This window comes from Balaenoptera physalus, assembly GCF_965194825.1.
Source record: "Balaenoptera physalus genome assembly, chromosome: 15".
In the NCBI taxonomy this organism is placed as follows: domain Eukaryota; kingdom Metazoa; phylum Chordata; class Mammalia; order Artiodactyla; family Balaenopteridae; genus Balaenoptera; species Balaenoptera physalus.
In genome coordinates this window covers 74,096,091-74,168,179 of record NC_138894.1, presented here as the reverse complement: position 1 = coordinate 74,168,179, position 72,089 = coordinate 74,096,091, and the positions used below count along the sequence as shown (strand labels likewise).

The following is a 72,089-nucleotide window of genomic DNA, read 5'->3' as shown; positions in this document are numbered from 1 at the left end:
AGTTTGTAGTATGAATTTAGAGTAAGGCCAGTCAGCATGGTTTTGTATATTTTTCCAGCCATCTTCAGCTGCATGAGTATAGGCATAGAGAAGACAGAGAATTACATTTAACCAAGGTTAGAGTTTTGCTCTAAGAATGCTACAAAGCAAAGGAGAAGCAAGATATTTGAGAGTGCATCCAAGAGAGGAAGGATGCTTGATGGTTGGCCATCAAGTTTGCAGAAGGACATGATTGTGTTTGTGTTTGAGTGTATATATAAACAGGTGGGTAATTTTATAATTATAATCTCAGTAAATATAGTTGATGAATTATGGTTTCAGTCCTTTTCAAAACTGCCAGCTTAAGAAGCTCTCAGCTCATAATAAGAGAAATGAAAAAGAGATAATGGGTGGTTTATTTGTAGGACTCTGGGGCATTCCAGAAAGGCTATTCAAACATAGTTGAAGAGAATTCAGCAAATAAATAGGATGGACTCACCCATATCCACCTTTTTCTCTGCCACTCTCCACGGCTCATCCCCAAGCTGTAAGAGGATGGATTTGTGTGTTGATACACACTGCAGGAGGTCTGTAGTGGTCTGAACCACTTTGTAGTGGTCTGAACGAAGTATATTTCCACAATGAAAAGTCACAACATACACAAATGCAGATAGAGTCTGCATAGAATACTAGAAGGAGCACTGGTCCCCTGAACAAGTAAACCTAGGCTCAGGTCCCAGTGTACCATGCCTGAACAGGCAAGTCTCCTAACCTTGCTGAGCCATTGTTTCCCCATCTGGAAAATGGGATCATTCTTAATCTGCCCACTTCACAGAGTTATTAGGATGACCCTTTGCTCTGGGAGAGCAGAGAGTACGTCTGTCTCAGTTATTCGAACCCTTGTATCTTGCACAGTGCTGGGCTCATAGTAAACTCAATCAACATTGATGGTTAAATAATAGATCAAACGATGGACATGAAAGAACATTTTTAAACTAGTAAGTATGACACAAATGTTAAAGAACTGCATTCCTTCTCTGACTCATGCACTCTCCTTTCCCCACACTGGTATTGTTCCAGCAATCTCCCTGTAACCTAAAAGTTTACAACCTTTTAGGTCCACCCTTCAACCTAAAAGTTTTCCCCAGCCCTCCCTGGCCAGTGTGATATCCCCAAATATCCAGTCAACCAACCCACAGTCAAGGACAACAGTGGACAAGGACAACATGCCCCAGCACAGCTGAGATCTCCTAGGCCACCTAAGTCACAGTTTAATATACATACAGTCTTCCAGGGCCACCCCTCACACAGAAGCCTCCCCTCTGCAGACCTCCAGGGATATCAAATAGGCCTGATCCCCCAAAAGCCCTCCCCAGTCAGACAAGTCTCACTCAGGATCTCAGCTTCTGCAGCTCAGCCCAGCTCCTCAGCCCCCTTTTATTCCCACTTCAGCCCAGGACTCAAATCTGTTTAGAGAACCCCTACTTCACCCTCCTGGCAGATGGTGGAGGAAGAAGTGGAACCTGGTAGCAGCAGCCAAATTATTAGCCCCTTCACCTTTACCTCTTAGCAACTCTAAAAGTGATGTCACAGGTAACCTCAGAGTAAACCAGGACAAATTCAACAGAAAGCTATCCTTGCCAACACTCATCAGGTGAAGGTAACAAAGGAAAAAAAACCCAAAAAACAGGCAGATAGGTTCAAAAGCTGACGCCACCACTTACACCACTTATTAGGCATGTGGTATGTTGCTTAATGTCTCCAAGCTTCTGTTTACCACCTAAAAAGTAGAGATTATAGTACCTTTTGCACAGGGTTGTTGGATGGATAACAGAAATCATTTAAGTACCTAGCACATTACCTGGCACTTTATACCTCAGTCAATGTCAGTTCCCCTCCTCCTCTGACTCAAGGCATCCAGTTGCAGCCACAACCCAGACCCAGATGGAAGCCTTTCCCTTAACGCTTTACTTGTGGACCCTCCTTCCTTCATCACTGCAAGACGGAAATTAACATTTCCCTGCACTCTCCCCTTACCTTGCCCTTCTCAGAATCACCCTGAGATGACTTCCTCTTTCACAGAGGCTCAGAAATGTCAGGGGCCTTTCTCAAGGTCACATAGCTCCCACAAGGCTTAGCTGAGATTCAACCCTAGTTCTCGAGAAATCCAGAGTCTACTTTTATGCTTCCCACAGCACTTCCCTTCAAAAGGATGCATATGAATCAGAATCACAAACTGGTTTAAATAATTATACAACATCAAGAAAAGAAACATCATCCAGGAAGGGCAGTTTACTCAGGGGACATCTTTATCATATTTTCAAATATCCGGCTGTCCTTGAGGCTCCTTCTCTCGTCTGAATTTCCCACTCACTCCACAAAGGGGCAATATTCAACAAAGTTAGGTGTAAAGCAACATATTTAGCAGGGATCCCTGAGGGTATCAACCCTTCAACCTTATTAAGCCCTTGCAAGTAAAGACCCTCACTGATAAGTACCCTGAAATATGCTAGGGAGAACAAACATGAATATCACAACAGAAAAGTGTCCTTCAACTCCCCTACCCCATGAAGACAAAAAAGTGTACTCTCAGGGGCTGGCCTACTACTTTGTTCCTACAAGTCAAGTCAGAAAAACAAGAAAAAAAGGAAGGAAGGAACGAAGGAAATGGGATAAGAAGAAAAGGAAAGAAGGGAAATAAAGACAAAAGACTGGCAAACAATAAAGAAACAGGGCCAGGGTTAATGGTCAAGGAAAGCAAGAAGGAAAGAGAAAAGAATGTTCTGAAAGTGAGGACCTTACATTTCCAGGAACCCGGGTCAGGACATGTAGGAAGTCAGAGAGAGACAGTCACTTGGGCAGAGTCACACAGCACTCAGGGCAGAATCACCATTTGTGCTGGACTAACGTTCAGCCACTAGGCACCACTGGGGTGCTGAGTCCAAACTAACTCTATAGGGCTCCAGGATCAAAGACCCATAGATTGCTAGAGTTAAAACTGACCTAGGGCTACTCCTTCCAGAAAGATGGAGTAGACATATATTTCCCTATTTTTTCTGCTAAGTACAAATAAACACCCTAGACATTAAAATAAACATAAGAAGACTCAAAAAGTTAGGAGAAGACAGGCAGACTAGTGACCTCAGGGCACAAGAAACTACACAATGGTGAGTTCTCTAAGTTTTCTTTTTTACCTCAATATTGGATACTAGAGAAGTTGGCAACTTGGAAATGCCAATAAGTGCCAAAAAAAAAAAGCTCCAAGCAAAATCTGTTCTCTCTTGCCAAAGGACTAGGAAAGGAGCAATCTAGCAAGACAGAAAACTTTTAGACAAAAACCACTCAACTCCAGCCAAGACCACAAAAAAGTTGTGGCCACCCCAGCCTCCATCCTCACCAGTAAAGGCCAGATGGAGAGCCTAGATTTCCATTTTTGTCAGGCTGTAAAAAGGCATCCCCAACCCCCTTCCAACACCCTACCTGCAACTGGTGTGCAGTCAGAGAAGGCCAAGTGGGAAGCTGGGGTTTTAATTCTTGCGGAGGAGTAACAGCTATCCCCGACCACATAGAGTGGAGTGGTCAGTGCAGACTACGTGGGGATCCTGGATTTCTAGTGGCACCCCTCCCTTCCTTTCCCTGCTGGGGTGGTGTTAGGGGATCAGAGGAGACCTAGGGGAGAGTTGGGATTACACCACCACACAGTGATAATGAGGCTAGCTGCTCCATCCCCACATCCCCGTGGTGTCAGCGGAGGACATGTGGGGAACCTCAACTACTGTCACTGTCTAGCAATAACAAGAAGTCTTTCTCCCGCAGAGGTATACGCTGAGGCCAGGAGGAGAACCTGAACTTCCATCCCCACCTAGCAATGACAGAGTAATTAATGTATGTCCCCCTTTCCTTTACCAAAGCTGTGTCAGAGAAGACCTGCTAAAACACAAGATTTAAATAAGATCCAGAATCTCATAACATAATACTCAAAATATCCTAGTTTCAATAAAAAATTTATACCAAGAACCAGGAAGATCTCCACTTGATTGAAAAAAGGTAATCAATAGATACCAACACCAAGATGACACAGATGTCTAACATGGATTTTAAAGCAGCTATGATAAAATTCCAGATAGTATTGGAGCTGAATTAGAACCTACCTCTGCTGCCTTTGCCTGAATAGGGAATCAAAACCAAGGAAGAGCTTTCACACTGGGGAAAGAGCTGACTTACCAAAAGGCTATGGCTCTAATCCTTTATTTTGTTTTATGATAATAGAGGGAGGTTGAGAAGGAAGTAGTGATTTTTGTCCACAATTTAATTTTACAAATATCCATGCAAGCTAAACTGGCACCCAGAACAATAAATTGCCTTAATCAAAGGCGTTGACTTGGAGTTAAAAAATAAAATAGGAAAATTTCATAGAAATGTTTCCCTTCTGGAAAAAAAATGTAAAGTATCTTTGGCCTAATTCAATCTAAACTTTCTCCTGAATCATTAGCTTGTGAAACAGCTATGATTAAAACAGTAACTCTCTTTTTCTTTTTAATTAATTAATTTATTTATTTATTTATGGCTGCGTTGGGTCTTTGTTGCTGTGCGCGGGTTCTCGTTGCGGTGGCTTCTGTTGTTGCGGAGCACAGGCTCTAGGCGCGCGGGCTTCAGTAGCTGTGGCTCGAAGGCTCTAGGGCACAGGCTCAGTAGTTGCAGCGCACGGGCTTAGTTGCTCCGCGGCATGTGGGATCTTCCCGGACCAGGGATCGAACCCGTGTCTCCTGCATTGGCAGGCGGACTCTTAACCACTGTGCCACCAGGGAAGCCCAAAATAGTAACTTTCTTTAATCTGCTTCACTGCCTGAAGAATAGTCCCTTTCCCTCAGAGTAAAACAGTACCCAAAAGACCAAATTTTAATACTTGCTTTAATGCAGTTTCACTTCCTTTAGATATATATTTGTAGCTTAAGACAATTAAAAATGCAGGTACATACATTTTTTAAAACACAATAATTGCCTGATTTTTATCTAACACAATTAAAAATATGACATTTTAAGGAACATGAAAGCATAAAATTATATTATAAATTGGAAGACTCTGATTTACCAATTCCCATTTCCAATCAGGTTGACCCCTGAGGAAATCTCTTCTGTGTTTCTGTCTCCCCATCTATAAAATAGAGAAAATAATTATTCTCTACTTTTCTCAAAAGGTTGTTGTTTCAAAGGAATGATATGCATGAAGTGCAAGGTTAACAGAATGCTATGTTAACTTTATTTCATTTCCTTATTTATGCTCCTCTTATTCCACAAAGGAAGAATTAACTAATATTAAATATTTGCTTCTTCAAATTTTATTGAATAAATCTTCCTTCTTGAAGAAAGTCTTATCAGAGAAAGTGTGGCAGTTAGTAAGCTGTTTTCTCTTGGCTTTAAACTCATCTTTCTTCCCTGCTTTGTGATGCTGGCACTGCAACCCTACTTTGCCATTAGGCTCTGGCAGTCAGGGACTCTAGAAGGAATCTGCAGGCTGGCAGAGGAAAAGAGGATGCTCCTTCCTGGCTGCTTCCTGTTTCTGTGAGTATTGCCCAGCTGCGCTACTTCACCCTGGCAGCAGCAGTTACTTGCAGCAGCAGCAGCTAAATCCAGCTTGCAGTTCTTCTAGCACTTGGAGAACCAGTCCTATCATGCTGCCTCAGAGACACCAGCACCAGTCCAGTACCAGCCAGTGGCTCTCCCCCATCAGAGGTGTGGGTCCCAGATCCGCTGGAACCCTTCTGCAAGCTCAGAGACTCCAGCACCAGTTGAGCAGTGCCCCTTCCTTTAGCTTCTAAATTTCAATCATTCCAATCTGCTAGAAAGGAGTAGGAGTTAAACAGGAGGGGTGGGATGGGCTCAGGGGGTGAGGTATGAAATTTCAGTTATGAAAGATGAATAAGTTCTGGAGATCTGCTGTACAGCGTTGTACCTATAGTTAATGATGCTGTATTATACACTTAAAAATCAGTTTAAAGAGTAGCTCTCTCAATATCCTGTGATAAACCATAATGGAGGGCTTCCCTGGTGGTGCAGTGGTTGGGAATCTGCCTGCTAATGCGGGGGACACGGGTTCGGGCCCTGGTCTGGGAGGATCCCGCATGCCGCGGAGCGACTGGGCCCGTGAGCCACAGCTGCTGAGCCTGCGCGTCTGGAGCCTGTGCTCCGCAACGGGAGAGGCCGCGATAGTGGGAGGCCCGCGCCCCGCGATGAAGAGTGGCCCCCACTTGCCGCAACTGGGGAGAGCCCTCGCGCGGAAACGAGGACCCAACACAGCCAAAAGTGAATAGTGAATAAATAAATTTATAAAAAAAAAAACCATAATGGAAAAGTATATGAAAAGAATGTATATATATGTATAACTGAATCACTTCGCTGTACAGCAGAAATTAACACAACATTGTAAATTCACCGTACTTCAATAAAACAAATTTTTTAAAAAAGAGTAGATCTCACATTAAGTGGTTTTATCACAATGAAATTAAAAAAAAAAAAAGTAGAAACATATATATAAAAAGGAACAGTGACCTTAGCAGGGAGACCAGTTTGTGTGAACTTTCTGAAACTAAACACAACAGGTCCCAAAATGGCCAGAAGGGAATTCAGCCTGACCTCCACCTATGCTGTGAGGGGAGAGTGGTGAGAGAAAAGCTGGAGATACAAGAAAGGTCCAGATCTCACGCACCTTGGAAAGCCAGGTAAGAAGTTTGGACATTGGAATAATACAGTCAGATTTGCTTTTTAAAACAGTTACTCTGACTGCTGGGAGGAGAAATGACTAGAAATGACCGGGTAGGAGACATAGATGCCAATTAGGAGAGAGATGATGGTGGCCTGATCTTGGATAGTAACAGTTGGATGGAAAGAAGTGTTAAATAGGCAGTGGAGGTGGCAGGACTTGATCAGGTGACTGATTAGCTATATGGGTAAGGAAGAAGGAAGACCTAAGCATGATTCCCAGGTAGATAGTGTTGCCAGTTACTGAGTTGGAGAACCCAGAAGGAGGAGGAGGTTGGAGGTATAGACAATGCATTCTATTTTAGATGGAAGTTCTAGCAAGATATCCAAGTGTTTCTATGGGTCCAGAGCTCGAGAGAGGGGTCTGGGCCCATTTAAACACTGCCCAGGACTTCCCTGGTGGTCTAGTGGTTAAGGCTCTGCACTTCCACTGCAGGGGACAGGTTCAGTCCCTGGTCGGGGAGCTAAGTAAGATCCTGCATGCCACGCAGCACAGCCAAAAAATAGAAATAAAAGTAAAAAAAAAAAAAACACTGCACAAGTGAGAAAGTGCCTAATTTAGGTAGAAACAAAATCCAGTTTGCTGTTATTGCAACTGTGGTTGTCTTAGGGCACCATAATGAAGGTGACTTAAACAACAGACATTTATTTCTCAGTTCTGAAGGCTGGAAGTCCAAGATCAGGGTGCCAGCATGGTCTGGTTCTGGTGAGAACTCTCTTCTTGGCCTGCAGATGACCACTTTCTTGCTGTGTCCTCACATGGCAGAGAGAGAAAGAGATCTTCCTCTTTTTATAAGGCCACAGTCCTATTGGATTAGGGCCCCACCCTTATGACCTCGATTAACCTTAATTGCTTCCTAAAGACTCTATCTCCAGGTACAGTCACATTAGGGATTAAGGCTTCAACACATGAATGGTGGGGGGCACAATTCAGCTCCTAGCAATGGAGGAATAGGTGGGTTGGGTTATCTCAGCCTAATATTATTAAATATTCAAATGAGACAACTATTTCTCTGTGTCTGGAGTCCATGCTCTCCAGGCCACCTTCTAGTAATCTTGCTTCCAATGGTCTTTAAGGAAAGAAGGCACTGGTCTGGCCAGCGCAAAATCTTAGTATACTTGGTGCACATTAAGCACTATGGCATAATCAGTGTGGGTCAGAAAGCTTTGAGACTGAAAAATTATGGCTCAGCTTTGGACCTACAAAGCTGAGAACCAGATTCCGGACCTTGGTGAATTCATTACAATACATATAACTGCATGAGGTTTCCTAATGGTCAGCCAGCCTCTCCCAGGAAATATTCCTCTGCACCAACAGCTTCTATCTTGCCTAGCTCATTTAAAAGGAGGAAACAACAGAGTGAAAGGGCTTTGGAGCAGGCCCTTGCAGTCCATGTGAATGAGATCCCCTGGAGTTGTGCAGTGCCCATCCTGTGCTGCTGCACACAGAGGCCCTGTTTGTAGTCACCAAAGCAAAGTTCAAATGCCAGTGCTTCTACTTACCTACTGCAGAGCCCTAGGCAAGTCACTAAATTATCTACCTTGGAAAGAATATATTAAGAAGAAATATCCACTTCAGAAAAGTGAATTGAGTGGAAAATGGTATGTGAGCCTTTACCCCAGTACCTCGCACTTGGTAGGCAATCAAAAATTATGGATCTTTTTATTCTTAGAGAGGAAGAAGAATAAGGAGTAATAAAAGTCACCGGTGAGGCATTGCACATTTTGTATCAACATATGATTCTCATTGCTGCCATCCTAATATTGCAATGAAATGGTTATTCAGAACCATTCCCTAAAATCTGCAGGGGCTGTGGGGCATAAGGGGGAGAGCGGTGAATGGAATTGCCCATGAAATGGCGTGGAGTCCACGTTTCTGCCCAAAGGGGATCCATTTTCTATTCTGATCACCACTCCCCCAGCAGGAAGATACTCTTCCTGCAAAATGCAGCTAAAAATGCCCCCTAATTGGCATGAGGAAACTTTCAGGAATCGTGTATATGTTCATTATCTTGATTGTGGTGATGGTTCTATACATATATATGTCAAAACATCAAATTATACGCTTTAAATAGGTGCAGTCTATTGTATATCAGTTATACTTTAATAAAGCTGTTGTGTTTTTTTTTTAACACTCTCAAATCATTGCCACAGTTTGCCAAACACTGATCAAGGTAGAGAATGCCACATGTGGGGCAGGGGTGGGAGGAGAGGGTGTGGTGGGAGATTAGACGCAGGATAAAATGTGCACAGGTTAGAAAGAGATAGTCAGCATTTTCAAGGACGTAGTAAAAGGAATGAATCTCCTGGGAAAATGACTGATCAGGACTGCAGTTAAAATAAACCTGGAACTATATTTATATGGGATTAAAGGCCTAAAAAGCAAAGTGCCATCTCCCCACAGAATGGGACAGAAATGACATGGGACATGGCAAATCCTTAAGAGGAGTCCTTTCACAGTCTCTCCTAACCCATCCTACATGCTTCTGTCAGAGTCATTTTTCTCAAAGATCATTTTCATGGTGAGGTCTTGCTCTCCCATTTCCCGTGGTCCCGCATGACTTACATGGACAAGTACAATACCCATCTTTTCTTTCTCCAGCTTTTCTCCTTTACAATCCAGTCTAACAGGCCCATGGCTCTCCGCGGCACTTCCTCAGCAATCTCCAAGTTACATGGTTCCTTTCCACCCCAAGGCTGCCCTTCCCCCTTTTCCCCTAGAAAGCAAGCTGCCCATCCTTTTAGACCCAACTTAATTTCACATCCTCTGCAAATCCATTCTTGGCTCCTCCACTAGATGATAATTTATCTTTCCTTTCATTAAAAACCTATCTATAGAGACTATATTTCTGAACCCAAAATTGGGACACGTGGATATAGAATTTTGTACTGTTGACAGATGTGAAAGACAATCTGGGAAATGTTGCTTGAATGCTCAAAAACTGGACTCTGGAGGACGTTTTGATAGTGTATGGGGCCAGGGAACAAAATATTTGAAATGGTGATTGTATAGGGCATCCAGAATGCATGGCCGTATCTGTCCTTTGGCTTTTGGCATGAGCTACATACAGTGCATTATTAAATTCTTTTATTCATATTGTTTTTCCAAAACTAAGCTTCAGTTAACTTGGGAAGAGGAACTGTGTCAATATCCAGATGTACTCTCAACACCTAGGCAGGGCTATAGAGCAAAAAAATGGTTATGAATAAATAATTTCAAGTCCATAATCTCTGTGGGAAAATTATTCCCATATAGTACCACTATGATTCACACTTCCTTTTCCATTCTTCTGTGAACAGCACCTCACACCTGGGATACAGCTCATATGAGTGATACAGTGGAGAGGTAGGGTGAGGAACTGACCTTTAAAACCCTATGTTGTTTGCATCATCCTATAACCAATACTTTAGGGAAGGTAAGAAGTAATAATAATAAAATAAGGCACTGCTAAAATGTAGAGTGAGTTTCTGAAACTTTAATATGTGTAAGAATCCCCTGAAGAGCTTGTTAAAATCTGATTCCCGGACCCCATCCCCACAGATTCAGTAGGTTTGGGATGGTGCCTGGAAATCTGCATTTCTCAGTCTCTCAGTCGAGGCCTGATCCTGCTGATCTTTGCACCACACCTTGAGTAGAAATGATGTAGAATGCATGCTGAAGGAAACAAGTGTCACTAAGACCTCTTCGTGAAAGTGGTGGTAGAAATCCAAATCAAGCTATCTTAAGTAAGAAAACAGATTTGTTGAAAGGAAACTGGAATAGGTAGCTCACAGTGTGAGTGGAAAAACTGCAGAAGTGGGTGAAGATCTGAGGACTTCAGGGACTGGATCTGAGGACTCAATCATCATTGGAACTCAGTCTCTCTTTTTTTTTTTTTTTTTCACTTTAATCTGTTTGGCATTGTTCTCTCCTACTACCAGTTAATTATCTTCATATAGTGGACATGGCTGCTGGAAATTCCAAATTCTTATCAAGTTCCATATTTCAGTTATTTATTGCTGTATTACAAGCCACCCCAAACTTGGTGGTTTAATACAACAACGATAATTTATTTTGCTCATGAATCTATAATAATTATTACTGTTACCTATTATTTGGGCAGGGCTTTCATCTTTATTTAGTCTTTGTGGTGTCAGCTGGGGTCCAAAGTCTAGGGGTGACTTGACAGCTGGGATCTGGAACCATCTGAGGGATCCCTCACCCACTTGTCTGGTGATTGATGTTAGCCGTTGATGAGACCTCAGTGAGGTTGTCAGCCGGAACACCTATTCATGACCTCTCCATGTGGCTGCTTAGGCATCCTCATAGCATGGTGGCTGGGTTCCAAGAGTAAGTGTACCAAAAGAATCAGATGGAAAGCACTTTATCTTTTATTATATAGCCTCAGATATCAAAAAACATTTTTTCCACCACAGTCCCAAACTTACCCAGATTCAAGGAGAGGGAACGTAAACCCCATTTCTCAATAGGAGGAGTGAAAAAGTCACATTGTAAAAAGAGCTGAAGTCTGGGAGACATTGTTGTGAGCATCTGTGAAAAATACAGTCTACCACATTTCATAACCTGAGATATTGGACTTTCTCAAACTGTATGAAAAATCCCGGGGGAGAAATTTGACTGACCTGGCCTTGTTCAATGCTCATTCCATTAACCTATTATTGTGTACAATGAAGAGCCTAGCCTGCTCAATGCCCATTCTGTGCCTGGTTAGGGAAAACAGCCAAAAGACATATGTTCACTATAAAATAGAACTTCCCAGGGTTTGGTCATTCTGGACACAAGAGTCTTAGCTATAATAATCAAGAAGGGTTCACAGAGTTCAGATATCTATATGTGAAAACATCTGGAGGAGACTGTTCTCAGAAATGTATAGGTGCTATGGACTGAATGTGTCTCCACTCCCAAATTCATATGTTGAAATCTAATCCCCAGTGTGATAGTATTAGGAGGTGAAGCCTTTGGAAAGTAATTAGGTCATGAGGGTGGAGCCCTCATGAATGGGATTTGGCCCATGTAAGAAGAGACCAGAGAGCTAGCTCTCTCTCTTTCCATCATGCAAGGATACAATGAGAAGTTGGCAGGCTGCAACCCAGAAGAGGGCTCTCACCAGAACTAGACCCTGATCTCAGACTTCCAGCCTCCAGGACTGTGAGAGAGAAGCATTTGTTGTTTGTAGACCACCCAGCCTATGGTACTTTGTTATAGCAGCCTGAACTGACTAAGATAATTGCAACAAGAAAAACCAGTGAAGGAGGAACTATGACTAGGTGTTGGGTCAGTGAGAAGAGTTCTAGCAGTCCTGTAAGTCGGGTGAGTCAGGCCAAGTCCTGGAAGAGGCTACAGGGCCAGAAAGAGTCAACCAAGATGGACAGGGCAGACACACACTTAGGGATGGCAGGCAAGATGCAGAGTCCAGAGAAGCCAGGAAGGGGAGGTCGGTAAGTTCTATGGTGGGGAAAGGGAGGCTCCATGGCAAGTGGGCACAGCGCAGCATACTTCTGCTTATATTATCTCATTAATTCTCACAACAACCCCGTGATATAGATACCATTTCCATTTTCAAATGAGGAAATGGATGTTCTGAGAAACTGAGAAATTCTCCCTAGGTCATCCAAGAGGTAAGCAGTAGGGTTGTTTGAACAGGGACAAGTCAAAGTTATAGGAACAAATGGAATTCACACCAGTAAGCAAGAGACCCAGGTGTGTGCTCTGGTCCTAGGGCAGCCCTTGACGGCTCTCATTCCAGCCCTGCTCACAGTGTGCAGTCTCCAGACCCACATGCAAACCCATGGGCCACAACCCAGACCTACTGAATCAGAATCTCTTGGAGTGTGGTCTATAGACTTTTTAACAACCTGCCAGCTGATCTTGAGCACACTCAAGTCCAAGCAACTCTGCTTTACTCCATTTCATACCCAGTGTTTACTCCAAATAGCCTGGATCCACCCATATAAACTGTATCCAGAACATGATAGACCTTCAGGAAACCTAATTAAACAAGGACAAGATGTTTGGATTACCTATGATTTACTTTATATGTTGCCTTGAGGGTGACAAGAAATCAAATGTATGGACCTATAATGGCTTTACGAAAAGTCTTCCTGCCCTGACTCCTTGAAGTTACTGCTCTCCTTACTGTACATTCCTTAAAATATATAAAGTTTGGACCCCTTGTTTGTTATATTTTACAATTGCCTTATATGTTTGTGATCTGCCCATGCTTATGTCTTACTTCCCAGTTAGGCTGTAAACACTTCAAGGCAGATGCAGGCACAATGCCCTATTAATGTTAACATACCCCAGTGACTAGGAGAGAAGCTCAGCAGAAGCTCACATAAAAGGATCATCTTTGAGCCAATATTTTAGGCACCTGATAAGCATTTTGCTAAATGTTTTATATGCATCATCTCATTTGATCCATACAAGTACAATCCTGTAAGCTGGGTGTCACCTTGAGGAAACTGAAATTCAGCCTCACATATAGGTGGGTAGTGTTAGAGGCAGAAACAAACCCAGGCCTGTGTGATGCCAGAATCCCTGCTCTCAGCAAGTATAATGTAGGATGCCCACATTCATTATGTCAAGGTGTCACTGCTTCTTACAGCCCTTCTGTGAGCATTGGCTGTGTCAAGTGTTTAATACAGTAAGTGCTCTAAAACTGTCAGCTACTTTCAGTATTCAACATTATGGTTTAAAACACCTGGTCATATATATCATTTGATTTGTTTCTCAAAACAACCCTTGGGGTATGTAGAACCCCTATTATTATCCTTAATGTTACAGGTGAAGAAACTGAGGCTCAGGGGTGTAAAGGGCCCAGGTCTCTTTTCCTCCTTGCATCGATCGCTCTTTCCACTCTGCTGCTCCCACCACTTATGTCACATTTCTGTCCAGTCTGGAACATTCCCACCAGCCCTGCAGTTCTGGACTGTTCTCAGTTCGTGCCCTACCAGACTCCCACCTCCAGGGACAAGAGTGAAGACCTTCCTGCAGCTACAAAGAGTCTAAGAAAAAGCAGATACAACTTCTTGAGGCATCAAATTCCCAATCTCTGAAAGGCAGAGAGCAGCTCCGGCGTCTGAGCTGAAGCGCCTAAGGTGATGCCTCCCCAGAGCTTTCTCCTCACAACCTCCTCATCTCCAGCACTGCTGACTCCACTCCAGGCTCACACTGTGGAGACCTCCTCTGACTTGCTCCTCTGAGTTCAAAGGACTTGGGAGCCAATACAGGAAAAGAGTGTCTGCTGATTGGGCTCTGCCAGCAGCAGCCCTGTCCACTTGCGTTTAATCCCCCTGCATGATCAGCTCTAGGGAAAGGCCGCTGTTTGACTTTACCACTCTGGGTCTGAAAAATTGATCCGTGGTGTTCGAACTTTTACCCTTAATAAGGAATTTTTTTTCAAACCAAAATTTTCCAGAGCCCATAATAAAAGAGATAAAAGTGGTAACAGTTTCCTTAGACATTTTTAAATTATTCCATGTGCAGAATCAAATATAACACTTTTTAGGGAAACTCTGGAGAGCTAGGACTCTCCAACAATTTGAAAAGCCCCTGGACCACTGGGCCACTGAGGGCCTGTCCAGCTTCACCCAGAACGTCCTCTGGGTTAACCAGTATGGCTTGTGAAGAGCAGTGTGTTAATCCTTAACTCAAACAAGGTTTTGAAAGGGGAGGTGGTGTCGGTAGCATAACTTGTGGGCCTCACACATTCAGTGTTAGTATTTACTGAGATTTAAGGGGAGGGGACAGATGCTTAAAGAAAAAACCAGTGTTGTTCATATACTACTTTCTCCATGAAGAAAATTCCTTGGGCTCACTCACAAAACCCTTATGTTGTGAATCCCCTTAAAATCAGTTGCGACCCACCCCAAGATGATGCCACTCTCCCTTCCCATCTCCTCCTCTGCTCCCTCCTGCCAGCTTCAGCACCACTGTGTTCTTTTCTCCGTATATAAATTTAGCTTCGAGAAGGATGAGCAAGGCTCATGGCCAGTGTGCTCTCTGCAGGTGGGATGAGTCATCCAGCCTCCAGAGGGGCCTCTCCCCCAGCTTGCCAGCCTGTCTTCAGCTACTCACTGGGGCCTGCTTACACACACCTGAAGGGATGTCTCCTGTATCGTGCTGCTCACTCATCCAGAAAACCGAAACTGTAATTAAATCAACCCAGAAGATGTTCTGTTCCCTGCGTTTGGCTTCTCTTAACTCCAGTTAGCTTTTTTTCCTCCTTTATACAATTTATTCACAATGGGCATATTATTCGGATCAGATGGTCAAAGTAGACCCACTCTGCAGTAAAACAGCACGCCTTTCATTTTTTTCTTTTTTTTTTTTTTTACATATATACACCTATGAAACCACTACCATGAACAAACTTTTCCATTACCCCCAAAATTCTCTCTCCACCACTATCCCCATACAACCACTAATTTCATTCAGTCACTACATGTTAATTTTCATTTTCTAAAATTTATATATATGTGATCATACAATATGCATTTTTACCTGCTTTTTCACTCACATAATTACTTTGAGATTCATTCATGTTGCATGAGTTGCTGAGTAATATCCCATTGTGTAGATATGCCACAATTTTTTTATCCATTCACTTGTTGATGGACATTTTTGTTGTTTCCATTATTTGGCTGTTACAAATAAAACTGCCACATACATTTGTCTACAGGTCTTTGTGTGGACATAAACTTTTGATTTCTCTTGGATAAATAAGCAGAAGTTAAATATTGGCTTATATGGTAGGTGTATGTTTAAATTTTTAGGAAACTGTCAAATTGTTTTCCAAAGGGGTTACGTCATTTTATATTTTATATTCCCACCAGTATGACATGAGTATTCCAGTATATTCATATTCTCATAACACTTCATAAGGTCAGTGTTTTGTTTTGTTTTGTTTTAATTTTTAATTTTAGTGATTCTAATGGTCCTGGAGTGGTAGCTCACTGTAGTTTTAATTTGCATTTCCCTGAAGACTAATACTGTTAGGCATATTTTCATGTGCTTTTGGCTATTTGTATTTCTTTATTTGTGAAGTGTCTGTTCAGATATTTTCCTTACTTTATTAATAATTTGTCTTTTGTTGTTGTTTTGTAAGAACTCTTTCAATCTTCTGAATCCAAGGCCTTTATCTGATACGTTCATTGCAACTATTTTCTCATAGGCTGTGGCTTGCCTTTTTAATTTTCTTAATAGTTACCTTTTTTTAAATTTTATTATTTATACAGCAGGTCCTTATTAGTTATCTATTTTAGACATATTAGCGTATATATGTCAGTCCCAATCTCCCAGTTCATCCTACCACCACCGCCCACAGCATGCCTTTCTTCCCACCCTAAATTCTAAATGCTTGAAGGATTTTGAGCTGTATCTGATTATTTTTGCTTTTTACCACTTGCCATTTCACACTAATCTGCTTATTCCAGTCTGTCCCATAAACATAAATCTATTTCACTTCTCTCTCTCTGGCCCATGGTTTTCCTGCAAGGCTAGGACTTCCCAAAGGCCTGTTAAGTGATAGACACAGTCTTTCTTTAGAAAAGGGGGAAAGGCTGCCATCTAGTGTCCAAAAGGGGATATGCGGACATGAAAGAAATCAGCCAACCGTGTCTGCAAAAATACATTGCTCTTTTTTTTTTTAATTTATTTTATTTATTTATTTTTAGCTGTGTTGGGTCTTTGTTGCTGCGTGCGGGCTTTCTCTAGGTGCGGCGAGCGAAGGCTACTCTTCGTTATGGTGCACGGGCTTCTCATTGCGGTGGCTTCTCTTGTTGCAGGGCATGGGCTCTAGGCACGCGGGCTTCAGTAGTTGTGGCACACGGGCTCAGTAGTTGTGGCTCGCAAGCTCTAGAGTGCAGGCTCAGTAGTTGTGGCACATGGGCTTAGTTGCTTCGCGGCATGTGGGATCTTCCCAGACAAGGGCTCGAACCCATGTCCTCTGCATCGATAGGTGGATTCTTAACCACTGCGCCACCAGGGAAGCCCAAATACATTGCTCTTAACCTGCTAATTTCTGGGAACAAAGCTGAAAGTTTGTCACACAATCAGACAGCTGGTATACATTGAGAGCTAAAGAAATGGTGTGTGTATGAGAAAAAAAACATTTCTCTGCCCTTTCCTGGTACAGAATTATCAAACATCCCAATTTACTCAGAGACCTAGGACAGAGGACTTTCAGTGCTAAAACCAGGAAAGTCCTGGGCAAACAGGACGAGAGTCTCCCTATCTGGAGAGATGAAATGGCTCTGGAAGCAGAAACTGTAAGAAAGAAGAGACCTCGGGCATCTGACTGGGACATAAGACTCAGCTTGAGAAAGAGAATTTTCGCTTTTACAGGAGAGACTGGGCTTTATGGATGTCATAGGGAAGAGGTTTAACCAGGGAGCAGAGAAATTACTTGAAGCACTAGCCAAAAATATCTGGAATCAAGAGACCAGGCTGAGCTCAGGGGATTCTCTGGGGGTCTCCAGACTGAGGGATCTCAGTTAAAATCATCTGTCTCCTACCTGGACAAAGGTGGGTCCTATACCTGCCCTTGTACACTTGGACTTGCTGATCTGGGCAGTATATTGTTTGTATAAACCTCTAACACAGCCTTAATGCTTCAAGTAAATGCATTCAGCTAATTCAAGAAGTGAACCAGAACTTGGTGCTTCATTGACCATTTGGGAATCCCCCATTGAGCATGTGGACTTCAGGGTTGTCACAGAACAAATGTTTGTGTCCCCCCAAGATTCATATGTGGAAGCCTGATCATTCTCAGTGGGATAGTATTCAGAGGTGAGGCCTTTAGGCGGTGAATATGTTTTGATGAGATCTTGAGAGTAGAGTCGCCTTGATGGGATTAGTGTCCTTAAAGAAAAGGAAGAGACCAATGCAACCTCTATCCACCCTAACCCCCCAGGCCATGTGAGGACACAGCAAGAAGGCAGTTGTTTGCAAGCCAGGAAAAAGGGCTATCACCAAAACCTGACCATTCTGGCATCCTGATCTCAAACTTTCCAGCTGCCAGAACTGTGAGAAATAAACGTCTGTTGTTTAAGCCACCCAACCTATGGTATTTTGTTATACCAGCCAGAGCTGACTAAGATAGAAGTCAATCTGGGCTCAAGTAACAGTTCTGCCACTAACCAGCTGTATGACATTGCACAGGTGACATAACTGTTCCGAAGCTCCTTTTCCTCAATGGGCTGTTTTGCAGATTGGATGAAGCGTGCACATAAAGCACTTAGCCCAGTGCCTAACATTTGGCCAGCACTGGGTAAACCCTGTCTATTGTCGACCAGGCAACCCAGAGTCACTTATCAGCCCTGAAGCCAGAGACTGGGGCCCCTTCCCTTTCTTCCAGCAGAGCCCAGATTGAGCCTGCTTTTCTTTCTATTTGAAGTTTCCAGCACCTTCTTTACATCTTGATTTTCTTCCCACCTAATATTCATCACCCCTCTCCCCCCCCACCCACCCATACTGGCTGCAGAGTGGAGATAATAATAGCAATTGTGGGGATGAAATGAGATAATTCATGTAAAGAGCATAGAGCAGAGCCTGAGGTTAAGAGCTTAAAAATACTCCTCCCATTGTTACTGTTATCTTGCCTTACCCTTCCTAGCCACAGGCCCTGTTCATTTCAACAACTGCCAGAAATTAAGAAAAAAAAGTTCAAGAGATTCCCTAAATCTCACCCTAAAAATCTAAGCCATGCTAAAAAGCTTCAAAGGCCTTCCTGGTTAACTTGTTCATCCATTCAGCAAAGATTTTTGTCCTCTGTGCCAGACACTTGGTGAGACAGGAAGACTGCCATGTGAACAGGTCAGAAAGAGTCCCTGTCCTCAGGGAGGCTGGGCATTAAAGGCAAATTACAATGAGATATGAGAGAGGGGGTTACTTTGAGGGCTGTGGGGACTTGGAACAGAAGAACCTGTGTCCCAGGCAGGATCTCCCAGGGCAGTCATACTCAAACTGGCACATGAGGGATGAGGATAAGAGTGAGTTCAGGCCAAAGAAAAGGTCAGTGGGAAAGGTGAAGAGAATTCCCAGCCTTGGGAGAGAGGTCAGGATGGCCGATACCAGGACTCAGAGAAGGAGGAAAGACAGAGAAAATAGAATGGTGTGGGGTGACACTGGCAGTGGGGAGAGGTGGGAGCAAGAACACACAGGACCTTAAAATTCTCCGTAAGGACATTGGACTTCCTTCTGAGGGTGATGGGGAGCCCCAGGAGAGCTGGGAGTAAATGACCAGTTTTGAATTTGGAAAACTTGCTCTTTTATTCCTAAGGATAAAGCTGAGCAAACATCATCTACCCCTTCTTTTCACTAAATTTTTCAGAGAAGGTATAGTTAGGATGGGGCCACCAGTCTGAATACAGGCTGTTCAGACAAGTAAATCTCATTCCAGAAGACTTCCAGACAAGAAAGCCAGACTTTCAAAAAGCCTATCAGGCAAGGTAGCACATTTCTTCCCAGCAGCTCACCCGAGTGAGGGAGAGGACTGGAATAGGGCTCTGCACCCAAGCCCCAGATGGTGAGGGCTGGTTGGGAGCTAGCAGTGAGCCAGCTGCAGGGCCTACATATGCCTCCTTTTTCTTTTTATAGCTAATATTACTGCGAGTTTTTACAATTAGTCAACAAATCCAGCTTATTCTAACCCCTATGTATTTCTTTTTTTTTTAATTAATTAATTAATTAATTTATTTATTTATTTATTTATTTATGGCTGTGTTGGGTCTTCGTTTCTGTGCAAGGGCTTTCTCTAGTTGCGGCGAGCGGGGGCCACTCTTCATCGCGGTGCGCGGGCCTCTCACTATCGCGGCCTCTCTTGTTGCGGAGCACAGGCTCCAGAGGCGCAGGCTCAGCAATTGTGGCTCACGGGCCTAGTCGCTCCGCGGCATGTGGGATCTTCCCAGACCAGGGCTCGAACCCGTGTCCCCTGCATTGGCAGGCAGATTCTCAACCACTGTGCCACCAGGGAAGCCCCACCCCTATGTATTTCTTAAACCCCACCTTCTGTGTCAGTTGATCTGTCATGATTTAACAAAAATGGCCTCTGCTTTTGAATGTGGGTGGATGGATGGGTTGGGGGTGCAGAGAAGTTGTATATAAAAAAGAGACCTTGTTTCAGTCTTCACAGAATTTATAGTCTTGGGTGGGGGGATGAATTCAGTAGGAGAGGACAGTGATAATGATAGGGACAGAGTAAAGGGACAAAGTAGGTGATTAAATCGTTAATCCCACTAAGAGGTCATAAGTAAAGAAAAAGGTATAGGAGACCCCTGTAAGTTAACGATCACTCAAGAAAGCAGGTTTGCTTAACAAAACCAAGCGAGCTTGCTTAGCAACAAAACCATACAACAGAAGCATGAGACATGCCCCCAAACAATAAAACAATTGTGGAATGAGACCCACATCCTCCCCAGTGGGGTCAGTAAGTAAATGATTCCTAGGACATGCTATTCTGTGCACACTACAAACAAAAATATAAGGAAAAGGTGACATTATACTGGAACCTGAGATGATTTACCATATTTTAGTATATGTTACTGCCTTTTTGCTCATTTCCATTGCACCATGACAGTCCTGGCTTGACCATGTAGGTATTGATACAAGAAAACTACCCCTCCCGACGTGGAGGAGGAACTGATGATGGAAGCTTGACATCTACTCAAGAATGAGGAAGAAGGGGCTTCCCCAGTGGCGCAGTGGTTGAGAATCTGCCTGCCAATGCAGGGGACACGGGTTCGAGCCCTGGTCTGGGAAGATCCCACATGCCGCAGAGCAACTAGGCCCGTGAGCCACAATTGCTGAGCCTGCGCGTCTGGAGCCTGTGCTCTGCAACAAAACAGGCCGCGATAGTGAGAGGCCCGCGCACCGCGATGAAGAGCGGCCCCCACTTGCCGCAACTAGAGAAAGCCCTCGCACAGAAACGAAGACCCAACACAGCCATAAATAAATAAATAAATAATTAAAAAAAAAAAAAAAAAGAATGAGGAAGAAGGTGGTCTTCTGCCCCTCCCCACTCTTCCTTTGCTTATAAATATAGCCCACTAAGTTCTCAGGTTGGCACCCTCTTTCCTGCCCACCTGCTTGTAAACCTCACAAGTGTCCTATTCTAATAAATCACTTCTTATCTATCACTTTGCCTCTCGCTGAATTTATTCTGCTCTGAGACATAAAGAACCGGAGCTCCTCAGAGCGCCTCCCCCCAGACACATTTCTGTGGTTTCAATAACTTCTCACTTCATGGGTGGGGAAACTGAGGCTGGGAATGCAGGGAGCCATGTGCCCAAGAAGAGGATGGAGTGAGTGCCAGGGCCAGGCCTGGAACCCACCAGACCTTGCTGGCTATCACTTACACAGCAGCCTCAGGGAAGAGCTGGCCCCGTTCCCTGCTCTGTGGAAGGCTGAAAGTAAGCCATGGGCCAGATCCTTAGCCATAGTCCACTGGCGCTGCAAGAGCCCCCAGTCCAGTCATACAGACCTTCCCTTGGTTCCTCAAACAAACCAAGTTCATACCCACCACCTTGGAGAGTTTGCTCTTACGGTTTCCTCTTACTGGAGAGCTCTAACCTCCCAATCATTACTGGCTTCCTCTTCCAGGTATAGCACAAATACCACCTCCTCTGAAAGAACCCCCAGAAAACCCTTCCTGAGGTGACCCCACACCCGCACCCCAGTGAGTATCTCTTTGCCCTAGCATCGGGCTTGCCATCTTCATCATACTGAGCCACCATCTGACAATGCTCTTTCGTTAGTTTTCTCTCCCACATCCCAAGCCCTGGCCCACAGACTCTAAATTCCAAGAGACTGGCATCTTCTTGTCTGTTTCATGCCCTGCTGTGTCCTCAGTCAAGGGAGGAGGCCTAGCACATAGCAGGCACTCAAAAGCTTTAGAATGAATTAATGAAAGAAATGCTTTTAAAACAAATTCATGTCAAGTAGACATGGAAATTATTATTTGCAAGTAACTAAATTCAAGGCTGGTATAGTGGAAAGAAGACTAGGTTGAGCAGTCATAAGACATGAATTTTAATCCTAGGTGGATTTTTTTTCTAGCCGTACAGGTCAGTGCACTGAAAATTTTGAATCTCAGGCTGGTTTGTTGCCTGTTAAAGAAAGAAGACAATGCCTCACACATCAGTGTTGGAAGGGTCAAGCTAGAAGTTTATATTAAAATGCTTAGTGCTTTTCTATGTATGGGAAGATACAGTAGTGTAGGCTCATTGAAATCATTACTTTGATATGCACCTTAACTATCTATGGCCAGTATCCTGCTTTTCTCCATCCTGAATCCCCTCAGGGTGCACATGGGGTGTGGGTTCGGGGGAGGCACACCGCTGCAGTGGCTGATGGCTTGATGGCCGCAACATCCTCTGTTTACTGATATGGCAGGCAACATTTTTCATCCACACTTTACAAAGGAAATTACTACAATATTTACTTATAAAAGTACTTGCCCTATCCTAAAAATAAGTTCCAACTTAAAAAACACTGATCTAGAATCAACATTTCAGAAACTCATCTAGTACATAGCAGGAATCATTTCTACAAATGAGGACAGAGTATATAAATTGTGTCTATTCTTGGACGCTGTTGGTTTTTTTCCACACTTTGCCCACTGACAGCTGGCTTCACTTTTTTTTGTTTTTAATAGATCTTTATTGGAGTATACTTGTTTAACAATACTGTTTTAGTTTCTGTTGCACAACAAAGCGAATCAGCCATATGCATACACATGTCCCCATATCCCCTCCCTCTTGAGCCTCCCTCCCCTCCTCCCTATCCCACCCCTCTACTAGGTCATCGCAAAGCACTGAGCCGATCTCCCTGTGCTATGCTGCTGCTTCCCATCAGCCACCTATTTTACATTCGGTAGTGTATATATGTCGATGCTACTATCACTTTGCCCCAGCTTCGCCCTCCCACCCTATGTCCTCAAGTCCATCCTCTATGTCTACCTCTTTGTTCCTGCCCTACAACTAGGTTCATCAGTACCTTTTTTTTTTTTTTTTAGATTCCATATATATGCATTAGCATATGGTATTAGTTTTTCTCTTTCTGACTTACTTCACTCTGTATGACAGACTCTAGGTCCATCCATCTCACTACAAATAACTCAATTTCATTTCTTTTTACAGCTGAGTAATATTCCATTGTATATATGTGCCACATCTTCTTTATCCATTCATCTGTTGATGGACATTTAGGTTGGTTCCATGTCCTGGCTATTGTAAATAGTGCTGCAATGAACAATGAGGTACATGTCTCTTGTTGAATTATGGTTTTCTCAGGGTATATGCCCAGTAGTGGGATTGCTGGGTCATGTGGTAGTTTTACTTTTAGTTTTTTAAGGAACCTCCATACTGTTCTCCATAGTGGCTGTATCAATTTACATCCCCCCCAACAGTGTAAGAGGGTTCCCTTTACACCACACCCTTTCCAGCATTTACTGTTTCCAGATTTTTTGATAATGGTCATTCTGATTGGCATGAGGTGATACCTCATTGTAGTTTGATTTGCATTTCTCTAATAATTAGTGATGTTGAGCATCTTTTCATGTGCCTCTTGGCCATCTGTATTTCTTCCTTGGTGAAATGTCTATTTAGGTCTTCCGCCCATTTTTTAACTGGATTGTTTGTTTTTTTGATATTGAGCTCCATGAGCTGTTTGTATATTTTGGAGATTAATCCTTTGTCTGTTGTTTCATTTGCAAATATTTTCTCCCATTCTGAGGGTTGTCTTTTTGTCTTGTTTATGGTTTCCTTTGCTGTGCAAAAGCTTTTAAGTTTAATTAAGTCCCATTTGTTTATTTTTGTTTTTATTTCCATTACTCTAGGAGGTGGGTCGAAAAAGATCTTGCTGTGGTTTATGTCAAAGAATGTTCTTCCTGTTTTTCTCTAAGACTTTTATAGTGTCTCGTCTTACATTTAAGTCTTTAAACCATTTGGAGTTTATTTCTGTGTATACTGTTAGGGAGTGTTCTAATTTCATTCTTTTACATGTAGCTGGCTAGTTTTCCCAGAACCAGTTATTGAAGAGACTCTCTTTTCTCCACTGTATGTTCTTGCCTCCTTTGTTGTAAATTAGGTGCCCATATGTGTGTGGGTTTATCTCTGGGCATTCTATCCTGTATCATTGATCTATATTTCTGTTTTTGTGCCAGTACCATACTGTCTTGATTACTGTAGCTTTATAGTATTGTTTGAAGTCGGGGAGCCTGATTCCTCCAACTCCGTTTTTCTTTCTCAAGATTGCTTTGGCTATTTGGAGTCTTTTGTGTTTCCATAGGAATTGTAAGATTTTTTGTTCTGATTCTGTGAAGAATGCCATTGGTAGTTTGACAGGGATTGCATTGAATCTGTAGATTGCTTTGGGTAGTATAGTCATTTTCACAATATTGATTCTTCCAGTCCAAGAACATGGTATATTTCTCCATCTGTTTATGTCATCTTTGATTTCTTTCATCAGTACTTCATAGTTTTCTGAGTACAAGTCTTTCGTCTCCTTAGGCAGGTTTATTCCTAGGTATTTTATTCTTTTTTTTGCAATGGTAAATGGGAGTGTTTCCTTAATTTCTCTTTCTGACTTTTCGTTGTTGGTATATAGGAATGCCAGAGATTTCTGTGCATTAATTTTGTATCCTGCAACCTTACCAAATTCATTGATTAGTTCTAGTAGTTTTCTGGTGGCATCTTTAGGATTTTCTGTGTATAGTATCATATCATTGGCAAACAGTGACAGTTTTACTTCTTTTCCAATTTGTATTCCTTTTATTTCTTTTTCTTCTCTGATTGCTGTGGCTAGGACTTCCAAAACTATGTTGAATAAGAGTGGCAAGTGTGGACGTACTTGTCTTGTTCCTGATCTTAGTGGAAATGCTTTCAGTTTTTCACCTTTGACTATGATGCTTGCTGTGGGTTTGTCATATGTGACCTTTATTATTTTGAGGTAGGTTCCCTCTATGCCCATTTTCTGGAGAGTTCTTATCATAAATCGGTGTTGAATTTTGTCAAAAGCTTTTTCGGCATTTATTGAGATGATCGTATGGTTTTTATTCCTTAATTTGTTAATGTGTTGTATCACATTGATTGATTTGCATATATTGAAGAATCCTTGCATCCCTGGGATAAATCCCACTTGATCATGGGGTATGATCCTTTTAATGTGCTGTTGGATTCTGTTTGCTAGTATTTTGTTCAGTATTTTTGCATCTATGTGCATCAGTGATATTGGTCTATAATTTTCTTTTTTTGTGATATCTTTTTCTGGTTTTAGTATCAGGGTGATGGTGGCTTTGTAGAATGAATTTGGGAGTGTTTCTCCCTCTGCAATTTTTTGGAAGAGCTTGAGAAGGATTAGTGTTAGCTCCTCTATAAATGTTTGATGGAATTTGCCTGTGAAGCCATCTGGTCCTGGACTTTTGTTTGCTGGAAGATTTTTAATTATGGTTTCAATTTCATTACTTGTGATAGGTCTGTTTATATTTTCTAATTCTAAATGGTTCAGTCTTGGAAAATTGTAGCTTTCCAAGAAATGTCCATTTCTTCATGGTTGTCCGTTTTATTGGCATATAGTTGTTTGTAGTAGTCTCTTACAATCCTTTGTATTTCTGCAGTGTCAGTTGTGATTTCTCCTTTTTCATTTCTAATGTTATTGATTTGTGTCCTCTCCCTTTTTTTCTTGATGAGTGTGGCTAAGGGTTTATCAATTTTGTTTATCTTCTCAAAGAACCAGCTTTTAGTTTTATTGATCTTTGCTATTGTTTTCTTCGTTTCTATTCATTTACTTCTGCTCTGATCTTTATAATTTCTTTCCTTCTACTGACTTTGGGTTTTCTTTGTTCTTCTTTCTCTAGTTGTTTTAAGTGTAGGGTTAGATTGTTTATTTGAGATTTTTCTTGTTTCTTGAGGTGAGATTGAATTGCTATAAACTTTCCTCTTAGAACTGCTTTTGCTGTGTCCCATAGGTTTTGGGTCATCGTGTTTTCATTGTCATTTGTTTCTATGTATTTTTTTATTTCTTCTTTGATTTCTTCAGTCATCTCTTGGTTATTTAGTAGTGCACTGTTTGGCCTCCATGTATTTGTGTTTCTTACAGTTTTTTTCCTGTAATTGATTTCCAATCTCATAGCGCTGTGGTCAGAAAAGATGCTTGATAAGATTTCAATTTTCTTAAATTTTCCAAGGCTCGATTTGTGACCCAAGATGTGATCTATCCTGGAGAATGTTCCATGAGCACTCGAGAAGAAAGTGTATTCTGCCACTTTTGGGTGGAATGCCCTATAAATATCAATTAAATCTATCTGGTCTGTTGTGTCATTTAAAGCTTGTGTTTCCTTATTTATCTTCTGTTTGGATGATCTGTCCATTGGTGTAAGTGGGGTATTAACGTCCCCTACTATTATTGTGTTACTGTCGATTTCTCCTTTCATGGTTGTTAGCATTTGCCTGATGTATTGAGGTGCTCCTATGTTGGGTGCATAAACATTTATAACTGTTATAACTTCTTCTTGGATTGATCCCTTGATCATTATGTAGTGTCCCTCCTTATCTCTTGTAACAGTGTTTATTTTAAAGTCTATTTTATCTGATAACAAGTATTGCTACTCCAGCTTTCTTTTGATTTCCACTTGCATGGAATATCTTTTTCTATCCCTTCACTTTCAGTCGTATGTGTCCCTCAGTCTGAAGTGGGTCTCTTGTAGACAGCATATATATGGGTCTTGTTTTCGTATCCATTCAGCCAGTCTGTGTCTTTTGGTTGGGGCATTTAATTCATTTATATGCAAGGTTATTATCGATATGTGTGTTCCTATTACCATTTTCTTAATTGTTTTGGATTTGTTTTTGTGGGTCTTTTTCTTCTCTTGTGTTTCCCGCCTTGAGAAGTTTCTTTAGCATTTGTCATAAAGCTGGTTTGGTGGTGCTGAATTCTCTTAGCTTTATGCTTGTCTGAAAAGCTTTTGATTTCTCCATCAAATCTGAATGAGATCCTTACTGGGTAGAGTAATCTTGGTTGTAGGTTTTTCTCTTTCATCACTGTAAGTATATCCTGCCACTCCCTCTGGCCTGCAGAGTTTCCGCTGAAAAATCAGCTGTTAACCTTATAGGGATTCCTTTGTATGTTATTTTTTGTTTTTCCCTTGCTGCTTTTAATATTTTGAATTTAATTTTTGTTAGTTTAATTCATATGTGTCCTGGTGTGTTTTTCCTAGGGTTCTCCTGTATGGGACTCTCTGTGCTTCCTGGACTCAGGTGACTATTTCCTTTCCCATGTTAGGGAACTTTTCTACTATAATCTCTTCAAATATTTTCTCAGACCCTTTCTTTTTCTTTTCTTCTTCTGGGACCCCTATAATTTGAATGTTGGTGCGTTTATTGTTGTCCCAGAGGTCTCTGAGATTGTCTTCAATTCTTTTCATTCTTTTTTCTTTATTCTGCTCCTCGACAGTTATTTCCACCATTTTGTCTTCCAGATCACTTATTCATTCTTCTGCCTCCGTTATTCTGTTATTGATTCCTTCTAGTGTATTTTTCATTTCAGTTATTGTGCTGTTCATCTCTGTTTGTTTGTTCTTTAGTTCTTCCTGATGTTTGTTAAACATTTCTTGTATTTTCTCAATCCATGCCTCCATTCTATTTCCGAGATTCTGGATCATCTTTACTATCATTACTCTGAATTCTTTTTCAGGTAGATTTCCTATTTCCTCTTCATTTATTTGGTCTTGTGCATTTTTACCTTGCTCCTTCACCTGTGACATATTTTTTTGCCATCTCTCTCTTTTTTTTTTTTTTTTTTAATGAGTGGAATTGTGTTCCTGTCTTACTGGTTGTTTGGCCTGAGGCTTCCAACACTGGAGTTTGTAGGATATTGGGTAAAGGTGGGTCTTGATGCTGAGATGAGGAACTCCATGAGACCTCACTCTGTTGAATATTCCCTGGGGTCTAAGGTTCTCTGTTAATCCAGTGGTTCGGACTCGGAGCTCCCACTGCAGGATCCTCGGCCCGACCCCGGGCTCATGAACCAAGATCCTGCAAGCTGTGTCGGGTGGCAAAAAAAAAAAAGAGAACAATAACGAAGTAAAAAATAAAATTAGACTAGGAAACTAACAGATATGTTAGAAAGAATAAAAAATAAAAATATAGATGAATCAACAACCGGAAGTTACCTCAATACCATGATAGTAAAAAAGAGGAGGAGGGAAAAGAAAAAAAAAAAGTGGGGAAAAGGCCTTGGCTGTGAAGGGTGGGGCCTAAGCAAGGGCGAGGTTTGGGTGGTGGGCGGGGCCAATGCTCAAGACTCACAGGGCTGGAAAAGGCCCTGGGAGCTGTGGGGGGTGGGGCTTAGGCTCAAGGAACAGAAGGGGCCCAGGCGTGCCCCCCACCCCTGGTGTCAGCGGGCAGGGGACCTCACCTGGGATCCCAGCAGGCTTCCTGGTCTCGAGTGGGTGGGTAAACGCCCTCCTTTCCTCTCCTCCTCCTCTTCTGGGAGGGCCCCTCCCGCCTGCCTCTCTTGACCTCCCCAGCCTCCTTCCTATGCCCCCAGGACCAATGTGGCTGGAGGGCGAGGTGGGGGGCTTGGAGGGCAAGGGAACCGGCCTGGGAGCCCAGCAGGCTCCCGGGCCCGAGTGGGTGGGGCAATCACCCTCCACTCCTCTTCCACTCCTCCCAGATGGCTCCTCCTGCCTGCCTCTCTTGATCTCCCTAGCCTCCTTCCTATGCCCTCAAGGACCCACGAGGCCTGGAGGGGGCTTTGGAGGGCAGGGGATCAGCCTGGGAGCTCAGCAGGCTCCTGGGCCCAAGTGGGCACGCCAATCACTCTCCACTCCTCTCCTGTTGCTCCCAGATGGCTCCTCCTGCCTGCCTCTCCTGATCTCCCCGGCCTCCCTCCTATGCCCCAGGACCCACGCAGCCTGGATGGGACTTTGGAGGGGAGGTACCAGCTTGGAAGCTCAGCAGGCTCCCTGGCCCGAGTGGGCCAGGCAATTGCCCTCCACTCCCCTCCCACTCTTCCCAGAGAGCTCCACTCGCCTGCCTCTCCTGATCTCCCCAGCCTCACCTGTCTGGCCTCCATTTCTCCTCCCCCCTCAGTCCCCCTACATCCTACTGGTTCACTTTGGTGTTCCTCCCATCTCCTTGGGTGTCAGAGTCCCCCACCAGCGGCCGGCAGGCGCCCTAGATGTGGGGAGAAGCTAACTCTGTATCTTCCCACACTGCCATCTTGACTCTGCCCCTGGCTTCACTTTTAAACAATCTCTTTTGTCTGATTGTTTATTTTCTTTTTTAAAAGGCTTTCTCCTTTTATACCTATAATATATGTTCTTGCAAAATTTTTAGAAAACACTGTTAAGTATAGAAGAAAACAAAATCACCTGTAGCCCTAACATTCTAGAGATAACCAAAGTACATATTTTGAAATATTTTCTTCCAAATTCTTTCTTAAAATTGAAATTGCATGTGACAGTCTCATTTTGTACAGAGCTTAGAGTGAATGTGCTACATAAAAATGGCTCTGTTGAGCCGCCTGAGACCCTAGTGAATGGGAGGCAGATGGCGCAGAATGGTGGAAAAAGCACAAGAGTTTGATTCTGACTCTGCTTCTTGGTAGCTTGTAGATTTGGTGCAAGTTATTTAGCAAAATAATAATTCCTACCACATTGAGTGGTTGTGAGTGCTCAATAAAATAAAATATGTAAATCGACAGAAAAGTAGTAATGCTCAATAAATGATAGTCATATTATCAGTACTGTTAGCCATAATGTCTTTAAAGGTGGCAGCTCAGTCTTAATGCAAGGAGTTTAAATTGAAGCAGAATTGGCTGGAGCCAGACACAATGGGTTAGGACAGGGTGAGAACTCTGCACTCCTTGCTGGAATCTAGTCTTGTGTGTCCAGAGAAAACCTCCCCTGTCTGAGGCTTACCCTTGAAAACACTGATCAAAACTAGAAAATCAATGGGAACCAACAAAACCCAGATCTGGCCACACTTTAGGACGGTAATCAGAGCTCTCTGTCACTGGCCCAATGCCGAGAAGTACACGTGGCAAAAGCTGTGGTATGTCATCCAGAGTGTCCTTCCTTCTGGATGAAGGACTGGTTCCCCAGCTGCTGGAGCATTGTTGGCAGACCACCCTCAACTGTTAGCCCTCTCCAGGGGTGACCTCAATGAAGAAAACTGCCTTGCCCTGTCACATATCTTTTTGGGATGAGTCCCATCCCATGACTGATGATGTAGGGGTATAAAGGCCTGCACCTCTTTTCCCAACTCGGGACAGCTCTGAAAGCCCATCCCATCTTCAGAATGCTCTGTAGGGTCTGCTGAGGTTTCCATGAGGACTTGACATCTCCGTCTACACAACCTTGCTCTGTTCCCTTCCCTTCTCTTCCATGGGTGCTGATCCCCAAAACGCCCCCTACTGAACTTCCTGCATGCTAGCTCCATGTCAGAGTCTGCTTCCAGGAGGAGTCAACCTGTGACAGGAGCCTCACCCGCTCCCCCTCCTCACTTCCTCCTGGGCAGTCCCTGCTGCAGGGCCTGGGGCTTCCTGAGGAAACAAAAGACTAGGCTGACACTAGATTTCATTCTTACACTTTACCTTTATAAAAATGTTACATGAGGGCTTCTGCTTCCAGAAGCATGGAGCAAGCATACTTTTCCCTATTTGTCCTGCTAAATATAACCAAAAACCCTGGACATTCAATATAGTACAAACAAAAGAAGACTCTGAAGGTGGAGAGAAGGAAGACAAGCTAAGGACCTTGGGGCCCAAAGAATGACACTGTGATAAGTGCCTTGAGTTTCCTTTTTGCCTCATATACCCCAGACCTGGAGCTGAAGAAGCCAGCAACTCAGAAATAGAAAACAGGCACTCATAAAGCCTGCTTTCTCCAGCCAAAGAACCAAGAAAAATATAGTCTAGCAGAAGAGAAACTTTTAGACAATAACTATTCAACTCCAGTCAAATGCCACAGAAAAAAAAAAACTATGGTCCCATCCCCACCCTCACCAGCAAAAGGAGCCTAGACCTCTATCCTCATCAGACTGTAATAGGGTTCCCAAGCCCCCTGGCAGGGTGTTGTCAGAGAAGACCAAGTGGGAGCTAAAATTTTCCTTCTCCCCTTCCCCCACAACCATCTAGACATGTGGTGTCATTGGAGGCCACATGGGGAGCCTAGACTTCCACCCCCATCCTGCAGTAATGAGGCATCCCTACCTCTCCTCACTGGACTGGTGTCAGAGGCTCAGGGGAGGCCTAGTGGAGAGTCAGAACTTTCACCACTGCCCAGTAATAAGGAAGCCACCTCCTCCTGTGGTGCAGTAGAAACCACATGGGGAGCAGAAACACTCCTATCCCTCCCTGCAGGGTGTGTAGTATAGGCCAATAGGGGATCAAGAATACCCACCTCCAGGGACTTCCCTGGTGGTGCAGTGGTTAAGAATTCGCCAATGCAGAGAACACGGGTTTGAGCCATGGTCCAGGAAGATCCCACATGCCGCGGAGCAACTAAGCCCATGCACCACAACTACTGAGCCTGTGCTCTAGAGCCCGCAAGCTACAACTACTGAGCCCACGTGACACAATTACTGAAGCCCGCACACCTAGAGCCCGTGCTCTGCAACAAGAGAAGCCACTGCAATAAGACGCCTGCGCACTGCAGCGAAGAGTAGCCCCAGCTTAACGCAATTAGAGAAAGCCTGCCCGCAGCAACAAAGACCCAACACAGCCATAAATTAATTAATTAATTAATTAGTTAAAAAAGAATACCCACCTCTACCCAGCAGTACTGAGGAATCCTCCCCCTCAGGTGTCAACGGAGGTTGGCTGAACGGAAAATCTGGGCTTCTAACCCCACCCCTGGGAAAATGAGGCAGCAGCTCCCCCTTCATCCGCTGGGCTCACACCAGATTTTATCTGACACCTGCCGGAGTGGTGTCAGCAGAAGCCAGCTAAAATGGAAGGTTTAAACAAGATTCGGAGTCTCGTAATATAAAAGCCCAAAATAAACAACTTTCAATAGAAAATTATTCATCAGAGCAAGAACCAGGAAGACCTCAAACTAAGTGAAAAAAGCAATCAATAGATGCCAATACCAGGAAGACAAAGATATTAGAATTTTCTGGAAAAGATTTTAAAGCAGCCACAATAAAAATGCTTCAGTGAGCAATTATAAGCACATTTTAAACAAATAAAAAGATTTTTTTTAACAAAGCAAAGAAAGAGGGAACAATGGAAATTTTAGAACTGAAAATCACAGTAACTGAAATAAAATAAACCCCAATTGGTGGACTTACAGCAGAATATGAGACAATAAAAAATCAGGGAGCCTGAAGATAGGACAATAGAAATTACTCAATCTGAACAAAAGAGACATAATAAATTGAAAAATAAAAATGAACTGAGCCTTAGGGATCTATGGGACTAAAACAAAATATCTAACATTAGTGTCCTGGAAGAAGGGGAGAAAAGAGGACTGGGCTGGAAAAGTCCCTTAATATATAATGACTGAAAACTTCTCCAAGTTGGCAAAAGACATAATCCTACAGATTCAAAAAGCTGAGCAAACCCTAAACAGTTAAACCCAAAGAAATTCACACTAAGGCCTACCATGGTCAAACTTCTGAAAACTAAAGACAAAGAAAAAATCCTAATAAGAAACAACATCCCCTTATAGGGGAAAACAATTTGAAAGACAGCAAATTTCACAAAATAAGACATGGAATCCAAAAGGAAAGTAGAACAACGTTTTTCAAGTGCTGAAAGAAAAGACTTGTCAATCCAGAATTTTCTATCCAGAGAAAATATCCTTCAGGAATGAAGGATAAATCAAGATATTCTCAGATGAAAGAAAACTAAGAGAATTTTTTGCTCGCAGACAGAACTACACTAAAAGAATGGCTAAGAAAATTATCTAAACAGTAAGAAAATGTTTTTAAAGGAATCTTGGAACATTAGGAAGGAAGAAAGCACACACAAGCAAAAATATGGATAAATACAATAGTCTTTCCTTCTCCTCTTGAGTTTTCAAAATTAAGTTTTATTGTTAAAGCAAAAATTATAATACTGTCTGATGTGGTTCTCCATGTAGAGGAAATATTTAAGACATTTATATTATAGGTGGGGAGGGCAAGGGATTTAAGTTTCTATATTTCATTTGAACTGGTAAAGTGTTGACAACAATAGACAGTAATAAGTTAGGTATATATAATGTACTACCTAGAGAAACCACTTAAGAAGATAACAAGGACATATACTCAAAAAGCACTATAGAGGAAAAGGTGTTCTAAAAGAAAAGTTCAAGCAATCCAAAGGAATGGGGGAAAAAGAAAACTAAGAAATGAAAAACACAGAAAACAAATATAGAGAGAACAAAAGATAAGACACAAACTGAAGTCCTAACATACCAATAATTACACTAAATGCAAATGATCTAGATACACTAACTTAAAAATGGAGATTGACAGAGGGATTGAAACATTATCACCTAACTATATGCTTAACACAACTATGTGAAATTTTAAATTTGACGAATTACATCAAGATCAAAAGTCCTGAAGGCTTTGCAGAGGTTTTCTATGATATGCAAAGAGTGGGTACAATTCACAAAGTGTCTGGGAGCTCTAGGGAGTGTAATGTGGCCAGATCATCAGGTACCAGTAAGGGAAGGAGATGGTGGGGAAAGTGTCTACAGTGGAGGGAGCTGCAGGAAGATGATGGGTACAGGAAACAGAAAGAGTATGATGGTCACAGACGTGTGCCGCTTGGACCTCCCACTAAAAAAAAACTACTGCAGGGAGCACAGCTTCCAGTGGCCACAACTTTGGATCCACCAGAGAGCATGCCTCAGCTGCACTTGCCTGGCCTCTCCCAGCCTGAGCCCACAGGGGCTACTGCAGCTGGGCCATTTCTGCCTGATGCAGAATTCCTCTAACAGGCTCTCTTTTCTTGGGGATGCCCCATGGCCCTAAGCTCTTGCTCTCCAATCTCCCTTTCCTCTTTCCTTTCACAGTCTGATGCTCTCACTTGCTTTAGCCTCACCTCTTCAGGTGTTTCCTCCATTACCCGCCTTGCACATTAATTCTCTGATTTGATCTTGGCATTTGCCTCTTGGAGGACCTGAACTGACCCACAGAGAGAATCTGTGACTTTGTGATGGAGAGAAAAGCTGACTGGGGCTCAGCACGTGTGATTACTAGACCCATGCCCTCTGCTATGGGCTGGGGAGATTCAATGCTTCCCCCGCAGAGCTTAGATAAGACATCCGCCGCACCAGGCCCCTGTTGTTGCTATTATGTTCTGGTGAGGATTTCAGCTACCATGATACCTTGATGATGAGAAGACTGTGGGGATCTGACTGATTACAAAGTGGCAGTGTGCTGCATTAGACTGTGCTACCACCCTAATAACCCACCAGGGATGGCAACAAAATCACTCTCTCGCAGAACCTTGATTTCCTCATCTGTAAGATGAGAGAGTTAGGCTACATAATCTCCAGGCTCCTTCAGCTCTACAGTTTCATAAACTGAGTTTGTTAAGATTTCAAATTTGTGAATGTGGTCTTTACTATCAAAGAGAAAGATGGCTTTTCTTTATTAACCAATAGAGTTAAACAGAGGCATGAGTTTTTCTTGTGAACAGCGCAGTTAATCCCAGGCAGAGGAGAGCAGGAACAAAATGGATAGGGAAGAGGGGACACTGAGACCTTGGGGTGCTCTTGGGTTCCTGCCAGAAGCAGAGGTGGTACAGAGACCATAACCTGCCCTGACTTGCATTGACTTCTTTTTTGAAACTACAAAGGTTTTACAGGCTCTTTATTAATTAAAAAAAAAAAAAAAGATCAATATATAGTGTAAAAGCTAAACTGCTTAAGGGTTATCATTGTTCACAGTTTGATGTTTCTCTTTCCAGGTCTTTCTCTCTTTTGCACAAACTCATAAATTTCTACTTATACACATCTTCTCTTTTGAATTTTAAAAGCTATCAGAGAAACAGAAGCTTACTGTAAATAAAACAAAATAAAACAAAAAAAGAAAAGAAAAGGAAAAAGGTTTTTTTAGAAGACCCAGAAGCTTATGAAGAAAAAGTATAAGTCCTGACTCATCTCCGTCTAATTCCAGTCAACTCCCAGGAAGTAACACACATAGGAATATACAATCACTGAATTGATATCTCTACTTGTATTCCAAATAAACAGCTCAAATTTAAGTCCAAAATGGGCTTAAATGATTCTTGCCCCACTCCATGCCCCAAATCCATTCTTTGAGGCCCCAGTGTTTCCCCATCACTAAAGGATCCCAACATTTATCTCGTTGCTCAGGCTAAAATCTCGGGGTCAGTCTTGGTTCCTCTCTTTCCCTCACACCCCACATCTACTGCATCAATAAGTCCCATTGAGATTAATGGATAAAGAAGATGTGGCACATATATACAATGGAATATTACTCAGCCATAAAAAGAAACGAAACTGAGTTATTTGCAGTGAGGTGGATGGACCTAGAGACTGTCATACAGAGTGAAGTAAGTCAGAAACAGAAAAACAAATACCGTATGCTAACACATATGTATGGAATCTTAAAAAAAAAAAAGGTTCTGAAGAACCTAGGGGCAGGACAGGAATAAAGACGCAGATGTAGAGAATGGACTTGAGGACACGGGGAAGGGGGAAGGGTAAGCTGGGACGAAGTGAGAGAGTGGCATGGACATATATACACTACCACATGTAAAATAAATAGCTAGTGGGAAGCAGCCACATAGCACAGGGAGATCAGCTCGGTGCTTTGTGTCTACCTAGAGGGGTGGGATAGGGAGGGTGGGAGGGAGACACAAGAGGGAGGGGATATGAGGATATATGTATATGTATAGCTGATTCACTTTGTTATACAGCAGAAACTAACACACCATTGTAAAGCAATTATACTCCAATAAAGATGTTAAAATAAGTCCTGTTGACTGTTTTCAAAATATCCTAAATTTTGCTATTTCTCACAGTGTCTATTATCACGGCCCTGTTGTAAGCCACTGTCTACTCTCACCTAGATTATAGCATTCGATTTTTGACTGGTCTCCATGCTTCCAAGAGCAATCAGAGGAATTGTTTTAAAATGCAAAATGAAAGTGAAGTTTAAATGACTGCAATGACTTTCCATTACACTTGGAATAAAATCCTACCCATTTGGCTCTATGTGATCTTCCCCACTTTTAAGCCCCTATGCCCCAGGCTCACTAGCCTTTCTAGGCTATGTGCAGCACCTTCCATGCAGGGACCTTCAATTTTCTGTCCCTTCTGTCTGGGACACTCTCCTTTGGCATCTTCACTTGGTGCTCCTTCTCAAGTATCCCTTCCTACAGGACCTCAAATAGCTGTCCCACACTTACCCTACACACTGCTGAGTTCTCTTCAAGATACAATAACCTGCAAGTATTTAATCACTTACTTGTTTAGTTTCCCTCTCACTAGAGTCCATCACCCATGAGGGGCACAGACTTGATTGTAATCAGCACTGCATCTCCAGTTTCTAAAGCAGTGCTTGGTAAGGACTTCCCTGGCGGTCCAGTGGTTAAGATTCTGCGCTTCCGATGCAGGGGTCACGGGTTTCATTCCTAGTTGTGGAACTAAGATACCATATGCTGCACAGCGCGGCCAAAAAATTTTTTTAAATAAAAAAATACTAAAAAGTAAATAAATAAAGCAGTGCTTGGTACACAGTAAGTGCTCAGTAAATATTTATTGAATGAAGGAATGAAAACATACATATGTGTCCAGAATTTTTTAAAATAACGGTTTTATGCTATATTTACTCTTTTCATGTTCTTTTCACTTAAAAAATATCACACAAACACCATTCTATGTCAGTGCATATAAACCCACATCCTAACACAAGATAGCATACCATGTTTATACCATAATTTATTGAACCATTTCCCTGCTGATAGACATTTATATCATTTCCAGGGTTTTTTTTTTTTTTTCTCCTTTTTTTTGGTATTACAAATAGTGCTTGAAAGAACTCTCTTTTACATATATTCTTGCACCCTTGGATAAGTGTTTTCACAGACTAAGTTCCAAAAGTGGAATTGTTGGTTTAGAGTCTTTCCTGACTTTAAAGAGAGAACTGTGGGTTGGGAGAATGAGTGTGGACTTCATTTCACAAGGTCTGTATTTGAATTCAGGCTTTGCCATGTGCTTAGCATTCTGTGACATTCAGGGTTTATACACAAGAGATAATGAGTGTATAAGTATCTTCTAGAATACAAAGTTGTGTACGAATGGAAAAATTATTAATCAGGTTGTGTGGCATAGCAGTTAAGAGCATGGGCTCTGGAGCCCTACTGCCTGAGTGCTCATGTAAGCCCCACTGTTTACTATATGCCTTGGGCAGATAGGTTAACCGTTCTATGCCTCAGTATTGTCATATTTTTATAAGACGGGGATAACAATATTAGCCATCCCATAGAGTTATTGTATTAGATAAATTAAAATATGGGTAAAATATTTAGAATACTGAGTAGCACATACTAAAAACTATTTAAATATACTATCATTGTTATTATTACTGTGACTTATTTGGGACCATATAAAGCATTACTTCATGAAGAACAGAGCTAACTAAATACTTCCTGATACTTCTTTTGGTTTAGAAAAATTTCCTCATATCTTCATAAATTATAAAAGTCTCTCTTACCATCTCCTTCCCCTTACCTGAGCTTTCTCACTCTTTATTAAAGTTGTCACCCTTTTCAACTTGTTCATGTGTCACACAGAATACTACATATGACCTACTCTGCATTCTACATATGTCATTCAAAAACTGGATTAAAAAAAATGGAAAACTGTAATACTTCCCAATGATTTCTAAGGAAAAAAAACACAATGACATAGTGCTGCTCGGAGAAAATTAAAAACTCACCATCTGGTGATGGTACATGGCAGTGTATTTTACTGCCATGCACCATCGCCAAAAGGCACTGGTTATTATTCATGGTGTGTTCTTCTTGAAATTCAGATGGCACATCCGCGAAAGACAAAGCTCAGCCCTGCTTGAAGTCTTTCTGCAGAATTCCCACTGAGCTAAACTGTGCTAGTGAAACAGAGCTGTCACAGTGGGTACAGTTAACCCTATTTGCCTGGTCAGGTTAAATGACATGAGGTTTTGTTACCGAGTCCAAGCTCGTACTGCTCGCCACACGACAGGCCAATGAATCGGAGACGAGGTATTGAGGCAAGGAAGACGACTTTATTCAGAAAGCCGGCAGACCGAGAAGATGGAGACTAGTGTCTCTGAAAAACCATCTTATCGGGCTCTGGATGCCACTTTCCTTTATAGAATCAGAGAGGGAGAGGCGGTGAAGAAGTAAAGTAAAAGGGCCATCATTCTTGCAAAACATCTCCTGGAATGAGCAGTATCTGTGAGGGGATGTGTTAGTTTCTTCCTTCTTGCAGCCATTCGCAGGTGGACGGAGTCAGATTGTCTCCCAGTGAGCCGAACATCAGAGGGGCAGGGTTCCCTGAGGCAGGCCATTATGTATGATTAGAATAACAAAAGCAACGAAAAGCAAAGGTTAAAGTCAAAGAAACAGATCCAACGTGGAGTCCGATTTAGTTCTTCCCTGTTACAGTTTCCCAGGAACACAATGGCCATGGCATTGGGGAAAGACAAGGCTATTTATAATCTGATAAACAAGCACTGATTTATGTTTCTATCTACTGTGTGGTCATTATATTTGTATGTTTGAATCCTTTATCTCTCTGTGTGCCTCTCTTTTCTTTTCTTTTTCCAAGAAGTGATCAGTTTGCCCATTCTCCAAAGTCCATTTTGGAGCCAGGGAACACATCTGCAGAAGTCAAAAGTTTGCTAGCCATAAGCCACCTCCAAGATTACTGATATAATTACAACCTTTGTCAAAACAAAGGGATTTCTGTAACTCCGCAGGATGAAATCTTTTCAGATCAAAGCTTATTCAGCTGGCACTGGTTAAAATTCAGAATTACAGTAAGGATGTAAGGGTATTGTGATAGTTCATTTACATGTCAACTTGACTAGATCATGGGATGCCCAGATATTTGGTTAAACATTATTTCTGGATGTGTCTGAGAAGGTGTTTCTGGAAGAGATTAGCATTTGAATCCATAGACTGAGTAAAGCAGATGGTCCTTCCCAATGTGGGTGGGCCTCATCCAATTCACTGAGGGCCTGAATAGAACAAAAAGGCAGAGGAAGGATTCAACCTTTGAGCTGGGACATCAATAATCATCTGCCCTTGGCACTGCTTGTTCTCAGGCCTTCAGACTCAGACTGGAATCTACACCATCAGCAATCTGGCTTTCAGGACTTTGAACTACACCACTGGCTTTCCTGGATCTCTAGCTTGCAGATGGCAAGTGTGGTACTTCTCAGCCTCCATAATTGTATGAGCCAATACCTTGTAATAAATCTATCTATCTATCTATCTATATATTCTATTGGTTCTGTTTCTCTGGAGAACCTAACTAATACATACTTCTTGATAGAACACCTAAATTCATCAGTCCTGTCACCAATATATGTTTAACAGACTCATTTTAAAATTTGCATGTAAGCATTCCCTTTCCAACAGTGAGGCTCTGTTCCTAAAAACCTAGGTTTTGAAACTTTTAAAATTGAGGCTCTCAAGACCTTAAAGACTTTGGGATTAAAAACAAACTTACCTGTAATTATACTTTAAAAGAAATGTATTGTTCCAGCCAAATTTCTTAGACTGGCCCTTATGGTCTCTTTACCATCTATTGTCAGCCTCAGTTTCTAACCTTGTCCCTGGCTATTGCTCATTACAGACGTTATTCTGTTAAACAGAGTCCCTCAGTCTCCCATCTTCCCCAAGCATGCTGACGCTTCCTGTCTCTGAGCCTTAGTTTAAGGGCAAATTGATCACCAAGGAACTTTTACAACAGATGCTAGAATGCATCCTGGCAATGTCTTCAGCAATAAAAATATATGGCTCCATCTGCCTGGAACAGGACCACCCTTCTTTTGGGAAATGCCATTGTTATGGGCTGAATGCTTGTGTTCTCCTATCAAAATTCATATGTTGAAGCCCTAACCCCCAATGTGATGGTATTTGGATATGAGGCCTTTGGGTGGTAATTAGGTCATAAGGGTGGGCCCTTATGAATGGGATTACTGTCCGTAAAAAAAGAGGCCAGAGAGCTAGCTCACTCTCTTTCCGCCATGTGAGGATACAAGATGTTGGCAGTCTGCAACCTGGAAGAGGGCTGTCACCAGAACCTCGACCATGCTGGCACCCTGGTATGGGACTTGCAGCCTCCAGGACTGTGAGGAACAAATATCTGTTGTTTATAAGCCATCTAGTCTATGGGGCTTTGTTATGTACTACAGCAGCCATTTCCCCAACTCCAACCCCATGGAACTGGGGAGGTACAGGGGATGCCAATCACAAGACCTCACACATCTGGCCATGGTGACTGGTCCCTGATCCAGCCAGGCCAATCAGAATCCTTCTCTAGAACTTTCCTAACTGGAGATTGCAGGGAAAAGACTTTCCTCTCTTGTCAGGAAGCTGTGATAATGTAAGCATGGAGCTGCATGAGGCCATGGCAGGGAAGTGCAAGGAGAAACAGAAGTGGAGACAGAATCACCCATTCTTGGCCACATCTAAGTTCTCGCGGGCCAGATCAGACCACCCTTCCTGTTCTTCGGTGATGTGTACCAATACATTTCCTTCTTATGCTTAGTTACTTCAGGCTGGATTGCTGGATTACTGGTATGGACTGATACAGGCAGTTTTGCAGAAGATGCAAATTCTTCACATGATCATTTTTTTGTATCATTCCTCAATAAAAGTTGAGGGCACACTAAACTTAAAAGTGCTTGTGGCAATAAAATTTATCTTTATCAGTTTTCTGGTTGCTAAAGTTAAACATACACATTATAAAATATGTTTATGAAAACTAGGACAGTGTAGAAAGTGAATATTTCAGAATTTTTTCTGTATGTATATAAAGACATATAATGATATTTTTGTAAAAAATTGGATCAGACTATGCATTTAATCAATCCTATAGTTTACATCTTTCACTTAATAATGTATTTTGGATATCATGATATATCAGTTCCTATAGGTCTGCTTGGTGCTTGGTGGTGTTTTAAATGTTTATGGTCAAAGTGTGTCCTCCTGAATGACTACCATTGGTAATGGTGGTCAGTAAGAGTGTGTGTTATCTCAATGATGGAATTCTAGCTTAGAGCCAGGAGACCTGTGCAATTGACTTTTTGTGTGCAGATAGGTTTTGCAAAAAGTTGAATGGCTCATTTCTTTCTTTTCTTTTTTTTTTTTTATTTATTTTTTGGCTGCGTTGGGTCGTTGTTGCTGCGCGGGTTTTCTCTAGTTGTGGCGAGTGGGGGGTACTCTTCGTTGCGGTGCACGGGCTTCTCATTGCAGTGGCTTCTCTTGTTGTGGAGGACGGGTTCTAGGTGCGTGGGCTTCAGTAGTGGTGGCACGCAGGCTCAGTTGTTGTGGCTCATGGGCTCTAGAGCACAGGCTCACTAGTTGTGGCGCACAGGCTTAGTTGCTTCGTGGCATGTGGGATCTTCCCAAACCAGGGCGCGAACCCGTGTCCCCTGCATTGACAGCTGGATTCTTAACTACTGTGCCACCAGGGAAGTCCCTGAATGGCTCATTTCTTACCTCCATGTCAGGCTCTTGGCAGTGTTTCAAGTACTCTTTGAATCAGTGTTGAACCATGGGAGAGAGCTATCAGGTATTTGCCTGGCAATATGCAAGGTGACCTTATAATGTGGACAGTACAGGGAAAACAGCAAAACCTTCTCACTCTGGACTCAGCTTCATAATCAAGAGTCATGGAAATAATAACAAGAACTAACACAACAGCAACTTTTACTGAGTACTTAATAGGTACCAGGGACACTGGCTAAGCATTTGACAACAGATGCATTATTTAATGCTCACAGTAACTCTAAGATTATCACTATTTTCAGTAATTAAATTGAAGCTCTTGCCTATGGTCAGACAGGTAGAAAGTGGCAGTGCTGGTATTTGAACTCGAGCTAAATAACTCTAAAGCCTGTGTTCCTCATCACCATTTATCCTGTTCTGCTCTCCAATTCCCCGCCCCCTTCTCCTGCCACCACCGACTTGGGACATTTATCTATCCTTACCTCAAAACTCAGATTTTGAGATGTAAACATTTTTATTGTTGGGAAAGTTTGTGGAAATTTTACTAATGCTTTTGTTGTTGGTTTTAAAATAAATTTAGAGGAGGATATTACAATATCCTCTTGGTTGACACAAACTGATGCAAGTAAGGGTTGGAGGTTTATTGACTGAGGTTCTGCTCCCTGACCACTTCAACATTTGCTAGGTCAGACTTATGGAAATAATATACATTAGAAGGAATATAGTTATGTGCAGTAACAAAATTAAAACATTATAAATAGCACCAAGTAATTCATAAGGAAACTCAGTATAAAATACGACTTTAGGAAACAGGTGAAGTATTAGTTTCCTATTGCTAATGTAACAAATTATCACAAACCTAGTGGCTTAAAACAACACAAATGTATTATCTTATATTTTGAAAGACACAAGTCCAAAATGGGTCTTACGTGGCTAAAATCAAGGTATCAGCAGAGTGGTGGTCCTTTGGGAGGCTCTAGGGGAGAATCTGTTTCCTTGCCTTTGCTTGTTTCTAGAGGCTGCCTGCATTCCTGGCTCGTGGCCCAACATCACTCCCATCTCTGCTTCCATCTTTACATCTACTTCTCTGACTCTGACTCTCCTACCTCCCTTTTCTTTCTTTCCTTTGTTTTCTTTTCTTTCCCTTCCTTCCTTCCCTTCTTCCTTTCTTTCTTTCTTTGTTGTTAGAAAACCTAGTTTATTTTTTTAATGGTGGTAAAATGCACATAACATTGATCATCTTAACCATTTTTAAAGGTACAGTTCAGTATTATTAAATATATTCACATTGTTGTGCAACCAATTTCCAGAACTTTTTCAACCTGCAAAACTGAAACTCTACACCCCTTAAACAACAACTTCTCATATCCTCTTCCCCCTAACCTCTGGCAACCACAATGCTACTTTCTGTTTCTATGAATTGACTACACTAGATACCTCATATAAATGGAATCATACAATGTTTGTCCTTCTGTGTCTGGTTTATTTCACTTAGCGTAATGTCTTGAAGGTTCATCCATGTCATAGCATATGTCAGACTTTCTTTTCTTTTTAAAACTGAATTATTTCCACTGTATGGGTAGACACATTTTGTTTAAACATTAAACTGTTGGACACTCACGTTACTTCCACCTTTTGGCTATTGTGAATAATGCTGCTATGAACGTGGGTATACAAACATCTCTTCAAGACCGTACTTTCAATTCTTTGGGGTATATACCCAGAAGTGGAATTGTTGGATCATATGGTAATTCTATTTTTTACTTTTTGAGGAAACTCCATACTGTTTTCCATAGAAGCTGTACCATTTTATATTCCCCAAAACAGAGCACCAGTCTTCCAATTTCTCCACATTCTTGCCAACACTTTTTGTTTTCTGTTTTGTTTGTTTGTTTGTTTTTAGGAGTAGCAATCCTGATGGGTGTGAAGTGATATCTCATTGTGGTTTTGATTTACACTTATCTAATGATTAGTGATATTGAGCATCTTTTCATATGATTGTTGGCCATCCTATCTCCCTTTTATAAAGACCCTTGCCATTATATTGGGCCCACCTGAAAAATCCAGAATAATCTCCCCATTTTAAGATCCTTAACTTAATCCCAGCTTCAAAGTCCCTTTTGCTATGTAAGGTAACATACACAGGTTCCACACATTAGAACACAGACAACTCTGTGGGGCGAAAGGTGTCATTATTCTGTCTACCACAGGTGACTACTTTACTGCCAAAGCCAAAAGAATAAAAATTCTGAAGAATGGATGTTTGGCTGATGATTTCAAATACAAAAAAGAAGAATTTTATGATCAGTGACATTTGAGACAGCTTTTAGTAAAGTGGCAGGAGTGTAACTCAGAATAAGTTATATTTTTTATGTTAACTACTAATCTGAAATTGTATTTACATATATCTGTTTCTTCCCAAAGGAGCTATTTTGTTTAAATTACCCAGAGTTCTCATAAGTTTAGGTTAAAGTGAAAACCATACAGTCCCAGGCTAGTATGTCAGCTCTACTCAACACAGCATTCAGGATCCAGGTTCCTTTCCCTAGGATGGAATCCTGGTCCTTGTGGTCCAGGCAACAACCACTGTGCAGGAAGCAGGATGGGGGGGTGGGGTGGGCGGCAAATGCGTGTGATGTCAATATAAAGCAAGGGAAAAGATAAGGGGTTACTGTAAGAAGTTACGTGGGTCTAAACTATAGTGTTAGGTGTGAGGACAGGTCACTTGTATGTAGAGTCCAAAGAATACTTGCAGCAATTGACGAAGTCATGGGGGATTGGGGGATTGTGGTCCATTAACAGACACGAGAAGGGAGTGACAATCCTAGGCCTAAGGAAATTGTTGTTTGTCTCTGCTGTTGAGAGAGGAAATGTGGGTTCTGTTTAGGACAAACTGAGCTTCAAGATTCAGAGTTTTATCCAGGTATAGGTGTCCATCAGACTCTGGAAAAGAAGAAAGATTGTTTTTCATCCAACACAGGAGAAAGTGCCAAGAAAATAGGTGATGTAGGAAAAAACATCAAGAAGAGAAACTTTGAAGTAGCTCATTTCCAACAGTCTTCATCTGACTTTAAATTATGAGGCATGAGTATCTGCAGAGTGAGACAGATGGGTGGAGGCCCACATGTTTCAGGCTTGGGAAGCAAGGAGGTTTCCTAGGCCATGGGAAGTGTGGGGAGGCTCATAGCTGATTGCGCATGAAGCACACGCTTGAAAGGTGGTCTTACCTCTAAAGCAGCAGCACCAGTGTGAGAGTCCTTTAAAGCAAGAGAAGGCAAATCAGCACAGAGGAGGGGTCCAAGGAAACAGCAACAGAAGGGCATTCTGAAAGCCTGACCCAGGATTTCTAGTTATATTGAATCACCCATCTGGGGGGATATCAAACAGTTTAGGCCAGGAAGTATAATCAGCAACCAGAATAAAGCACCACAGTATGTTGGTGTATGTTGGTATATTCCTATTTCTTATTTTATGGACTTGAAGAATGTCAGAGTTAGCATATGTCAAGTGATGAAGGAACTTTTATTCAAGAAATGTAAATCTGGTTTAATGTTGGAGATGGGTTATTGTAATACATCACATAAAGGAATAAAGGGGGAAATGTTTATCTCAAAAGACACTAAAAAGGTATTTGATAAAATTGCATACCCATTTTAAAAAAAGAAACTTTACAAACTAGCGATAACTTCTAGGAATTTGTTTGACAGAAATATTCATGCATGTACTCAAAGATATGTGTACAAGGATATTTAAACAGAAATAAAAGGCAAAATGACTAGAAAGACGTAGGCAAAATTATGATCATTTGCAGGCAGAGGAATTTTCTATCCAGAAAATTCAGGAAAGTAAACTATAAAATCATTATCTTTCCTACAAAATAACAAACAACCAGTTAGAGTTATATGATAGGAGAAGTTCCTATTCACAGTAACCCCCTGTATTAGTTTGCTAGGGCTGCCACAATGAAATACCACAGACTGGGTGGCTTAAGTAACAGAAATTGATTTCTCACAGTTTTGGAGGCTGGAATTCCAAGATCAAGGAGTCAGCAGGTTTGGTTTCTAGCGAGGCCTCTCTCCTTGGTTTGCAGGTGGCCATCTTCTCTCTGTGCACACACATCCCTCGTATATCCCAATCTACTCTTTTTACAAGGATGCCAGTCAGATTGTTCTAGGGCCCAACCCTAAGAACCTCATTTCGATTTAATCACCTCTTTAAAAGCCTTATCTCAATATACAGTCACATTCTGAGGCACTGGGGCTTAGGACTGCAACATACGAATCAGGGGGGTATAACTCAGTCCATAATATCCCCAGAAAATATACAATACCTAAATATAACTCTAAGAAGATAGGAGCAACCTAAAGGAAGACAGATATATCATGACATTTCACTGGAAGACATAAAAGAACACTTGAATAAATGGAGAAACATACCATATTCTTGGTGGGAAAGTCTCAATATTATAAAGTACAAATTTATTCCAAATTAAATTAATAGGTACAACACAAATCAATCAAGATAAAATATCAAATCTCTCAAACTTTCTTTTTATTTCTCTTCCATATTTGTCATATTATCTTCAACAGTAAATTCTTTATTTCTAATGGGCATGCCACCATCAGCCCAGACCCATCAGCTTTCACCCCAAATCAACTTTCTCAACCACCCTATACCTAGCAATAGGAAGTCATCACCCTACCATTCACCTAGGATAAAACCTCTGGTTTATCTTTGAAAATTCTCTCTTCTTAGTCCACCTACATACAATCAGTCAGTTCTGTATAGCCATTCTTGCTAATGTTAAACCTACCCCTTCAATTCCATTCCTATCTGCCCGCCTTTCCTCATATTTGGATCCTAACTCTGCACAAAACCAACACCTAGATTTATCTTTCTAAAATATGGTTTTAATCATTCTTTTACAAGTTTACAAATGTTGTATTCAATACCTCTATGGGGTGATCTTGGACAAGTTAGTTAATCAATATGCCTGTTTATTTAGCTGTAAAATGGGAATGATAGCAGTACTTATTACCTCATTGGGTTATTATGAAAAGCGAGTTAATAATTTTAAAGCACTTGGAACAGTAAGCGCTTTATATGTATCTGTTAAATGAATAAATATCTTTCCCATTGTTTTTTGCTGGTACTTAAAGTGTTCACTTTGAGAAAAGCTCATTCCTTGGGGTTTAGGCATTGTACGCCCTTTTCAAACGATTATATTCAGAAATATTTGACCAATATCTTATCAACGAATACAAGTTTCTAAAAAATATATTTTTAATAGGAAAAGATTGAAGGCAATCTCATGTCGGTTAGTAGAAAAAGTAATGTTTAATAAAAGATGAAGTCCTACTATAAAAAACTATGGAGACAAAGGTAAATTTGTAGATAAAAGATATATTTGACATGGAAGGATGACCATAACATATTGAGTGAAAAAAGCAAATTGAGGAATAAGAGATGCACATTCCTTTCAGGAAGAATAGGAAAAAACACATGAAGCTGTAAGCAGAGGACAGTCTCTGTTATGAAATGAGACGGTATGACCTTCCTACAATGAACATGGGTTGATTTTGTAATTCAAACTAAGCAAAAACAAATGAATAATGAGAAAAAAAAACTTTTAAAAAGTTTAAAATTTCCTCATCTCTTGGAAAACTCACTTATCAAAAGATAATCCAGGTTTTTATCTGCCCTGAATGAAAATACTGGTGAGTTTGGGGTTGGTGAGGAGTCAAATGCTACGATTTGCTCCGAAACCTCTATCCCACTAAAGACAGCTTTAAGCACCTTGCAGGTTAGTCTCAAATGTTAGTCTTTATTTTTTACCTGAGAAAGAGGCATCGTCAAACATTTCTACTTTATCGTCAGACATTTCTACTTTATCCATTAATCCAAAGACCATTAATGTAAGCACCTGGGAAATTCTAATTTAATGAGACCCAAGATCTTCCATTTTAAGCGTTGATGAGGATTAAGGGAATAGCTACCCTTTTCAACAAACAAATCTCAGGCTCTCTGAGGCAAAAAAATCTTCATGTAGAAGACTGAATTTTCTCATCTTTTTGATAATCACTTCCACTACCAAGAAAGAACTCAGGCAGCTGTAAATAAAGTTCGGCCACACCTGAAAAATCCTTTCTTCAGGAGTTCCTATATGCCCAGACTCAAAGGGTTTGGGGTTTGTAAGTAAAAGGTGGCCTACTGTAAGGAGGGGCAAGAGTAAACAATCTTAAAGAAATTAATTACACGGTGCATTTAAACTATCCAGGCACCTGCTTTGCCTAGAAAAACTGCCTGTTGTTTTCATCACTGGGCCTCAGGAAACTAGGCCCTAGCCACCACCTGGTGACGCTGATGACGCGCAATGTCTCTCATCTGCAGCAATTAGAAAGGCCGGGCAGTCTCCTTTAAGAAGCTGACTCACGTGGACGCTGTTGTGTGCTCTCAGCTGGGAAGGGGGTGGATCTCAGGTCTCTCCACATTGGCTGCGTCTGGAGAGGGGGCAGAGTTAGCGTCTTTGATTGGCTGTCCGAGTCCCGGGCGTTGGGTCAGGGGCGGGGCGAGCTGCAGGGAGATTGCCCTGGGTCTGCGGCTTCTGGGAGGGGTGGGCCGCGACGCAAAGGGGAGCGGGAGTGGGGGAGGGTGAGCCAGAGAAGGGGCGGGACCCAGCGGAAAGGGCAGGGTGCCGGGGAGGGGGCGGGGTCTAGAAATGATGGGCGTTCTGCGCCAACCGGGAGAGCCGACTGTTCGAGGGGCGGGGCTACGCCGGGTGATTGACGCTGAGGCCCAACCAGGGAGAGGCGGGGCCAAGGCCAGGGCCTGACTAAACCTGGAGACTCCGCTGGCTGAGGGGGCTTCATCTCAGCTGAGGACCGAAGAGCCGCTGGCGGCCGCGGATTTTACAGCCGCTCGGTGTGAGTGCGGCGGTCGGGGGCTGGATTCGGGGCCCGAGGGGGCCTGAGGCCCCCCTACGGGTCAGCGGCTTCGAAACACTCGGGATTGGCCCGGGGCGGGGGGCCCAGGCAGGAAGTGCCTTTTCCTACCCGCGCTCCCTCCGGGGTCCCAGCGCGGCCGACCCCCGCCCCTGTGGGCGGGCTCCGGTGCCGGGGCTGCGGGCTGAGGAGCTGGCCTGTTTCCTCTTTGTGAGGCCCAGGCGCGGCGGCCGCCGTCAGCCCGCCCCCGCCGCGCAACCGGGGCAACCGGCGCAACCGCAACAGCCGCGACCCCCATCTCGGCGCCCGCGCCCTCCCGTCCCGGCGCAGCCTTGGAGGCCCTGCAAGTCGCGGCCTGGGCCTCCGGCGCCCCTCCGCGGGCGGTTTGGCCGGCGACCCCGTCGCCTGGGCTGCCCCGCCCCCACGGGCCGCGTCCCCGCCGCAGTGTCGGAGGCGCGCCCCGGACTCCGCGCCGCCGCGGTCTCCGCCGGGGCCTGCGCCCACGGCCCCGAGGTGAAGTCCGAACTCGACTCCGAGATGTGCGGCGTTAATAACGCCACGCCGTGGCCTGTCCTTCAAAGGGGCCACATCCCCTTTCGGCTGGCACTGGCCATGGGTGGGGGTCGGCGTTGGCTTTTGTTTGCTGCCCCCCAAAGGCGGGATGCCCGCCACCCTGCCCTCCTGCACCCCAGGAGACCCCCGGGCCGAGGGAGGGGTACCCGCCCTCTTGACGGAGGGCGTGGCGCAACTGCTGGGCGGCCGTCGGGCGTCCGGGGCCGCGGGGCCGCCCGCTCAGCTGTTTCCGGCCCGTGTTTGTTGTGCCGGAGGAGGCCTGGCCGTGCCGCGCTCGGGCTCCGGCCCCTCCCGATTGGCCCGCGGCGTCACGTGCCCGCAATCAGCTGGGGCCAGCCGGGGCTGCGGGGCGTGGGCGGCTGCGGCGGTGCTCACCGGCGCGGGGGGTCGCGCGGCCGCCTGCTGCCCCACGGCGAACAGCATGCTTGCTTTCCTCGTCGGTGGGGCGTATGCGCGCCCTGGCCACCCCTTTATTGTGCACTCGTAGGTAGGACAATGAGTATTCCGGACAGCGGGAGTTGGAAAATTGGAATACTACAAAGATCTGTTTAATCCGGACACCGATTAATCTCCCCTTGCGCGGAGAGTCTGGGAAGGTGTACAGCTCATTTATTTTTAAATTTTTTCTGTTTACAGAGCCCTGTTGGTAATCTGAGGCTTTTTATACCAGATCTCTTTGACAGATGGAAAACCTGAAGTAACCTCAGGCTAACCTTGGGTTTTGGGGAAATTAGACTTGCTGCTGAAGTAACGGGGGGTAATAGGGTATTAGCTAATCTTGCACAGTCGCGTATACAGTGTTGCAGCTGTGTTCCAACAAAAGACGAACCAAAATGCATGAAGTGTGTCCAGGGTACATATTTGTGCCAGATGTGAAGTGTCTTGGTGGAATCTTTCCCTAAAAGTTTATTGCATACTCGCACTATGTTAGGTAAGAAGGAAATTGCAAAGAATTTACGATCTTTTCTCTAGAAACGCACAGTTTTTAGTAAAAAACATAGGCAAATGAAATTGGGTAACAGTACGCAGTTAAATAGTAGTAAGTTATGAAATGATGTTGTAGGAGTTCAAAAATGGGGCAGTGAGAAGTAAGAGTGAAGCATCCTAGAGTGGATTGATATTAATTAGACTTAGAAAATGAAGCGGCTTTGGGATGCTATTGGGCAAACAGAGGCCTAGGAGGAAAAAAAGAGGCCCAGAGCCTTTATAGATAGTGAGAAGGTAGAGCTTGTGGAGTTTGGCACACAAAGTATTTTCCACGTATGCCATTATCTTTCTGGCTTTGTACTGGAATACCAGGTAAAATGTCATGCTCCTTGGAAAGGACCAATGTCTGCCTTTATCACATTCTCACCCAGCTCAGTGCCCAATACAGGCTTACTGTTTGGCTTTTTTTTTTTTTTTTTTTTTTAAGTTTATTTCTGGCAGCCACCTTATCTATAGGAGAGGGTGTTGATGAAATGTGCTTAAGTTATTTAACTCTATACAGGAACACCAAATTGGATTTTAACGACATGTAAAATACATGTTGCTGCTTCTAAAATAATCTGGCTGGATCATTGAGGACCTTTCGCCAGACTTAGTTGCCTTTTCTTTTGCTCTATTTAAGTGGTAGGAAAGAAAGGTTTAGAAAATAAAAAAGGAAGGGAAATAAGGCCAAAATTAAGTCTAAAAACAAGATTAAATTAGCTACTACCCTCCAAAAAAACAGTCCATGAGACATGAAGCTAGTCCTAAATATCGAGATGTGAAGATAGTCCTACTAAGTATAATCCTGCCCAGATTAGCACTTTAGGTTTCATAGTGCCTAAATGGCTATATAAACCAATGTCAGTTTCTCTGGTAATCCTGTGTAGTAATGTCTCGGTGGTGTAGGAACTGAACCTTAGCTGTGACATGAAGCTTGCTGCTTGACACCTGAATCAGGAAAGCAGACAGTTAAATTGTACTCCAGTCCATCCAATTAGAGGCTTTTTTGACTCATGGTATTGCATCACAGCAAATGAGAGATCTTGAATTTGTCTTGTCAGAAGCTGTTTTGGGGAGATTATCAACTCAGATTGTTTAGCTGACTCACTGAGTTACATGACTAGTCTTATTTTCTAGAGCTGACTGAACAATAAGAATTATAGAAACATAGTAAACTTGGAAAACGTTTAACAACAACAAAGGCATTATTTGCAGGGCAAGAACAAAAATATAAAAGTTACTGTCAAATGAAGACCTGATTCCACAACCAGAACATCATTTGAAACAGCAAAGTAAACTGGTCAGGTATTGCAAGAGAGCAAGAGGAAAGCATAGCTTTCTTGTGTCACCGAAACCTTGGCTTGGTGAATATTTTGTTTAAAAAAAAAAATTGGTTTTATGGATCAAACTCAATTTATTATTTTCTCGTGTAGGTTTTCAATAGAACTTCATCACAAATTGGTGTGAAATAGTTGATGAGATTACAGTAGCGTTAGATGTTAATTGTAGTAATTAACCCAGCACTGTTAAAAGTCCTTTGAGTTTTGTTCCTTCCCTTTTTGGAGAGGGAAGAGACGGAAAACCAGATATACAAGCTTGCTCCCGCATGTTTCCATTCTAGCCAAACCATTGCAAAACACAGCCTTTCCTGGAAGGGCAGATTCCTTTAACCCTTTCTGCACTAGGCTCCTGCACACTCAGTTCCCTACAGGAGAGAGTCTTTGTGTCTTGCATTTGCCCACCACCTCCTAGTGCGGTGGAAAAGCCCCTCTTACCTGTCCAATGATAGATAGAGTTGGGTGGAGTGTGTGTTTTGTGGTCTGTGGAAATGCCCTGAGGAAATAATTCTTTTACACAGGAAAAGTCTATCTGTGGACTGGGTGTTTTCCCACCAGAGGGTTCTTAGAGATGCCTCCCTGGTATTTTTAGGGCTGGGAAGTGTGATTCCTCCTTCCGTGAATTCTACTTGCCATGGTTGAGTGCAAACTGGATTATTAGTTACAGGGAGGGCAAGTGCATATTTTAAGACCTAGAATTATGGTACTGAGAATTTGAGATGCTTCAAAAGGTTTCTGACTTTTCTCCTGCATGTAATTTCTATCACCTGGTCACTTAGCTTTGCAGTGATTAACAGGAAATGAAGCCAGTTAATTATTATTGTTTGTTTCATATCCTTTCTGAGCCTTGCTTGCTTCATCTGTAATTGGAGGGGGAAGTTCAGGTGGAGAATGTTGAAGAAGATAATCTAATTTTACTAGATTGATCTTTATTTAGCATTTATTGTGTGCCACGCACTGTTCTCAAAATGTATTATCGCCATTTAATTTTCACAACTCAGAGATGGGTACCGCTGTCACCGTTTTATAGATGAAGAAACTGAGGTGAGGATACCTTACCCAAAGTTTATGCAGCTTTTAAGCAGCAGAGCTGAGATTTGAACCCTGAGTTCAAGTATTTGGGCTACATTGTTTAAATCCTGGGGGTGGAGAGAGAAGGAGGCAGCAGCTGGGTATACTATCTATTTTTATAATCTTTGTATTGTTGATCTTCAACATGCTGAATTTACTACAGAAAGTTAAGGACTTTAGTTAGAAAATCCATGAAGAAAAGGGGAGTGGGATTAAAATGATTTTGTTGGATACACCTGTTGATCCTTAAATGTGAATGCCAATCGAGTTTCCTTTTTTTCTGAGAAAGACTGTCTGCTTTCTAAATGAAAAGCTCTTCTGCTCTCCAAACAATTTTTTCAGCAAGGGTCAAGCACACTTTCTGTCAAGGGCCAGATAGTGAATATTGTGAACTTTGCAGCCCATAAGGTTTAAGTAGCAAATACTCAAATTCTGCCATTGTAGTGAGAGAGCAGCTAAGTATAAACAAATGGGTGTGGCTGTGTCCCAATAAAACTTTATTTATGGTCACTGAAATTTGAATTTCATGTAATTTTCATGATACAAAATATTCTTGCAGTGTTTTTTCCCCAACCGTTTTAAAGTGTAAAAAGCATTCTTAGCTTGTGGGTCATACGAAAATAGGTGGTGAGCTGAATTTTGTCCATAGGTCTTTGTTTGCTGACCCCTGCTTTTAAAGAATATATTCAGCAATGAGCCAGACTAATGAACAGGATATTTGTTAGTGTGTATGTTTGTGTGGTGTGTATAAATCAGTACCAGTGGTGAACAAGTGGAATTTGAAATTAACACAGTACCATTTACATTAGCACACCTGCCCCCCCCCCCAAAGAAATACTTAGATACAAATCTAACAATGTGTATACGATCTATATGAGGAAAAATACAAAACTCTGATGAATGAAATCAACAAGAACTAAATGAATGGAGAGAGATTCCATGTTCATGGATAGGAAGACTCAATGTTGTAAAGATGTCAGTTCTTCTCAACTTGTTCTGTAAATTCAATGCAGTCTCAGTCAAAATTCGAACAAGTTACTTTGTGAATATCAACAAATTGTTTCTAAAGTCTCTATAAAGAGGCAAAAGACCCAGAATAGCCAACACAGTATTGAAGGAGGAGAATAAAGTCAGAAGACTGACACTACCCAACTTCAAGACTTAGTATATATCTACAGTAATCAAGACAGTATGGTATTGGTGAAAGAATAGACAAATAGATCAGTGGAATAGAATAGAGAGCCCAGAAATAGGTCCACATAAATGTGGTCAACTGATCTTTAACAGAGGACCAAAGGCAGTACAGTGGAGCAAAGATAATCTTAAATGTGCTGGAACAACTGGACATCCACATGCAAAAAAATGAATCTAGACACAGACCTTACACCCCCACTCACAAAAATTAACTCAAAAGTGGATCACAGACCTAAATGTGAAATGCAAAACTATAGAACTCTTAGAAGATAATATAGGAGAAAATCTAGATGACCTTGAATATGGCAATGACTTTTTAAATACAACACCAAAGGCATGACCCATGAAAATAGATAATTGATAAGCTGGACTTCATTAATATGAAAAAGTCTGCTCTGTGAAAGACAATGTTAAGAGAATGAAAAGACAAGCCACAGACTGAAAGAAATATTTGCAAAAGACATATCTGATAAAGGACTGTTACCCAAAATATACAAAGGACTTTTAAAACTCAACAATAACAAAACAACCCAATTAAAAACTGGGCCAAGGACCTTAACAGATGCTTCACCAAAGAAGATACACAGATGGCAAATAGCACATGAAAAGATGCTCCACATCATATGTCATCAGGGAAAAGCAAATTAAAACAGTGGGATGCCACTACACACCTATTAGAATGGCCAAAATCCAGAATACTGACACCACCAAATGCTGGTGAGGTTGTAGAGCTCATTCATTGCTAGTGGGAATGCAAAATGGTACAGCCACTTTGGAAGACAGTGTGGTGGTTTCTTAAAAAACTAAACATACCATACAATCCAGCAGTGACACTCTTCGGCATTTACCCAATGGAAAACTTAGGTCCACACAAAAACCTGCATGGGGATATTTATAGCAGCTTTAGTCATAATTGTCAAAACTTTGAAGCAACCACAGTGTCCTTCAGTAGGTGAATGGATAAATACACTGGTACATCCAGACAGTTGAATAGTATTCAACACTGAAAAGAAATGAGCCATCAAGCCATGGAAAGACTTGGAGGAACCTTAAATACATATTAGTAAGAAAAAGAAGCCAATCTGAAAAGGCTATATACTGTATGATTCCAACTGTATGACATTCTGGAAAAGGAAGAACTATGGAGAGAGTAAGAAGATCAGGGGTTGGTGGGGGAGGGAGGGATGAATAGAGCCCAGAGAGTTTTTAAAGCAGTGATAATGTAATGATGGATACATGTCATTATATATTTGTTGAAACCCATAAGATGTACAACACTGAGAGTGAGCTCTAATAAACTATGGACTTTGGGTGGTTATGATGTTTCATTACAGGTTCATCAGTTGTAACAAATGTACCACTCTGGTGAAGGATGTTGATAATGAGGGAAGGTATGCATTTGTGAGGCCAGGGAGCATGTGGAAAATCTCTGCCTTATTTTGCTGTGACCCTAAAACTGCTTTAAAAAACTAAATCTCAAAAAACCTTTTTTAGAAAATTGTTTTATTGACCTGGACTCAAACTAGGAAATTATATAGTCCATAATGTCTCAATTTTTAAAATAATACATTCCTGGAGACTGTCTTTCATGGATTTCTGAAAGAGAAAAACCATTTTTTCTCTTAGATTCTATAAATCCTATAAATTAAAACAAAAATCTGTAAAAAGGTAAAGGTCTTAATGTATTGCTTGACTGGAGTCTCCTATTAAAATAGAAATTGAAAATTCTAGGTAGCTAAATGCTATTTATTGAAGAGGGAGGAAATTGAAACCATTGAAATCATTTACTAAAATATCAACATATCATATGTGAATTTCACTTATATTTTCAACCTGACACCTCACTGTTTCCAGTAGTTTCAAATGAACTGATGTTAGGCTTCCAGTTAAACACTCAATTTTGATAATTTTCTTACTTCCACCTTTTAAGGATTTTAATAACCTAGAGCAAAGAAAATCTAGTACCCAGGAGACCTTATATATTAAATTATTTGGGGAATGGCACTTGTAAAAATTAAGATTATTAGATTCTTTTTTGCTTGAAATGCTAAAAAGGAAGAGAGCGTCTTAAAGCTATAATTAATGATGAGTTTGGTGCTAATTTTGGTTATAAACTTGAACTTCAACACTGATACCATAACACACATTTTATTACTTAGGGACACAGTAAGTGCCCCCAGAATCAATACAGAGAACATTAGTCATCTGTGAAAGCAATTCATTCTTAAGATATTTTAGAGATATGTGACTGAAGATATTTGGTACTTTTTTAAATCCAAGCAAGGTGATTAGCATACCTGGGAAATAATTTAGATGTAAAAACAGTCAGAAGGTAGATCATTGGTTGCCTGTGGCTGGAGATTGACTGAAGAAGGGTTTGTGGGGATTGGGGGAGGTGATGGAAATATTCTAAAGCTGGTTTGTGGTGATGGTAGCACAACTTTGTAAATTTACTAAAAGTCATTCCTTTGTACACTTACAATGGCCAAATTCTATGTTATGTAAATTATTCCTTTAAGAAAATTGTTTTTAAAGAATCAGCTGTATTCTATCCTGTCAGATAAAAAGTTTCAAAGTTTGTAGAGGAGTGGTCTGTATAAGCTCTTAGAAAGGGGTGGCTAAAGTCCATGTCTTTTGTAAGTAAGGCTGAAGTACCTTTTGTAGCACTATCTAATTTAGCATAAATGTAGTGGCACCTGTGAATGTATGTTGCATTTACTAATGCACACTCCCTGACCACAAGAGGTTTATCTAGAAGTGATGAGAATTTGAACTAAGACATTGATGAGGGAGGGGGAGGAAAGACCTCGAAAAGTGATTTCGGAGGTATTGTCAATTTTGCAGTTTCTTAAAGAAGTTGCCAGGATTTCTAGTTTAGGAGAGTGATTGGAGTTGCCGTCAACAAAGTTAGGGAATATAGGAGGTTCAGCATGGAGGCAGGAGGGGTGCATGATAAATCTGACGGAGAAAGACTGAATCTGGCTGTGTCTTCTGGTCACTAGAGAGTAAGTGGGGTGAAAAGAACTGGAGCAGAATTTAGTTCAGATCCCAGTTTGGCCGATTTCATAAAGTCACAGTCTTTATTTCTTCCTCTACAAAATTAGGATAATACATATCTACTTTAGAAATTGTCAAGATTAAATGTGGTATGTATGTAAAGTACCAAATGCAGTGTCCCATACAGTGTAGACACTAAATTATTAAGTCTAAGGCGGAGTTCAATATATTGTCCAGGTCCAGAGAAACCTGATTCAGGTGTTATATCTTAGCTTTTTAATGACCTTCCCCCTTCTGTAATGAAGTGGCAGTCTGCTTGACGTCAGTCCTCCTGAGTGTGCACAGGGGAAGTGAGCACTAGGTTGTACTCCTAGCCCGGCGAAGCTAAAGCCTAACTAACACCTGGGACCCAATGGCCTGCGGAGGTTTTTCTACGTCCCAGAGACCTTCAACAGCAAGTGGTGTTTTGCCTGCTTCTGCTAGATTCCATGGCATTCTAGCTTATCTCTTTTGACAAGTAAGAACTACATTTTACAGTTTTATATACATATATAGAACTCTCCAAATGGCAACTGCAACTGGGAATAGTGATTCTGTACAGATATTTTTAGTCTTGGTAATGAATCATGTAACTGAATCCAGTAAAAAAATAGCTGGGTAAAAGTTAAAAATAGTCTGAATTTGAAGCAGGGAAGAGAAAGCATGTTAAATCTATTTACCCCATTTAGAAATAGTTTGCCTGTATCCAGTAGCAAGCAGATGGCCACAGCTATGTTGTAATACTGAACCAAACATCGAGATGTAGGTAGAAGGTATAGGGAGAGTTCATTTTGAAGTTCTGAACATTTTGCTCAATAGTATTGTATCTGTCACAGTCAATTCAAAAATATCTAGTTATTCTTGCATTATGGTTGAAATAACTTACAAGATGAATATTTATTTAAAAGTTTGAAGGAAAATTGGCTTGAAAGTAACAGTTCCCAGAAGCCCAAGCTGGAGGCTAAATTACTACACAAACACTAGTTTTCAGAGAAATATAGATTCTGAGGACTATGTCTTCAGAGGTGAGACTATAAAACCCTGCTGTTGATTCCTTTCTGTAAGTGACCGGTATTAAGAAACATGACCAAAATCAACTACTCACAGGGTCGTTGAATGCTTAATTTGTATCAAGAGTCATAAACTCAAATGTCTTAACAGGTGAAGTAATTTTGTGGCACAGAATGGACACAAAGCAAATGAAATGGCCTAGCTGGGGGAGTCGCAGCCACCACTCAGCTCTAGCTAGTCGTTGCCCTATGAGAATATATGCCCTGTGTTACCAGCTCTCCCCATTGTTTTTTGTTTTTTGTTTTTTGTTTTTTGTTTTTTTAAAAGGCCCAATACAGGCTCTTAATGAAATATCTCAGATTTTAAATGATTCTCAACAGTTTTTTATTAAAATAAAAACTGGGGGCCAGATTAAATATGTCCACTTATGTTTTGTGAGGGAAGGGTTGTTTTGTTCACTGCTGTATCCCTCTGCCACCAAATGAATTCAGCCAGCAGGCCTCAGATTTGCAACCTTTGACCTTTGCATAACAAATAATGTGTTCTTAGGCATCTGGGAAAAGTAATGCTATCCTAGAGACTGAAACAATAAGCAGCAAGTCTTACCTTCTGTTGTCGTTTTGCAGAAATATAATCAGAAAGCTAAATGTCATTTCTTAAGTCTTGTGTTTTTACACAGGGTTTACTCACTGACACTTTTGTTAGTGCACTGGCTTTCCTTTTACAAGCTATAAATTGTAATTATAGTCACTATTTTTCATTCTTTATTTAACTTCCATATCATAATGTGTAATGGGAGTCATAATTATCTTTGTGATAATTACATTTCTGATGACATTATAACTGCCTAATGGCTGAGGAAGTTGACAGATGTTAGAAGGAATGGAATTTTCTTTTTAAGTTGTAATGGAATTTCCCCAAGTTTAAGATGACAATGGATTACACATGGCTTCTAGATTTTTCTTTTCCATAGTGGTAGCTGTGTTAGCTCTGCGTGCCATTTTAAAGACATATAATGTTAAATATTTAAAACATAGGAGCTGATCGCTACACACAGGAATAAATGCTTTTTAAAATGAAAAGCTATAGTGTATTCTTGACTACGTCTAGATCTTAAAAAAAAATACTATTTGAGGGGGTTAATTGTAGTGAATTTAAGGAGTAGCATATATTAACTCTGCTAAGTTTTAAAGTATTAGAGTGTGATTATCCTTGTTTCAGAAGTTGGATTCAGAGATTTTTTTGCAATGTTTCAGAACTTCTGTAATTTGTTGAATTGGAAGGATTTCTTAAAAATAGTAAGCTATATAACGACGGCTCATCTTTCCCTTCTCTGTTCTTGTTCTCCTAGCCTTATGCCAGCCTAGACCATCTTGTGTGTCCTCTTCTTGTGTTAGAGTAATGGAAAAATTTTGGCTTTGACTTGGGTGAGCCGTATTCCGGTCACGATTTTCTGGACTTGAAAGCTGTGTAACCTTTGACCAATTAGTAACCTTGGGTAATCTTTGAAATGGGGGCAATAACTTCACAGAGTTGTCGTGATGATTTTGAAATAAGTAAAGCATCCTAGTACAGTGCTCCACAGACTCAGACTTACCTACTGTTAGTGCCGTCACCCCTTCGTGGTTGTTGATGCACCTGATGACCAGAGAGCCAGGCCCCCCATGCTCTCGAACCAGACTGCCCTCTTCTTGTTTTCTGATTGCCCCTTTTTCTACTCTTATCTGATCATCCCACTCTCGTCCCACAAGTCTTTTCTCAAATTACACATACTCAGAATGTATACTTAACTCTGTGCTAAACCTCTTTTCTCACCGCTCTGCTTGCACTTCTCATCATTGAGTTTGATATTCCACTGTCTTCCTGTTTTTTTTCATACCGATCAAAAGAGAAGTGATAACATTCTTTGGCCTTCCTAAGCATGTTTACTTCCTTGATTTATTGCTTCTAAAATGTTCTTAGTTTGGGTATACCTATTTGTTTCCTCAGTGTGTGAACTTTGGATCCTTTTGTTCAGAGTCAGCTATTTCATGTATTAAGTACTATAAAGAGATCACATATGTGTATATAAATCGTTCTCTATGACACCACCAAGTAGGTACTAACAAATTTTTTCAAAAAATCGTAATGTGTTTCTTGTCCTTTTCCATTTGCTCCTAGGTTTTTAGAACTTCAACTATAAAAAATGGGCAGGATTTTCCTTGATCATATTGGTGGTACCCGTCTGTTTTCCTGTGCAAACTGCGATACGATCCTGACCAACCGCTCAGAACTCATCTCCACTCGATTCACAGGCGCCACTGGCAGAGCATTTCTTTTTAACAAGGTTGGTGGGGAAAAACAGTTTCATATCCTAAGTGGGTTTAGTGGATATATTTGATAGCAGTACCAGAATACCCCTCAGAGCATGGAGATGCCAGGAAGAGTCAGAATGAGAGCTGTGCTCTGTAGAACTGATTGTTGAGAGTTTAAAGATTGTATTATAATAAGAAGGGTGGTCTCCGTTGCTTCAGAAGACATTCAGTGTAAGAATTTGGTAGTGACTTCACAGACTATTGAAGGGGCCAAGACACCCCCATATCACTGATTTCTCCTTATAGGGAGGTAGCTGCATTAAGCTGTCATAGTTTGACAGTGCAAGTGAATAAGGATCGTCTAACCAACTTCCCTTGCTTTAATTTATGCCTACCAGTCATCCTTCTGATTATGATTTGGCTAAGAGGTTTGCTAACAGGAAGAGCGCTTCCTGACTTACACATTAATGTATAGTCTGCCTCCTCCTCTAATTTCTGGCTGGCTTTGAAATTGGTTGATGTGATTCTGCCTCCTGGAGTCTAATGTGTACCAGGAAAGTTGAATTTCCAAATATTTTACGCTAAGGAACAGAACTAGTCCAAGGTCCTGTTCTTAGAAGTTCAACTTAAACCTCTCCAGTGGACACTCCTCTGTTCCACTTAGAAACAAGTTTTTTCTCTCGAAGAATTGATAGCGTATATACCCCTTGGTCTTTATTTCGGTATAGAGCAGGGGTTGGCACACCATGGCAGGCCAGCTGCCTGTTTTTGTAAGTAAAGGTTAATGAAGCACAGCCATATTTATTATTCTGTGTATTATCTATGGTTGCTTTTGTGCTACAACAGCAGAGCTAAATAGCTATAACAAAGACCATATAGCCCTCAAAGCCAAAAATATTTACTATCTGGCTCTTTACAGAAAAGTAAAGCGTAGAAGATTATTGGGTGTTAAGAATCATTGGAAATTCTTCACAGATTCTTTGAACCCACTTGAAAACTATGTATTGCAATCTACCCCAGTCTCTTTGTAGATAAAATGTAATTTCAGAAACAAATCTGGCAAATTTCTTTTTATGGAGTACCTGTTGCGTACTAGGTTCTTTTGCATTGGTAGCCTTAGTTGTACTCATCATTGAGTGGTGAATTATAACTGTTGGACCCAGACCTACGTTTTATGACTCCAAGTTAAGGACTCTTCACTATAACACAGAAGTGTAACTAATGTGTATAATAGTGTGACTTAGACTAATACAATAATGCATGATTACATTAGATGTCCAGTTGAGTACAGATGCTTACCTGTCCCAGCAGTTTGTAAAAATAGCTTTTGGGAAGTGTGTTGTAGGTTTGACTAAAGTAACAACTGCTATTCACTTTTCTGAAGTTGCTGTTCTTGCACCAACAAAAATATTGTCTACCATTTTTGGCAGATAACTTACATGGCTTTGCAATTTTGTTTTCACATGTTTCTTAGGTAGTTAACCTGCAGTACAGTGAAGTTCAAGACCGGGTCATGCTCACTGGCCGCCACATGGTTCGAGATGTGAGCTGCAAAAACTGCAATAGCAAACTGGGATGGATCTATGAGTTTGCCACTGAAGACAGCCAGCGTTATAAGGAAGGCCGTGTGATCCTAGAACGTGCGCTAGTTCGAGAAAGTGAGGGCTTTGAGGAGCATGTACCATCTGATAACTCTTGAAGAAAAAGAGATAAATCCATCTTTTTCCCAGGTCTTCTTCACTGAAAACAAAAATCTACTTACATACACTGTCACCTTAGCATCAGAGTCGGATTCATGAACTGTGGAACAAGAGGTTGTGAGAATCTATGATGGAACCTTTCTTTCCTTCTTTCTTTTTTTTTTTTTTTTTTTTAATTTTCTATTTTCCATCCAACAGCAGTGTGTAGAGAGAATATTATGCGGATGCCGTTAATTTTTTTTTCCCCTATGTTTACATCTTGAGGCAGAATAGTCTATCTGCAGCTACATGGTGGGCTATGTGAGGAAAAATATCTGGGCTATTAGAGTGAAAAAGTGTTTTATGTAAATTTTGAAAGGAAAATGTGTCAAGAGCATGGTTCTTAAATTTATTTGGGCTTCATTTTAAAACTTTTTTTTAAACCCAGTTATTTCACTTGATTTGCTAGCTTCAGAGAAGAGATCCGAATTTGTGACCAGCGCTAAAGGTTCAGTGTTAGTATGGCTTGTGCTGGCCATTGTGCCATATTCTTGTTGGAGATGAACCGTAGCATCAGAGCCCATTCTTCCTTGTCAGTCTTGACCCAAAGATGTCACCATTCCTAGTTACTTGTCACCACATAATTGGTGTTGATTGGAAACTTTTCCTGATATGGGGCAGAACTGCTTGGTTGTCTTTTCCATGTAACTTAAGCATAGTAATATAAATAAAGTAATAGTTGGATGTTTTTGGTCCTGTGTTGCTTTTAAAATCACCTTTTAAAAGAGCAGAGTATTTGATAAGTAATTTTCATAGTAGTGTTTCTTTTCATCTCTTAAGCTAAATTGTGTATAAGATTCTACTTTGTTTAAATTAAAGCATACTGTTTAAATCCACAGTATTGCATTTAGAAAACAGTTGAACAGAATGTCAGTGTGCATTCATGCAGAGAGCATTTCATCTGCATCTGTTTTAAAAGGAGGGAAGTGAAGCAGCCTATCTAAAAATACTGCTTTGCAAAGTGTTTCAGCCTATCCTCCTCAGTTTTGCATTGATTTTGACAAGTCTGTGGAGCCTGATAGTTACATCAAAGGACTAGATATTCTACCATTATTTTCTCAGATCTTCCCTCAGAAGTTTAGCTGTTGAAATTGAAACTCTACTTGGCCCCTTCAAATAGAAAGGGATCAAATTTGACTCAGGGGGTTATTTTAGCCCAAAATTTACAACATTATGAAGTATTAAAATGTAAATGTTTCTTTATCCAAACTATTTCTAGATATTTTAGTATTTGCTTCTGGTGGAATAAATGGCATTAAAATTGGCTAAATACTTGAATGAATGGATGTTTGCTCAATTTCTAGGTCTTTGTCTAGAGATGAAATTTGCCTCAAATTAATTAGCAAAATCTTTCTGTTACTGATATTAGAAGTGATTTCTGAGTACAGTTAGGATTAAGTTTCTCTTATTTGCCTTTGGGCTCTTGGTTAGAGGCATAGGTCTCTGATTTGGTAGGTGTATAATATTGCATTTGAGATATGTGGACACAAATTCTTCTCTTTCCTTCACCATGGACTAAATCTTCAAGCATTAAGACACAACACTGATTCCCATTCATTTCCATACCAACCTTTGATTATATGCAGATTCCTAGTAGCATGCCTTACCTATAGCACTATGTGCATTTGCTGTCACAATAAAGTATATTTTGTCTTGCATTGGTGCAAAACTGCTACTTATTTTCCACTGATCCTTGTCTAGTGATCATCTTAGTTTTTATCTATGAACACATACATCTTACCTTTGAGTAGCTATAGCTTTTTCAGTTGACAGTGATAAGGTGGCATTCTGGTTTCGGTAACTCTACTTAATTTCCACTTGGAGATATTGAATTTACAAATATTAACTTCTCTGAGATGACTTTTGCCTCAGACACTGACACCTATAATTCAGTATATATGAACAAATAAAATGTCATAGCACTAGGTTAACTTTTAGATGGCTGCATCAGGTACCTTAGCAGCAAGTTCCTCTACACCCTTCCTTTTAAAAACTTCCATTTGCAAAAAAACAAAAACAAATAGCAATATGGAGGATCCAGTCAGATTGGATTGTTTACAGAAAAGCAAACACACTGTGCACTTGAGATGGGAAACCACTAGTGGGAATGATTTTGCTGTGGGAAGGAAAAGTTAACCAAATACAGGTGAATATACTGTATAATGCGTGGCTTACTGAAATGTGTACAGAGACTGTCCTAAAGTGAATATTCTTAGTTAAATATTTGTTAGTAATTATGTAATGATTTAAGTTACAATTGTGAGTGGCTACTTTGGGATTGGAGGAGAAAAATAGCAATACCATAACTGTTTTCTATTTTCAATTTTCAATACCTATTCATAAAAGTCATATATGGGGTGTTGAAATGTAGAGTCTGGGCCCTAGCCCAGGCCTAAATCAGTCCACAGGTAATTTTTGATCAGGCAGGATTTGGAAACTACCAACTGTAAAATATTCAGAGACAGGTTTATGGTTTTCATTTTTACAACAGTTAAAAATACCTCACAGTTCAAACAGATCCACTAATTAATTGCATGTCTCTTTTTAACACTGGTTTCCCACCAGGAGCCGTATAAAACCAAAACTCTTAATCTAGGAAAGGTGTGAATTGGGAATAGAGCAAGATTAAACTGAAAAACTCCTGTTAAGGTAGCACATTGCAATGATAAGAAGATATCTGTTATAGAAATAAAGCAGAACTAAGAGGAGAAATTAGCATGGATACTCATCCTAAATTGGATATGAATTGTATGGCTTTTTATTTTTAAAATATTGGTACTTCCCAAATTGAAACTTTTCTACATTAAGGCAAAAAATATACATTTCAAAGCACCATTAAGGGTTTTGTGATCCTGGGCATTGCTTTACATATTTATGTTTTTGTTTTTGTTTTTTAATTAATTAATTTATTTTTGGCTGCGTTGGGTCTTCGTTGCTGCGCGCTGGCTTTCTCTAGTTGCGACGAGCGGGGGCTGCTCTTGATTGTGGTGCGTGGGCTTCCCATTGCGGTGGCTTCTCCTGTTGTGGAGCACGGGCTCGAGGCATGTGGGCTTCAGTAGTTGTGGCACACGGCTTCAGTAGTTGTGGCTCGCGGGCTCTAGAGCACAGGCTCAGTAGTTGTGGCACACGGGCTTAGTTGCTCCGCGGCATGTGGGATCTTCCCGGACTAGGGCTCGAACCCGTGTACCCTGCATTGGCAGGTGGATTCTTAGCCACTGTGCCACCAGGGAAGCCCCATATTTATGTTTTTTAAAATCATCTGCAATTTGACCATTTTAGGAGGCTTGTTAACAGTGAATTATGTCTCCATTCCCTCCCATAATACTGGATTGGTCCCTGAGGTGGAGCCAAGAAATCAGATTTTTTACAAAACTGCAAAGATAACCTATCTGCTAAGACGTGAGAATCACCATTCAAAGGGTTGTTCAAACAAAATAATGTATAGTTGTGGTGTGTTACCACCTGGTAAAAGCAGGTGTTTATCACAGGAGGCCCACAGGCTTAGAAGTATGACTAAGAAAAAGCAGATTAATTTCCACCTGCTTTTTTTTTTCTTTTAATTATATCTCAAAGCTCTTAATTTTTATTTTATTTATATTTATTTTTGGCTGTGTTGGGTCTTCGTTTCTGTGTGAGGGCTTTCTCTAGTTGCGGCAAGCGGGGGCCACTCTTCATGGCGCTGCGCGGGCCTCTCACTATCGCGGCCTCTCTTGTTGCGGAGCACAAGCTCCAGACGCGCAGGCTCACCAGTTGTGGCTCACGGGCCCATTTGCTCCGCGGCATGTGGGATCTTCCTGGACCAGGGCTCGAACCCGTGTCCCCTGCATTGGCAGGCAGATTCTCAACCACTGCGCCACCAGGGAAGTCCCCCAAATTTACTTTTCGAAAAGAATCCTGCAAGAATTTCCACTAAAATTCCACTAGTTACTTTTCAGATCCAATTTTCTTTCTCCCGTGTTTGCCTCAGCCTATTTCACACTACTGCTATAATAGTGTTAGTTCAATTTTTAAAGAACCCTAAAATTATGAGAAACCATTTATATACCAGATCATCTCATTTTAATCCTACTCTGGTAATTTGCCCTAAAGATGAACAAGTCATCTCTCAGCCCTGGATTTCTAGTAAGGTACATACATAGACAGATTTTGTGTAATAATTAAAAAAACTTGTATCCAGAGCAAAGCCCAGCTTTGAAAAAAGGTATTGACCAGAGGTTTTCAGAGATCGGTGCAGTTTGAGAAACCTCACTGGTGTGCCCCTGAGTCAGGACGTTGGCTTCAGTTGTCCCCCAGAATTTCATTCCTCTTCCATTAACTGTTGGAGTGCCATGGAGTAAGCTGTCAGCATCTGGCACACTACCTTCTCACCTGACCCGCTCTCTACCTGTAGCCCTCCCAGAAAATACTGGGCAAAGTGGAGGCAATACTACGAAAGCGTGAAATCCATGAGTATTCTGTGTCCCTAGCTAAGCCACCTCCCTTCCCCCAGCCTCTAAGCCAACTGGAAGGTGCTCAGAGGCATTTCTGAAACCTGCCAGTATGCCAAAAGGAGTCAGAAGTATTTCCACCCCTTTCCTAAGAAAGTCTTAGGTCCTGTTTCAGAGTAGGCTCCTTAGAAATTGAGTTTCAAAGATGGGGGCGCGGGGTCTTTTTAAGGACTTGAGTAATAAGGAGTAAAAGAGCCGAGTGGTCCCACTGAAGAAAAAATGTTTGTTAATATAAAATTAGCTGAAACCCATGCTACCGGAAAAGCACCAGTAGGTGGCAGGAGTATGCAGGATATTCAGTTCTTAAGTGCCAGTCTGGCCTGCCTTGGAAAAGAGTTAATATCTGGGGCAGTCTGTTACTGTTGTTAATAGTCAGCTAACCTGAAGCGAGAGGAGATTTCATTCCAGTGGAGTAGAATTGCGGGGGGTCAGATGAAATCGTATGTGAGAAACTGCCCTAGAAACTATGAATTACTATACAAGTAATAGTACTATTTCCAGATTTTTGTGGTAAGTGATTTTTTTTTCCGCCATGTTTGTTTTAGTATCTAAAGCTTTAGCTTGCATAACTTCAAAATTTTTTTTCAACAACTATTTTTTGATATTGTCTTTTATTTTGACAATGACAGCCTGAGGTCACAGGAACATCACAGTGTGACTTTGAAGTTAACCTCTTGAAGCCTCATTTCCTCAACTTTAAAAAAATATGGAAACTAATTTCTAGAGAATGTGTGAAAACTATAAGCCATACAGTATTCTAAAAATAAAACATTTCTATAAATTGAGTGAGGTTCAATGAGATATTTAATTAGCTTAGGCTCCAGTGGCTAGAAGGTATTTGCTCATTCATTTATCCATATTCAGCAATATTTGAGTGCCTATTACGTGTGTCAGGCAATGTGCTAGTCATTAGTCAGCAACACCTGGCACCTACTTCCCAGCAGCCTTACGAAGGATGTTTGCAAAGCCCAGTAAAAATCCTCAAAGCCACTGTATCAATACTGACTGTATTCCTGCTACAGGAAATGAAGACATTGAACATAGGGTTGTACAAGCTCATAAAGCAGAATAAAAGGCCTTCGTTCTTCCAGCAATTAAGTTCTAAGTTTGAAAAGAGGAAACCTACCAGTTTAAATGGAAATAACAGAAATCATCTTTCCATGTGCAGTGGACTCTGAAATTGGATTAACCTTACATTCTAAAATGAGCTTCATCTGTCTCCCTTCCAGAAGCAAATGTAAATCAGCATTTTCAGGGCACATGGAGAAAAGAAGGAACACCAGCTCACCTCCAACAGACATGCCAAGTAGAGGACTTCCGTAACAGTGAAAGGCAGGGGCCAAGGCTCAGAGCCTTTGCACAAGAAACGGCCCAGGTAAAGTGTTCTTTTAAGTTGGATTGGGGGAGAAGAAAGGCAAAGGTGAAAGAATTGTAAACTCCTAGATTTAGGCATTGTCTGATTAGTGATCTCAAACTCAGATGCCTTTGGATGCCAGACAGTTCATTAAAATAAGGAAAGTGGGCCTGGTGTAAGACTGCTGAAAGGGGTGGTTATAGAGTGAAGAGGCGAGCATATACCAGTTAAAGACAGACGCTTGGTTTAAGTCAACTTAAACAAAATAGCTGGCCAAACACAGCTTATTCTTTACACCTTAGGGGCTCCTGCTTACATCCCTCACCTAGTCCAACCTCTCATTTTAAACATTTTGAAACTACGGCCAGGAGAGGTGAAGTGACTAAGGCACGTTCTCTCTAAGTAGTAGAGAGAAGACTGTTTTAGGTGAGGCGTTTCAACACAACAGAGAGCACCACAGAGTATGCTAGAGGTCAGACACGTTATTCATATTTCAGAGGAGACTTGGGAGGCAGACTGCCTAAGAGCATGGACTCCGTGGCCAGAGGGCATGTGCCTGAATCTCAGCTCTAACACTTAAGAACTGCGTGCCCTCGAGCAAGTTTCTTAACCTTTCTGTGCCTTGGCTTCCTCATCTCTAAAATGGGGATAATAATTGTACTATCTCCATAGGGCTGTGGTGAGGATAAAATGAGTTAATATGTGGAAAGTACTTAGACCTGTGATTGGCCCATAGGTATTATCAATTCCGTTTCCAGATGAGGAAACACATGCTTAGAGGTCAAGGCCACACAGCTTTACTAGAGGTCAAAAATCTGCACGGGCACGCACACACACACACACAGCTGGCATGGAACTCCCTCTCAGACATACTTCAAAGCCTGACCTCCTGAGCCTCACATCTGCAATGACCAATGAGAAGGAAAGGGGGGGCCAGAGCAGAGGCCGGAGCTCTGTGGCCGGTTTGATTGTTCTACTTTTTAGGAGTAATGTAGGTTTCCAGAAAAGCAAGCACAGGGATGAGGCAGTTATATCAGTGTTTCTCAAACTTCAGCATGTATTGGAACTAACTGCAGAGTGTGTGAAGACACAGAGTGCTGGCATCTTGCACAGGGTTTCTGAGTCAGCAGGTCTGGGATGGGGCCCAAGAATTTGCATTTCTAACGAGTTTCGAGGCAGTGCTGAGGCTGATAGTCCAAGGACCATACTTTGAAAAACACTGATGAATTTCTTCTGATCCTCAGTGTCATCTCATGAGCTTGGCATTTTCTCCATTTTACAGTGGAGAAAACCAAGATCAGAGAACATGGCTGACTCACCCAATATCATACTGTTGGAGCTGGGTCTTGAATCAAGTTGGTCTGACACCGAAGCCTATGCTTTCTCTACCTCACCATGTGACATGAGGTGTGGGCAGTTATTCTCTGCCAGGCACAGAGCTACGGGCCAGAGGCATAAGGAAGGTTAGGGCTCTGTCGTGGGCTGGAGTGTGCAGGTGGAGAAGATGTGAGGGAGACTTCCCTGGAGAAGAGAAGGCCCTCCTACTGGTTCCTACCATCTTCTCTCCTAGTTCACCAAGTGCCCTACCTGCCCTGCATTCACAGCCACTGAGTCTGACTAGGTCACATCCCTGACACTGCCTTCATTAGCTTCCCAGTTCCTGCTCCCTGTAAGGCCCCATCAGCCTCCACAAGCTCACTGCCCCCAAAGCTTCAGTCACCTTAAGTTCTTGTCCACCCCCAAAAGTGACATGCTTTCTCCAGCTTGCTGTGCTGTGTTCAGGTTTCCATCCGACTGGGATGCCACCCCCTTCTTGTCCTGGAACACCCCTCCTTGTCCTGGAAGACTCGGCAGCCCTGACCACCATCCCTCAGTCCCACCAGTGTGGGTTATGTGCTACTCCTGTACCTTCCCGAGAATACCTGGCTTACCTCTTTCATAGCACTTGTGTACATTGTTGGGTAATTATATATTTACCAATCTATTTCTCCTTCTACACTAAATTTCTAGTCTAAACCAACTTTTATCTCTAAGTCCTCAGGGGCTATTACAGTATATGGTACAGAGTGGTGGGGCACTGGTCCCAAAACTTAGCTGCACATTAGAATCACCTGGGGATCTTTTTAAAATTCTGAAGCCCAGGCCACACTCCAGACCAATTAAATCACAGCCTCTGAAGATGAGATAGGATATCAGAATTTTTTTCAACTCTCCCCAGGTGATTCCAACGTACAGACAAGCTTAGGAGACACTGAAGTAGAGTTTCAGGATGCAGGATGGACGGATGGATGGCTGGATGGATGGATGGATTATGGGTGGATAATCAAGTTGAAGTTTAAATAGGAGAGTACCAGGCAGAGAGAGGTAGAAGATTTTCAATAAAAAGTAACAGCATAAGCAAAAGTTCAGGAATTTGAATTTTATGCCGTAGGTAGATGGAAATCATTGAAAGATTATAAGTGGAAGGGTGAAACAAACAAATATGTTTTTTAGGCCAGTTGGCAACTGTGAGATCTTATTGGAGTGGGGAGAGGCGGGAGACAGAAAAAAAGTGACTTTTCTGCTTCACCCTCCTTCTAGAGACTGGCCTCTGGGAGGCTGCTGAACTTTCCAGAGAGGCAGCCCAAGTGAAGCTTGATTGTGGGAGCACTCATGGCTACTGGGGCGGGGTTGGTGGCTTGTCATCGCCACCATCGCTGTGAAACTAGGACCGAAATCCAGGTTTTTCTGCCTCTGAGTCTCATAACTCTTTATACTTCAAATTATCAGCCCCTCCAGGTGGCTTCTGACTCCATAACCTGCTGTGAAAGTAAAACTTGACAAACTCAAACGCAAAAGCAAGCAGACATTAGATCATCAGCGGCCACTAATGATCAAAGCTGAACCTGCCAGTTAAACAATTAGCTCTGGGGATCAAACTGCAAAGAAAAGCAATGATGAAGCCATCAATTATACTCTCCAGTTTTATCTTCTAGTTAATCGATCCATCCATCAGCTCTCTGATACTCTAGTGGTTATCCTCTGCATTGGGTTTCCCTGGGTCCCCCAGGAGGCTGCCCACCCTGCTGCACCCCATTTTACCTGAAACCAAGTTGTCCTCTGGCCAGTGTCTTTCCTTCTCCCCATTCCCCAGACTAGTGATGGAGGTGGGGAGGAATGTGTGAAATGGAGTTGAAGGACTTCACACACTTGGTCTTCTGCTTTCCCAGCCACACGTAGAGAAGGTCCCAAGCATTCACCCGGGAGGACTAATCAGGCCCCATGCATCTGGTCTGCTTTTTATCTTTTTTCCCTGTTCTTCCCCTCCTCGTAAAATTTTCTCTCTCCCTTCTCCTTTTTTGTTTATTATTCCTCCCACCCCCTTTCCTTTTCCCCTGCCACCACCCTCTTAAGCTTATGACCACTTCTCTCCCATTTGTCTACCTGTTAGCTTCCTACCCCAGGGATACCACACTCAGATTTTGCCCTGGGCAGGAGCACCTAGCCCGGGAGGAAAGTAAGGACTGAGCTTGCTAAGCCCAGCACTGGCAGAACTACAGCCTCCCAGAGGGGGTGTCTTCTGATAGATACAAAGGCACTGGATAGGCTGGCTACCTCAGAGTTCTTTGTATTCTTCTTTCTGTATCTTTCTCCTCTGTTCTGGAGCAATGCAGTGGGGTGGACAGAGCATGGGCTCTGGAGTCACCTCTGTTCAAATCCTGGCTCTGCCATTTACTGGTTCTGTAAACTTGACTATGTTATTTGACCTCTCTGAGCTTCAGTTTCCTCATCTGTGTCCACCTCCTTGGTTGGTAGCTTTAAATGCCTAGAAAGGCATTCAGCATAGTGAACACAGAGCAAAGTCTTGAATGCTGACTCAACCGCTTATCAGCCATGTGACCTCACTATCTAACCTCCCTAAGTCCCAATTTCCTAACCTCTTCCATGGGTGATAACAGGAAAAACTGGTAGGGTTGTGAAGATAAACGACATAACTCAGGGAAAGTACTTAGCACCTGGACACATAGTAAGCATGCAGTAATTGCAAATTGTTGCTCTGTTTGATGTTATATATTATTCGCACACTACCTAGTACATGGTAGGTGCTTGCTGTCGCCAGCCTCCAAGATGGCACCAGGGAGCCTCACCTTCTGGAATTCATATCCTCGTGTAGTTTACTCCCACACTGAATCACAGCTAGTTTATGTGAATATCATGCAAGTGACAGTGTGTGACTTCCAGGGCCAAGTCGTAAAAACCATCTGAGCTTCCACTTCACCTTCTTGAATCACTTGCTCCGGGGGATGTCAGTCTCCAATGCCATGAGATCAGGCAAGCAGCTGTGGAGAGGCCCCCATGGAGAGGCACTGAGGCCCCCTGCGAAGAGCCAGCACAAACTTGCCAGCCGTTTTAATGCACCACCTCTGAAGTGAGTCCCTGAGATGGCTGCAGGCCTGGCTGACATCTCATGGCAACATGATGGGAGGGAGACCTGGAGCCAGAACTGCCCGGCCGCACCAAATCCCTGACCCATAGAAATGGTATTGTTTTTTGAAGCCACTCATTTGTTCTGCAGCAATAGTTACCTAATACAGTACTTTTTTTAAAAAGTCAGTCTCCTCTCCCAAGTGAGAAACAACAGGTTGGCATGGCCGTCTGCAAAGCCACGCAGTCTAGCA

At 41.9% G+C, this 72,089-nt stretch overlaps 1 protein-coding gene across 1 annotated transcript; it reads left to right on the top strand.

Annotated features, from left to right (window-relative positions):
- The first annotated feature begins 48,201 nt into the window (after window positions 1-48,201).
- YPEL5 (yippee like 5) lies at window positions 48,202-62,274 on the top strand. The gene is made up of 3 exons (XM_082426174.1): window positions 48,202-48,348; window positions 59,718-59,883; window positions 61,326-62,274. Exons 2-3 carry the CDS (start codon window positions 59,743-59,745, stop codon window positions 61,548-61,550), a joined length of 366 nt encoding a protein of 121 aa, XP_082282300.1. The 5' UTR covers window positions 48,202-48,348; window positions 59,718-59,742; the 3' UTR covers window positions 61,551-62,274.
- The last annotated feature ends 9,815 nt before the right edge of the window (window positions 62,275-72,089 follow it).

Coding starts and splice junctions, on each gene's coding strand:
- YPEL5 (XM_082426174.1), top strand. CDS start 59,743: ATGGGCAGGATTTTCCTTGATCATATTGGTGGTACCCGTCTGTTTTCC. Junction 59,884..61,325: donor GAGCATTTCTTTTTAACAAG/GTTGGTGGGGAA, acceptor CATGTTTCTTAG/GTAGTTAACCTGCAGTACAG.